This window comes from Apium graveolens, chromosome 3 (genome assembly GCF_009905375.1).
Source record: "Apium graveolens cultivar Ventura chromosome 3, ASM990537v1, whole genome shotgun sequence".
Lineage (NCBI taxonomy): Eukaryota > Viridiplantae > Streptophyta > Magnoliopsida > Apiales > Apiaceae > Apium > Apium graveolens.
The window spans coordinates 108,698,048-108,770,136 of record NC_133649.1 but is presented as its reverse complement, the minus strand read 5'-3'; the positions used below and the strand labels follow the sequence as shown (position 1 = coordinate 108,770,136).

General features: G+C 37.6%; 2 non-coding genes across 2 annotated transcripts; one reads left to right on the top strand and one right to left on the bottom strand.

The window, feature by feature from the left end:
• Window positions 1-43,907: 43,907 nt before the first annotated feature.
• Window positions 43,908-44,014, bottom strand: LOC141716211 (small nucleolar RNA R71). Its single transcript, XR_012572928.1, has one exon. It is a non-coding gene; the product is annotated as a small nucleolar RNA R71 (small nucleolar RNA).
• Window positions 44,015-48,957: 4,943 nt separating this feature from the next.
• On the top strand, window positions 48,958-49,064 carry LOC141715271 (small nucleolar RNA R71). Its single transcript, XR_012572038.1, has one exon. It is a non-coding gene; the product is annotated as a small nucleolar RNA R71 (small nucleolar RNA).
• Window positions 49,065-72,089: the final 23,025 nt, after the last annotated feature.

Below are 72,089 nucleotides of genomic sequence, written 5' to 3'. Positions count from 1 at the left end.
TGCCACTGGAGACCCGATACTCTTTTCATTTACACAGATGCCCTTAATGCTGGGCTTAGGTTTCCTTTTCACCCCTTTATTCCTCATCTTTTGGCTGATTTACAAATCAACCCGTGTCAGCTTCCTCCAAACGCCTGGAGGAACATTCTATGTTTTATGGTCTGCTGTCTTAGGGAGGGCTTTCCTCTTTCTGTAGCTATTTTTAGGAAAGTCTTTCAGTGTTACAATAGTTCTTCCAGTATCTGCGGCTGGGTCTATGTCAAGCAAAGGCCCAAACGCAAACATATCTTTAACATTGCCTCTATTCCTGAGAATAATCAAAATTGGAGGAATAGTTTCGTCGGGTTACGTTGGGAGAATGGTGACTGGGGCACACTTTTTCGATCTTCCTTTGGGAAGGTCAGTGATGGTAGCCTCAAATCCATTCACTTAACTCCTGAAGAAACTATTATTTATAATGGGCTTACTCAGGATGATGGCACGACCACCAGCTGGACTCTCTTAGAGGAGTTTTCCCGATTCATGTGGGACTATCCTCTGTTTCTCAACAGGGTATTTTTCTTCCCTTCTCAATTTTACTTCATTTCATGCATTATTAACTTCACTTATTTTGTCCTTTGCTTTGTTTCAGCTGCTAAGGAGATTAACCAGGACAATGTTCCTTTGGTTGAGGAAACAACTAGGATGAAGAAAGCTCGGCTCGCAGGCCTAGACACCCGGGGAAAGGCCACGGAGCCTATCTTTTTGAAGAAGCACAAAGAGCCTATAGGGGAGGCCTCAACTGAAGGAGCTGGAGGCCATGGTACTCCTATCACTGCTGCTGCCCCTACTGCTGCTGCCACAGGCGCCTTTCAGCCTCTCTGGGGATTCCGCCGAGGGGACACCGTAGTTGGTTCCACGAAACATGCTTGGGATTGGTCTTACCATAGCGTGACCCCCAAGGATTTTACTGATGTGGTGGCCACTCCTGATCTTGAGAGGATCAAGCTCATGGGAGCTCAGTCTCTGGCTTCGGTATGCCTTCTCTTTTTTGAACTTATTTTTCGTTCTTGTAGCATTTTCTTGCCTTATACTTTGTTAATTGCTTTGTTTCAGTCTAACGCCTATTTTCAAGGCACTGTGAGGCAAGCCGAATCATGGAAGCGGGCTTCTGATAAGGCCGATAATGCCCTCAGGAGGCAACAGAAGAAGTATGCTACCCTGGAGAAGAAGCTCAAGCGCAAGGAGGAAGAACTCGGAGAGTCTAACGCCGAGCTGGTGGTACTTCGGGCGGAGAAGGATAAAGCTATAGACAACTATCTGGACTCGGAGGAGTTTGCCCAATCCATGAGGATTAGGGATGATTCAGTCTTTCCCGAGTTTTTTAGGACTGGTTGGGACACGGCCCTTGGGACCGTGAACGAGGCTTGTCCTGATATTAACCCGGCGGACTACATCTGCCCTGATGACGAGGCTTTGCTACAGAGGTTTCGTACCCGAGTAGTTGTCTCAGACCATGTTCCTCAGGATCCACTCCTTCCTCCTCCCGAGTCTTCTTCCAGACCTGCTGAGGACGACAACTCTTCCTCCTCCTCCGAGACGACAGAGACATCCAGCGAGAGTGGAGAGGACGATGATATGGATGCCGAGGGTACTTCAGCTCCTTAGAGCTTTTTCAGCCCTGCGTGGCTTTTTTTTTTTATTTTCGAGACTTTATTTATCAAACTTTTGTAACATCTATCAGATCTATTTCATTTATCACCTTTTATGCTTGCATCCATGCATTTGATTTTTATTTGTTAGGCCACAAACATACTTTGAAGAACTTATGAATTTCATAAAATTTTCTGGGATTCGTCCCTTACACAAGTCTTAATAAACTTCGTAATAAAACTAAAACATATAAATCCTAAGCAAGCAAAGCTTCAAGGTGCTTTTCAACTAGTGAGAATCGTATCCGACTTCCCTACACATAGTAAACCTTCAGGTTTTGTGCATGCCAAGTTCTCGGGACTTCAAAACCATCCATAGTCTCTAGCTTGTAGGTTCCTCTACCTTGAACACTCTTGACTCTGTACGGCCCTTCCCAATTCGGGGCAAGCTTCCCTTTTTGTCCTACACCAGATGCTTCTATCTTCCTCAAGATTAGATCGCCTTGTTTAAAAAACCTTTCTTTAACCCTTAGGTTGTAGTAGAATGAAGCTTTTTTCTGATATTCTACTATCTTTGCATGTGCTTTATCTCGCACTTCATCAATTAAATCCAGGGCTAATCTCTGCCCTTCCTCATTTTCTTTCTCATCGAAAGCCTGAATCCTTGGAGAGGAATGTGATATCTCCACGGGAACTACTGCTTCCGCCCCATATGCCAACATGAAAGGAGTTGCATCTGTCGTGACTCTACAAGTAGTCCTGTAGGCCCATAATATTGGAAGTATCTCATCTACCCAATTATTTCTTGACTTCTCGATCCTCTTCTTTAGTCCATCCAGGATTATCCGATTTGCTACCTCTGCTTGTCCATTGGCTTGCGGGTGAGCCACAGAGGTGAATCGTAACTCGATTTCATTTTCTTCACAATACTTCTTGAATTCCTCATTGTTGAATTGTGTTCCATTGTCAGTGACAAGGATACGGGGAATTCCATATCGGCACATAATGTTTTCCCACAGGAATTGTGCAACCTGCTTAGTAGTGATTTTGGCCAAGGGTTTGGCTTCGATCCACTTGGTGAAATAATCAATGGCTACAATCAGAAATTTCCTTTGTGCCGTGGCCATAGGAAAAGGCCCTAGAATATCCATCCCCCACATGGCAAAGGGAATAGGCGAGTTGATAGAGGTCAGCATCTCAGGGGGTTGTCCAACAATTGGTGCATGCTTCTGACAGCGGTCACACTTCTTTACATATTCTTTGGCATCAGCCATCATTTCTGGCCAATAGAAGCCTAAACGAGTTATCTTATGAGCCAAGGCCCTGCCCCCCAAGTGTTGTCCACAAATACCTTCATGCACTTCTTCAAGAGCCAAGCGTGCCTCATCGGGACTGAGACACCTCAAGTAGGGAACCACAAAAGATCTTTTGTAAAGAATCCCATCTATCAAAGAGTATCTTAGTGCCCGAACAGTTAACTTCCGTGCTTCAGTTGCATCACTTGGCAACCAACCGGTCTGAATGTGAGCCTTGATGGGATCAATCCATGACGTCTCCAAGCCTATGGGAGCCACTAGCTTAACATCTATGCTCCGTGTCTTCAAAACACGGAAGTACACACTTCCTGAACTTTCTTCAATCTCAGACGAAGCGAACTTTGATAGCGCATCCGCCTTAACATTTTCTTCCCTTGGAATGTGTTCAACATGGCATTCATTAAATTGGGTCATCACAGCCCTTACTAGGCGGACATACTTAGCCATCGTATCATCCCTTGCCTCAAATTCTCCCTTTACCTGGGATATGATCAGCTTCGAGTCTCCACGGACCTTTAAGTTTTTGACTCTAAGTGTCCCAGCTAGACCAAGGCCAGCTATCAGGGCTTCATACTCTGCCTCATTGTTTGTGGTTGGAAAATCTAACTTCATAGCATACTCAATTAAGAACCCATCAGGGCTTTGCAAAACCAACCCTGCTCCACTGGAATTTGTTTTTGATGCTCCATCAAAATAGAGAACCCAATATTCTTTCTCCTTGTCATTCTTCTCCCTGTCCCCATTGTCGACTCTCTTGTCTTGAGGTATGGTATCTTCCTGCCCCCGACTTCTTGGTTGGGTATGGTACATTCCACCACGAAGTCAGCTAGTGCCTGGGCTTTTATGGCCGTACGTGGCTTATACTTGAGATCGAACTCTCCCAACTCTATTGCCCACTTAATCAGTCTCCCACTTGCCTTGGGACTGTGAATGATATTTCTCAGTGGATGATTTGTTAGCACTTCAATTTGGTGAGCTTGAAAATAAGGACGCAGCTTTCTTGAAGCCATTACCAAGGCTAAAGCGAATTTCTCAATGGCTGAATAATTCAACTCAGCACCATGCAAAATTTTGCTGACATAGTACACGGGTTTCTGGACTTTCAGTTCCTCCTTAACCAACACCGCGCTCAAGGCGCTCTCTGAAACAGCCAAATACAAGAATAAAACTTCATTCAGAACTGGCTTGGCCAACAACGGGGCCTGGCCCATATACTTCTTTAACTCTTCAAATGCCTTCCGATTTTCCTCACTCCATACGAAGTCTTTGATGTTCTTTAGTGACTTGAAAAATGACAAGCACTTGTCTCCTGACTTGGAGATGAATCGTCCTAACGCAGCAACCCTTCCTGTAAGCTTCTGAACATCCTTAACAGTTTTTGGTGGTTCCATGTCCAGGATTGCCTTTATCTTATCCGGGTTAGCCTCAATTCCCCTCTTTGAGACCATCAGTCCCAAGAATTTTCCAGATCCTACTCCGAAAGCACACTTCGTAGGATTCAACATCATCTTGTGGTACCTCAGGACCTCAAAAGCTTCCCTTAAATGGGCTATATGATCAGTCTTTACTAGACTCTTGACTAACATGTCATCAACATAGACTTCCATAGTCTTACCAATAAGATCCTTAAAAATTCTATTCACCAACCTTTGATAGGTGGCTCCTGCATTCTTGAGACCAAACGCCATAACAAGATAACAATAAACACCAAAGTCAGTGATAAATGATACCTTTGGAATGTCATCCTTATGCATTTTGATCTGGTTGTATCCGCTAAACCCATCCATGAAACTCAGCATCTCATGTCCAGCGGTGGCATCAATCAAGGTATCAATTCTAGGCAGCAGAAAACAGTCTTTGGGGCATGCATCATTCAGATCGGTGAAGTCTATACACATCCTCCACTTTCCATTAGCCTTCTTCACCATTACAGGGTTTGCTAACCACTCCGGAAATTGAATCTCCTCAATGAAACCAGCCTCTAAGAGCTTTTCCACTTCTTGCCTTATAGCCTCTTGTCTTTCCGGGGCTAAATTTCTTTTCTTTTGTTTCACTGTCTTCCGGCTTGGATCCACGTTTAGCTTGTGAGTAATTAACTCCGGGTCTATGCCTGGCATATCAGCTGCTGACCATGCAAACACATCACTATTTTCTTGCAAAAATTTCACTAATTTCCCTCTAAGGGGCTCCTCTAATGTGGCTCCAATGAAAGTCATCCTCTCAGGATTCTTGGGATCTAAAGGAACCGAAACCAATTCTTCTGCTGGCCTTCCTCTATTCTCATCATTTTCTCAAACATCCATATCTTCAATAGGAAGAACCTGCCCCCCGACTCCATCTGCCCTCAAAGAGGCCACATAACAGCTTCTAGCCATTTTTTGATCTCCTCTCTCTTCTCCAATCCCGTTTCGGGTGGGAAACTTCATGACTGAATGGTAGGAAGAGGGGACTGCCTTGAAGGCATGTATCCCTGTTCTCCCCATGATAGCATTATAAGTTGAACTAGCCTTTACCACCATGAAATCCAGCATCTGCGTTGCTTGCCTTGGCTCCGTACCTATGGTGGTTGGCAATTTAATTATCCCTTCCACAGGACATTCTACTCCAGCAAATCCATATATCGGCATGTCGGTTGGTGTCAACTGGGAGTCGTTATACCCCATCCTTAGAAAGGTGTCGTGGAGCAAGATATCCACAGAAGCACCATTATCCACAAGGACCCTCTAAACCGGGCTATTTCCTATTATCGGCGTTATGACCAGCGGGTCGTCATGGGGAAACTTCACACCCTCTAGGTCGGAATCATCAAAAGCCAATGTTACTTCTGTCCTGGCCCTCTTCGGGGCTTCTCCAACAATATGCATAACCTCTCTAGTATATGCCTTTCTGGAATTTTTGGACAATCCAGCAGCAGTTGGACCTCCAAAGATCGTGTTTATCACAGGCCCTCGAGGTCTCGGCCCTCCATAAATGGTGTTTATAACTGGTCTTCTAGGTTGGGGATTCCGCCCCTGATCGTCTTGGTCCCTCCTACGATCTTCAAAGTTCTTCCTTCCATTATTATTTCTGTCCCCTCCATCTCCAGTATACTTGTTCAATCTTCCTTTTCGAATCAAAAACTCAATTTCATCTTTCAATTGCCTACACTCATCGGTGTCATGGCTAACATCTTTGTGAAACCTGCAATACTTGCCCTTATCTAGCTTGGCGGGATCAGCCTTCAAGGGCTTAGGCCAGCGAATATCTCTATCTTTCTCAATCTCCATCAAAATCTGACTTCTGGGAGCATTCAGCTTAGCGTATTCAGTGAACTTTTGCCCAGGTCCTCCCTTCTTGGGGGTTGAATCAGGATTTTGTTCGGTTCTAGGATATTTGTCCTTAGCGATATACTCCAAATCAGTTTTTCGTTTCTTGCCTCCAGTGGGCTCATTACTTACTACGGTCTTCCTCATACTTTCTTCAACCTTGATATACTTCCCTGCCCTCTCTTGGAGCTGCAACATGCTCTCAGGGGGTCGTTTGGCCAAAGACATTTTGAAAAACTCATCCCTAGTTCCTTGTTGCAGTGCTATCATGGCTACCTTATCATCAAGGTCTGGGACTTTTAAAGCCTCTTTTGTAAAACGATTCAGGTAATCTCTTAAGGATTCCTTAGCTCCCTGCACAAGACTCATAAGAGATGCTGAACTTTTCTCATGGACTCTTCCACTGATGAATTGCTTAATAAAAGCCTGACTTAATTCTCTGAATGATCCAATAGAATTTGGGGGTAGGCGACTGTACCATCTTTGAGCCATACCCGACAGGGTTTGAGGGAAGGCCCGACATTTTATAGCATCATTCACGGGTTGCAGCAGCAGTGCATTAGAGAATGTCCTAACATGATTAGCGGGGTCTCCCGTGCCATCATAGGCTTTGATAGTGGGCATCTTCAATTTCCTTGAGATATGGGCATTCATTATCTCTTCTGTGAAGGGTGGAGTTGGATCGTCAGGATCTCCAAGGGGAAGGAGATTGCTTGGATCAGTTCTTGGGACAGCAGCCCTTCTTCTTACCGGACCATCCAGGTCTATGATAGGAGGAGGATTTGTCCCCCTAGGAGGTATGTGGGGTCTGGTGGCTTGGTGAGCCTCCAAATCACGCCTCAGCCTTTGGATTTCAGCCTCATGAGCCCTAATCTTTTCCTGCACTTCTTGGGGATTCGCCCCTGGGGTGCTTTGGGGGCGTTGCCTTCCATCGGCCATTGGCTCTTTTCCAGGACGCCTCCTTCTCGGGGCCACTTCATCATCCGAAGATTCGGAGTCTCTCTCAGTGTATGGACCAGAAAATTCCCGATCCTCAGGGATAGGATCCAAACCTCGTATATAGGGGGGCGACCGCCCTCGTGCTTCACTTCGCCCAGCATATCCGCTTCCTCCAACCTCAGGGTGAAGGGGCATCCCATAAGGGGGGTTAGTAGTAACAATAGTTGAATATTCATACCCGACGGGTCGAGAATTCACAGGTATATGTATTTGTTGAACTTGAGGATTCGTACCATGAATAGTCGGGGGAGTTGTCCCTTGTGGCTGAGGATGAGTTGCCCCTGTCTGGGCTTCCCCCTGAGTAGATGCATAAGTTGAATGGGGAGGAACCTCCACGGTTGATGAAATCACCTGGGTTGTCTCTAATGGTGTTCCTTCCTCTAGAGCTCCAATTGTTCTCCGTGTTCTCACCATGGTTGTTGTTGTTGTTGTCCCACAGACGGCGCCAAATGTTATGGATTAAAAACTAATATATATAATTGCTGTATTTAATACTAAGGAACGTGAGCTTTGAGGCTTGATTTGACTGCTCTTGTGTTTCGTGACTCAATCTTTCTTAACAAGATGCCTACGTACCTTGCTGATTGCCAAGGATCAAGTCAAAAAACGTAGTTCTGATTTGTGGGGTGAGGCCCCTTATATAGATGTTGGTGGTCCTTGAATTGGACTTGGTATAGGAGACTTGGTGGACAAGCCTCTGAATTAGGATAGACTTAGGAGTCCTAGGAAGTAGGAAGCTGATTCCTTATCCTTTTAGGTCCCCTTGAGGCTAATCTATAAGGATTTATATCCTTATCAGGACTCTTCTCAATAGCTGATTTTTCCCTTATTAATTAATTACGAAATTAATTAATAATCAGGGCTTTTGGGCCTTTTTTATTCCACCAGGCCTGATCTGGTCCATCAGGCTTAACCTTTCTGGTCTGAATATTATACATCTTATTATTGGGCCTAGCAGCCCACAGTTTGTACAATTAATGCAGTGTTTAATTATACAATCATAGTTTATTTATCCCTATCACTAGCCCTCAAGCAACCTATAAGACTTAGGGAAATTACAATTATCTCTAGCATGCAAATCAGCTCGATAGGACTTAACATCCTTAAATATGACATCACCACACTTGCATCAATATCACAAATCAATTGGAAAAATCATCCAAGGGATCATGTTATAATGCAAATGCATGAACTATATATAATATACTATAATAAAAATAAAAAGAAAAAAAATACTACATGGAAAAAAATTCAACTATATGAACTAAACTATCATGAATATGCAAACTATATGGACTCACACAAACATATTCCTTAAACTATCACCCCAAACTTAAAATATTCATTATCCTCAGTTTAGGTAATAGTAAAGAATCAGGCATACCTACTCAGAATCAGGGTCATCACCCTCAACGGGTGGTGTGTCAGGAGTGTCTGGAGGTGGGTACACAGCATCCTCACCGAATACTGGCCACTGGATATTAACTCATGTGGCTCTGAATGTAGTCCCCAAAGCCTGGGTAAGGTCCCGTTCAAACCAACTATGGATGTCATGCATTGCATCCATCCTCCTCATCAAGCGCCTATAATATGCTAAACTCATACCAGCACTGCCTTATGCTTCCTCCTACTGCTGGTGCCCTGAAGGACCGACCACTTCACCCAACTGAGCTTACCATACTGCCATGCTCTCCTGAGCCGTACCCCCAGCATACATCTGATTGCGTCACTGTCCACCTGGCAAGTGATTAAAAGAATAACCAAGCCCCTTCGGATCAGGCTTACCTCCTCCCCATTCCTACATACTCAACAGCGTAGAACTGTCAATCGGGGCACTCAGAAGCTACAGCTGCTCGTGTGTGGGCCAATAAACTCCAACCGCCACACACAGCTTCGTCATAATTGACGCATAGGGTATAGAACCCGTAGTACTCTCTCACAAGAACCTCAGAATACCCTGATGAATCACCATCCCGAGATCCACATAGTCTCCTTCAAGAATGCCCCACAACAAGTGTGCACGATCCACAGTAATATCATGCACATGAGAAAATGACATAATGTTTGAACAAATAAAGAAATTCCATGCACGCGTAAACTTGTTCATGCAGGAGGCAGGGAAAGTGGCATACTCGTTCATGCCCTTCTTGAACTTCCATTGAATCTCAGGCACACACAGTGTAGCAACGATAAAATCCAAATTAAAATCATCCCCCGTCTTCTCGTTCCAATTCTCCTGATCTGCCCTCCTCGCGGGCTGCTCAATCACCCGCCGAATTGCCTCAGCACTATACTCCACAATCAACCCCCTCACCACAATAAAACCGTTCTCCTCCTCCTTCACATTCGCGTAAAACTCATGAACCACACTCATGGGCACAGCGGCGGGTGTCTCACAAAAAGCAACCCAGCCCATCTCCAAAATCATCTCCAACAACTTACCATCCCTCCCCGATGGAAGAAAACCCCGCTCCTTGGCTATAGGCTTCGAAAGCAGCCTCATATACTCCGCCTTAGCCTCGGGAGTTGAAAACCTAGGCCTCACACTACCAACACTGGAAGAATCAGTAGTGTTGCTGCTAACTTGGGTTCGTTGTCTTTTGGGTGCCATTGAGATTGAATAAGTTAAGAGAAAAGATAAGTGTATAACAGAGATTTGTGTTTAGGAATTTTAGAAGTGATGTAGAAGTTTGTGTATAAGTGTGTGTATATATAGGTGTTAGGTCACACACACTGTAGAGGGGGGGTGAATACAGTGTATAGCACAATCAAATCGAATTCTAATAACACAAGTAACAGAAAACAGACTTTATTCAAAGCAATAAATTCTGTTACAGTATGGAGCTGTCCACTCTCAGTTGATGAACAAATATCACGAGAGTTGCTAGGGTTACAATGAATAATCTTCTCGATAATGATAACACTTATAGTATAAACCCTATGTCTGTGTTTATATACTACACAGTTACAAGATAATCGCTAATTGATATGGAATATAATTCTGCTTCCTAAAATATATCAATCAGATATCTTTTCTTCCAAGTATTCTATTCTTCATAGAATTCCTTCTTCATGCATATCTCTTCTTACGTTTGTCTTTATCTTCTTTTCCTTTCAATCAGCCGCCTTCCTTATCTGAATGTTTCCTTTAAGTCCTGATATTATCTTCTGATAAATATCTCCTGAACCTTAAGTACTGATGACTTAAGTTCTGACTTCAGTATAAGTGCTGATTTCAGTTAAGTAGTGATTTGTCCTGTTTAAGTAAGATCTGAAAACTAAACATAAATCATATTAGACATGACATTATCAAATATATCTAACAATCTCCCCCAACTTGTAAATTAGCATAATATACAAGTTAACATATATTTGATGATGTCAAAAACATTAAGTGCAAATGCATGAGAATTTGACTAGATAACTACAACTTACAGTCCTTAAAGCTTTACCAACTTTAACTTCTGATAACAACTTCAGTCTGTATTCATATCAGAATTTGAGCAGTTGTAGATCTTGACTTGGCTTCACTTTCTGATCTCTCTAATGTCAGGAGTTGTTCTGAGATAGTTCTTTAACAAACATCTCTCAGCATATCTGAGTTCATCAATCATCCTCCTTTTAGCATCTTTAAGTTCTGCAGAATCTTCACCCGTTTGCAAGATTGCAGCCCTGAGATCATTAATTTTAGCTTTCCTTATGTCCTGATCCAGTCTGATCAAATACGCCTTGTCAGACTCAAGATTGAATTCCACAGCCTTGTAACCCAGAAAGGTAGTTATAATCTTAGCAGAGTTAGGCTTCATCTCAACAATATCACCCTTGTGATCTCTGTACTTTGGAAGATATGTGCTGTCAGACTTTACAGAATAAAGCCTTTTCTGTCTCTGAATTTGACTCTTCAAATAGTTTGTAGCACTTTCTGTTATTTTGTCATTCACTTGAAGTAGGAATAATACATGTTCCAATTTTTCAAAATACTTCAGTGGAATGGCATTTTCCCTTATATGATAAACCCTACCATCTGTCATGAAGTACAACAAGATGTGTTCTCTCAAGTAGGTATGGTAAACCATCTGTACAGATTCTAGTTGATTCAATCTTTCAGGAGTTGCTCCAATACATGGTTCACTTAAGGAAGTTGGATCATTGGTTGTGTTCTGTATTCTTCTTTCATCAGCACTACCCAATCCAGATTTATCTCTTGCTTCCTTTCCAGTAACCACTCTTGCTTCAAAACCACTTACAGCAGTCTTCAAAGGTTGAGTCTGTTTGGCTTTGGTGAATCCTGATAGGAGTAACTTTGAAGGTTTAACATGAGCAATGTCAGAGGTTTCCTTTGATTTGTCTTCTGATATCAAGTTAACTTGAGCTATGTCAGAATTTACTTGCTTCTTTGAGATATCAGAACTAACTATATCTTGACTCTGAACAACTTGAGCCATGTCAGAGGTTGTCTTAGAAATTTTTCTTGAAGTCAGAGTAAGATCAGCATCTTCAACAGTAATTTCTTCATCCACAGGAGGCACATAAACCTTGATAGGTTCACCAACTTTCTCTTTGCCCTTGGACCTTGGATCTATCTGCAATTGTGATTTAGCCTTGGTTGCTTCAGGATTTGTTCTTTCTTTTATCATAATGACTTTGGCCTTTGGAAGTTTCTTTTTACCAACAGAAGCTTCAGATTTAGATTTGACTTTTTCTGACTTAAGTCTAGCTTCTTCTTCCATCAGACTCTCAAAGTCCATTCTTGGATTTTCTTTCAGAAATAGATGTCTTGATATTTCTTAATCAAGATCCAAAAGTTCATCAGAACTTATCCTTTTACCAGTAGCAGAAGTAATTCTTTTTCCAGCATCAGAACTTGTCCTGTGACTTGTAATTTCAGCTCTTCTTGATGAGAAACTTCTACCTTGACCATGACCTCCACCCATTCCAGAGTTTCCCTGGTCATCTTTTTCATCATCCTTCCCCTTCAGTATCTTAACAGTTTTGCATTTGGACTTAATTACTTTCTCCCCCTTTTTGGCATCAGCAGGTAAGAGAAGAGAGACAAGAAATTCCATCGAGGCTTGGATTTCATCGAGTTGAGATTGTTGAGAAGCTTGATTTTTCAAAATATCATCAATCTGAGACTGTTGCTTCTCTTGATCCTTCTCAATGTAAGCAACTCTGTCAAAGGTAGGTTGGAAGAATTTTTTCTTATCAATTTTCTGAGTCATTTCTTGCTTGAGCAATTCTTCCTGAATTTTATGTAACTCTGCATGAGTTGTTGAATGGAGACCATGAAGATGTCTAGTACTCAATGCAGTGACTCGAAGCTGTGTCTTGAAATCATCATTAATTAACATTTCATCAGCTTTTGCCAAGAGCTCAGCAATAATCTTTTCAGATGGAACAAAGGTAACTGAGTTCCATTCCTTATTCCACTCCTGTCCTCTAGGAGTTTCACTCCAAGGTACTGGTGCTGCTCTTGTAACAAACTTCTTAACTAATTCAGATTTATGAACAGTTTATTGAGGTGCATGTCCTGAAGGACCAGCTTCATCAGCATATGCATTAATAGCAGCATCACCAGTAGTATCAGCATTTAAGCATCAGAACTGACAGAATCAACATCTTCTGATAAAGCAACAGTATGAAAAGAAATTGAGGCTTCAGCATCATCCTCTAAGTGCTGATCTATTTCTAAGTTCTGATCAACAGCCATATCCTGATGCTCACCTATATTCTGATCATTAACATCTAGATGCAGAGAAGGTATTGTAGACAATTTTGGAGTTTAAGTAGCATCAGTAAAAGGTGTTGTTGATGGATTAATTGCTGTTGGAGCTTCTAAGTAGAGAACCTCAGGCACAACCAGGTTGTGAATATCAATTTCAGCACTTGTGCCTGGGTCTACAGGAGATACAGTTTCATATACAGGAGACACAGATGGTGTGTTTGCCTTGTCTGTAGCAGCTTCCTGAGTTGGGGACAATGGAGAGGGAGATGCAGTAGCTTCAGCAAATTTTGGTTCTTTTGAGATCAGAGATTCCTGATCTCCTTCCTTAGTTGCTGCTTCCTCATCATCTGAAGCTGGCCTTTTAGCTCTCTGTTTCTTGTATCTCTTTGAAGGTGGGGATTCCTTGGGAGGTTCAGCATAAGTCATTCTTCTAAGCCTTTTGAGAAGCTTAGATCCCCCAATTCCAGAATCCTTCTGAGAAGGGACCTTCTCAGCTTCTTTAACAACAGGTTCTGATGCAGAAACCTGTTCCTCACTATCAGACTCATCTCTCAGAACAATCATCCTTCTCTTCTGTGGTGTCTGAGGGATAGTCTTTGTCCTCTTGGGCTTGGAAGATGAAGGCTTCACAGTATGTGCTGATGATGAAGGTTGAGCTATCAGCGAAGGTTTGAGATGTGTTCTGATAGAGGATTGAGGTATAGATGTATGAGTGGTATGTTCTGATGGTTGTTGTGGTGTTTGGGATGTGGTGGTAGGTTGTACATCAGGATAAATAGATCTATAGGTTTGAGGATCAGCATTTACCAGGATCTGTTTTACAGACTGAGGAATCTGTAAAGGTCTAACCACCGTTTTCTTAGGGTCAGCATTTACCAAGTCATTAAAAGCCCGTTTTGCAAGTTTAAAAGGTGGAAATAAAGAACTGGCTAGGTGAGGGTCATCAGCACAGCAAAAGGTATATATAAGCTGACAAAATCTGGCAAAGTAAACTACATTTCTATCCTCTGTCATCCTATCCCCAATAAATCCTAGCACAACACTTGCAAAATCAAAATGAGTTTGGTTAATAATAGCATACCCGATGTGCTGACTCATTATTGGAATGGCATCAAAGTTGGAACACTTATTCCCAAAGGCTTTAGTGATGCAGTCGAAGAAAAAGCTCAATTCCTTTCTGATATGTGCTCATTTCAACTGTCCAAGCTTAGCCAAACTCTTCTCATACCCCAAATTGGCCATGAGCTGCTGTAGAACTGGTTCGTCCGGTGTTGAGAAAATGCAGCCTTCTGGTAAATGTAGAGCTTTACGAACTGTTTCAGGAGTTACCACATGTTCAACATCATTGACTTCAAAAACAATGTTGGGAGTACCAGTAGCACCACCATTATCAAAATGCCCAGTCCGCCAAAATGTCAGAACTTGTTGGCTGGAAATGACTTGAGGCTGGGTCAATGCATACCCAATTTCACCGTGTGCCAGAAGATCTTGCACAAAGTGCAACTCAGATGGAGCTTCATCATGATTTAGGATTGCAGCATAGTTGTTGGGAACGAACTTGGCTCCATCTATAATCAAATCCTTAGGTGCCATGAGAAAAAAAAATTGAGAATTAAGGTTGCCTGTAAGGTATTTGATAAAATGTCTGTATGAAAACCAACGTCAGGAGATGAGAGAGAGTAAAAGTAAAGAAAGAGAGATAAAGTGTAAAAGTAAATAAAAGATTGTATAATCTTCTCTCTCTCTTACTTATACATGGTTAAAAAAAATAACTGTTGGATACCTGTCAGACATGCAGCAATAATGAATAGTTAATGGGCACAGGAAAACAGTAATCATTACTTATCACATGCAGTTTTTCAAGGAAAAACCGTTCCACTTACCAAGTAATCCCATTAATTGAGGTAAGTCAGTTTTAATTCAAAATTTAAACTGTTCCCACTTATTTAATCATTTTCACTGCAAAACCAATATTCTGTAAAAATATTCAAGTGTGAGAATGACAAAAAAATAGATCAAGTAAACAAGTACTGATATTTTAAAATCAGAACTTAATTTATATCAGTAATTAAAATGGTCATCAGAATATAGATATATCAGGATTTAAAAATGCAGCAGAATTTAAAACATCTCAGAGACAAAATCTTCCAATCGCTCCAGATGGCGATGGTAGTCCATGTAAAAGAACAGGAGGTGTGTGAGAACCTCCTGGGGAACCGAGTCCCAAATCTCATCAGGAATGACAGTTACGTGCCATTCCTGCTGCTAGTCCTCACAGCTCAACTCCATGTTGAAGGTCTCATAGTTTAAAAACATATTGTAGTTGACCATGATTGTGTTGGTATGAAGGAAAAGAGAGTGAGTATGTGAGAAAAGAAATGATGTGTAGGCTAATTTGAGGTGTTGGTTTATATAGGCAATAGAATGCCAGGAGACGCAAGGAAATTTAATGCTGAAAGGTAGAAATAATTCTACCTCGTCTCCCTAGACTAGGAAGAAGAAAAACAGTCATTGGAAGTGTAAAACAGGGTTTAATGCGCACAAGAAACAAGTAAATATTACTGTGCATGTACATGTTCCACTAACCCTAATTGTATTGACTGTTAATATCTCACCCGTACATATTCTGATTTAAAATAAGACTGTTTCAGATTTTAACCACAAATAAGTCAAATAGAGGATCAGAATTTAATATCAGCACTTAGACTTATATCAAAACTTAACTGTCATCAGAAAATGATTTCTTAACTCGAAAAAAGAATGCCTTTCTCTGTGATTTTTCACACAAATTCTGATTTCGGTTCTTCAGAACTTATTTATCAGAACTTCCATCAGAACTTATCCTCAGAATTTATGCAATCTGACACATAAACTGTTCATCTAAAATAACATTGAACGCCACAGTAATTTTCATCATTCATATGGAGTGTAAGTGTGTGCATTAAGCAAAATATCAGATAAAGAGTAAAGTCTGATTCACTTCAGTACATCTTAGAAATAAGGCATAACTAAGAACTTTACTAAAAATCTGTCATTATTCTGAAGTTTACTTTTGAATGAGTTCATGCACGAGTCCACCTCAACTGTTTTGTGCTTATTTTATGCATCTTTTGAAATTCCATTTTACAGTGGCTTCTCAGTGTAAGTGAGTCACGACTGCTTATCAGAATTTATGCTATTATCAGAGTATTTTTCCAGTAATCATAGAGTGTGAAAAGACACCAAGAAAAATAATTATTTGCTTTTCTGATGCATATTACTTAATACCAGCAATGCACTTGGGTCATCCCTTCCACATTTTTACTTTAGATCTCAAAGGAGTACCTGATTTTTATTCCCTTTTCTTTTACTTTTTCTTTTGATGAGTGAGGTTTATCGGCACTTAATACATCCATCAGATTTACTAACATCAGAACTTAACAGATGAGAAGCATTATTCTAGTTTTTGACTTAGTAATAAGATAGACAAAGTAAACGTGACTAAGCTCAATATTAGAATTTGCTTGTGTCAATAGATTTCCACATAAATAATTACTTCGAACTATGAGATCTCTAGTATGTTAAAGACTACTAGGTTAGCATCTAGCACAGTTATCCTCATAGGATTGAATAGTCACAGAAACAGTCAGTTCACTATCAGAGTTTAGAAATTCACATCAAACAACAATCAGTACTTAAGCAATTTTCAATTAAGCACAGAATACACAAAGAGAGTAATTTTTGTAAATACTGATCATAAAGTCTGATGCATCAGTACAAAAGCTAAGCAAATTTTGAGAAAGAACCTGAAACCATTCCAAGTTCATTTACCAATCTTGTAAAAGTAGCTTCACACAGTGGTTTTGTGAAGATATCTGCTAGTTGTTGATCTGTTGGAACAAAGTGTAATTCCACTGTACCTTCATCTACATGTTCCCTTATGAAGTGGTACCTAATGATGATGTGCTTTGTCATTGAGTGTTGAACTGGATTACTTGTCATAGCAATAGCACTTTGATTATCACAGTAAATAGGGATTTTAAAATATGTTAATCCAAGATCTAGTAACTGATTCTTCATCCAAAGAATCTGTGCACAATAGCTTCATGCACCAATGTATTTTGCTTCTACAGTTGATGTGGATTTTGACTTTTGTTTCTTGCTAAACCAAGAAACCAATCCGCCTCCAAGAAATTGGAAGCTTCCACTTGTGTTTTTCCTGTCAATTTCGCAACCTGTAAAATCTGCATCTGAGTAACCTATTAGTTTAAAATCTAATTCTCTGGGATACCACAATCCTAGATCAGTTGTTCCCTTAAGATACTTGAAAATTCTTTTCACAGCTGTTAAGTGAGGTTTTCTTGGATCTGCTTGAAATCTTGCACAAAGACAAGTAGCATACATGATATCAGGTCTACTAGCAGTTAGATAGAGTAGAGAGCCAATCATACCTCTGTAATCAGTAATATCTACTGATTTACCAGTATCCTTATCCAGTTTTGTTGCAGTGGCCATGGGAGTGGATGCACTTGAACAATCTTGCATTCCAAATTTCTTCAGCAAATTTATAGTGTACTTGGTTGACATATAAAAGTGTCTTCTTCATTCTTCTTGACTTGAAGGCCCATAAAATAGCTAAGTTCCCCCATCATACTCATTTGATATCTTGACTGCATCAGTTTGGCAAACTTCTTGCAAAGTCTGTCATTTGTAGAACCAAAGATGATATCATCAACATATATCTGAACCAGAAGTAAGTCCTTTCCATGGTTGAGGTAGAACAGTGTTTTGTCTATAGTTCCTCTATTAAATCCACTTTCCAGAAGAAACTGAGCTAAAGTCTCATACCCATGCTCTTGGAGCTTGCTTAAGGCCATAAAGTGCTTGATCAATCCTGTAGACATGATTAGGATATTTGGGATCTACAAAGCCTGGAGGTTGTTCAACATATACTTCCTCCTCCAATTCTCCATTGAGAAAAGCACTTTTCACATCCATTTGAAAGACAGTAAACTTTTTGTGAGCAGCATAAGCCAAAAATATCCTTATGGCTTCCAATCTAGCAACTGGTGCAAATGTTTCATCATAATCAATTCCCTCCTATTGAGAATATCCTTTTACAACCAACCTTGCCTTATTCCTTGTAATTATGCCATCACTATCAGTTTTGTTTCTGAATACCCACTTTGTACCAACAACAGATCTGTTCTTTGGTCTTGGCAATAGGGTCCAGACTTTGTTTCTTTTAAATTCATTTAACTCATCCTGCATTGCTTGCACCGTTCAGTCTAAGAAAGAAAAGAATTGTAAAGACATTTACTCGAAGTAGTTGTTCTAGTTCTGACACCTGCATCAGGATTTCCAATAATTAAGTCAGGTGTAAGTGATTTAGTCCACTTCCTTGCATATGGAAGATTTTCTCTAGAACTGGATGCTCCCCTATGATCCATGCTATCTTCATCAAAATTTTCTGATGCTCCCCCTGAAACTATGCTCTCTGAGTTGGATCCTTCAGAATTTAAGTTTTCAGAACTATCAGAACTTGGCTTATCAGAACTTGACGAATCAGAACTTGAAGAGCCAGTTGTATGTTCTGATGCTTCTTGAGATGTGGTTGTATCTTGAGTATGCTTCCCCTGCATAGGTGCATCTTCCTTTGGCGTAGTCACCACAGTTTCAATAATGTAACACCCCCAAATCCGGGGTCGGGGATTCGGGTTATCACGAGTTCCATTTCCCTTATCAATACTTAATCTTAACAGTCAACCAACTACTGCGTACTGTGACCCCACAATATACACACACACCACAAGTTATAGTCTCAGAGATGAATACCAAAAATAATACAAGTCATTTTATTCCACAATTATAAACCATTTCACCATAAAAAGGGTTTCTGAATAGTTTACATATTCTTTGCCATTATTACAATTCATAAATATACATAAGTCTAGCACAACAAAATTTGAAAGCCTAGCCTACTGGTAGCTCCTACCTCAGCTACAACGGCATCAACGCCTACAGGAAACTGCGGAACGTTTCCTAACCGCTCACGAATTGGGAGCTTGATCCTGTTCATCTTTTCTATCTGTTGTTGTGTGATGAAAGAAGAAAGCAAGGGTGAGCAACAAGCCCACCGAAATAATATGTATAATAATTAACAATATATGAGCATTCTCATAGTACTCATGAAAGTCTTGGTCAAAAAGAAATGAACCAAGTTTGTTATCTTAACGCGACCAAGTCGCAAAAATATTCAGTATATATATACATATATACCTCTCAAATCTTTGAAATCCTCTGACATGTATAATATACACAGAGTTCCAGTTTATAACTGTATAAAAATATCGTTGCAAGGTGATCTCATATATCTAACCTTGTCTCAACGTTTTTCTGAAAATCTTTGACATGCATAAGATAATCATTTACTAGATATAAGTTTAAAAGATGAAGTTACAAGATACTCCAATATACTTATATCTTTTCCAAATACTACTTGAACTACCACCGTTCAAGTTATAATCAGTTTCAAAAGTTTATCACACTGATGAGACTACAAGATAAGACTTGAATAGATTCAATCTTTGAAATATCATTTGAAAGAAATGAAGTTACGAGATACTTCATTAAGTCCCGATATATATATACACCTATATATATATACATTTCATACACTCCTTGAAAACCTCTATTATGAAAATTATAAACAGAGTTGCAATATCCAATGAATTTGGAAAGGAGAAAACCTTGGCATAAACCTGATATCTTGCTGATCAGGCAAAGATACCAATAAGTAACCTTTTCTACTAGTAGATGGACGAATTCCCCACTGATCATCACCCTGGCCGTAATAGGACCTTATGCTGGACTGCCACTCAGCCACTTATGCATTTGATGGACTCCCACTGAGCCACTTACACTTTCATGGACGCCCACTGAGCCCATGTTGCTTATGCCGACTCAAATAGATGAACTTACTTCCCGAACGATGGGCAAGTAATCAAGATGTTTTCTCAAAACAGCAACCTCGTTGCGAATATAAAATACACCACTGAGCCGGATCCCTCAGGTTTTGAGCGAGTATTTAAATCCCCTTTGAAAGGAAGATCTTAAATATAAAAATGAGTTTTGGGATCCGCTCTAACTTTTAAAAATCATTTTGAAGACTCGGAAATATTTTTAAGAATGTTTGGAGTAATGCTGATTTAATGAAATAAATCAGTCCCGATATATTAGAAAATATCTAAATATTATTATTTAAATAATATTCCCATAAGGATAATCTCTATATAAATAATTTGAAGTAGAAGTTTTAAAACTCATACTTGAAATGAATAATAAATAACCAAAGATATACTTATACGAAAGTACGATCTTTATTTGAATAATCGAAAATAAGTTTGATTATCGAAACACTATTCTTTAATAAAATAAAGAATATAATTTAATAAATAAGCGGAGTCATAAGTCCTCGAATGAATATTCAAAATAATATTCATTAAATAAAATAAATGGAGTCATAAGTCCTCGAATGAATATTCAACTAATATTTATTAAATAAAATAAAAATAAAGTTATCGAATAAACCTTATTCGATTAATAGTTTTGAAAACTATAACCATATATATATAAAAATATATATATTATACTCGGGAACATCGACTCCCGGTTTAGAAAAATGTTCACCTTTGGGTCCCCTATACTAAGGGTATACGCAACTACTGCTTATCTCTAGCATAGGTATTATGCAGTTTATAAGCATTTGAATCAACAATTTGATATCAAGATTACGAAACAGACATGCATATATACCATATCAGCATGCTCCAATATATCGCAAGATTTGCTAATAACAATCATGCACTTATCATATGATAATGCATATACATATATTTACATCACAACAACAATATAACGGGTAGAAAACTTGCCTGAGCGACTGGGGGTGGTAAAAGTCCTGGGATGAGTCTGGTAACCTATAAACCACATATAAGTTGGAATTAAACCAAAGTCGCTTATGAATCTATACTTTAACCAATTAGACTCTAACGCTCGCTTTGCGCTTAATGATTCTCTTAAGTCGCTCGAGTACCCTCGGCTCCACCATTTTTAATAAATTAACCATTAAGAGTTTTAAGTCGATTCTTTCGCGAGTACCTTACCAACTGCCTAATACACTTTACATAAATGTTTCATACCCCAATTAGTCATTTAAGGTCATTAACCAATGTTTCAAAGTAAGGCGAGGGGTAATAGTTCGTTCGCGAAACGCCGTTACTTAAAACGGTCGTTTCTCCTAAACCGTACATCGGATTCAAACGAACCACATATCAAAACGAAGCTCGTAACATGAACTATCTAATCATGGCAATGGTCAAAACCTAACAGTGAGTTGACGGGTCCTGATGTTAAGAACAAAAGCAGTCTAGGGTAAATCGGACATTACGACGTCTATGTTTACGCGATTTCCCAAACTTGTACAACTCCAAATCAATCCACAATCAACCCACAATCATTGTTACAACCAAACTTCATCCATACACTACTAAAACAGCCCAACAACTCAAGATTTCCACTTTATATTACTTCTCAATCATGAACTAAGAGCTTACTTAAGTTCATTAACTATTTAATCAAGATTTAACAATCAAACTCTCTACAAACTCAACCAAACTTTAAACAACCAAGAATCATGCTTCTCATAAACTATAACAATCAAAACCACTCCTAAATACTCAAAAGTAAAGCTAGGGTATGAGGTTTTATACCTTCCTTGGAGTGATTAGAGTAGCTAGGAAGTCTTAAGGAGCCTCCTACAAGCTTGATCTTTCCAAAGAAATCAAGAACACAAAGTTAGGTTTTGAAGTTTCTAAAAGTCAGATTGAAAGAACTGTCAAAACGAGGGGCTTCCATGCTTATTTGGACGAGACTTGTGAACAATAGTTGTAGGCCATCTCAATACCTTTCCAAAGAGATATAGAACATACAATTTGAGTGAGTATTGAAGGAGATATGGTAGTTTGAAGTTTCTGCTCTGGTTTTGGCCGAGAGCTTTTGTTCTTGGAAAGCAAAAGTCAACTTCCAATTTGTGTTTTGTGATTTGTTTTGCCTTGGCTTGGTTGTTTTGCTTTTGTTTTGATTAATTACCTTTTAACCATGGTGAAATTTGTGTGGTTTATAATCAACCAACACTTCCTTCCCTTTTGGTCATGCTTATGTCATCCTCCTATGTCATCTTCCCACACTTGTTCTCTTCTTGTTGGTGTGATGACATCATCATCCACTAACTCTTTGATTAACTCCTAATTACTTGGCTAATGACCGCTGATCTGTTATACGGTTCACTTAACTTTCGTTCTCGTTTATCGTTTGAGGGATCATACCCGGGATCTTATTACTTGGGTTCCCTAACCTTTCTCAATACATTATATTCCTTTTATGATCCTCTCTTATAATCCTTGAATTTAAATCCTTTTAATCATGTTACCTTATACTCAATTCTTTCGGTATCTGGTGGATTTTTGGGAAAAATCAAAGTGTTTGAATTTGGATTCTGACGATCTTTACATACACTTATTTACTTTATAGAATACTAATACGATCTTAGAATTTCCATAACATTACTCCTATATAGCGTGGTCTGATAATTTTCCTTAATCAGCATCATCAGTAAAAGTTACTATTCATCCGTGTTTCAAAAATTCCAAAAATTGGGGTTATTACAGTCTCCCCTCCTTAAAAGGATTCCGTCCCGGAATCGGATAGAAAATGAATTGGGATGTTCTCTTAGCATTGCACTTTCTAACTCAAGTAAATTTTCCCACATTGTGGTTCTACCATAACACCCTGACTAGCACGATAACCTTTCTCCTAAGCACTTGTTCCTTTTCAATCTATAATCCTTCCTGGTTGCTCCATACAGGTTACGTCTGGTTGCATGTCTATGCGCTCATATGCCCCTATTTGTCTGGCATCCGAATTACACTTCCTTAACATTGATACGTGGAACACGTTATGAATTTGCTACATGTTCGGGGGTAGGGCTAGCTCATATGCTAACTTCCCAATACGTCTTAATATATCCAAGGGTCCAACAATTCGTGGGCTTAGCTTTCCTTTCTTTCTGAACCTCATCCATCCTTTCCAAGGGAATACATATAACAATACTAGGTCCCCTACTTCCTATTCTTTGTCCTTTCGTGTCAAATCAACATACTTCTTATGTCCATCTTGGGCTACTACCAGCCGTCCTCTGATTAGATCTATTATATCCTTGGTCCTTTGGACTACTGCGGATCCGAGCATCTTGCGCTCTACAATCTTCATCCTAACATAAGGGAGATCGATATTGTCTTCCCTCAAGGATCTCATAAGGCGATATCCCGATACTGACATACGACCTATTGTCGTAAGAAAACTCAATCCGTGCTAAGTGACCATTCCAAATTCTTTCAAGTCTATTGCACAAACTCTCATCATAGCTTCTAGCATTATAGCTTTTGCTTCTCAATACTCATTCTTTTCCAGTTCGTAGTCGTTACTATCTTCCGTACAGAATATTATTCTAGATATACCTTTACTCGCTAGAGTTTTATAACCTTTTAATAAATGCGTCAACCTTAGTATCACGAATGTGTTTACATTCCGAATACCACCATACTTGGTACCACTTCATCTCTAGCTGCCTCCATCTTCGAAAGCTTGGTCCTTCGTGTAGAAGTAAAAGAATTTATTGAGAGATCACTATGATCATGAACACTTGTTCTATTGCATAGTTAATACAGAAGGAGGCCAGCCTTTAGTACTTGACAAGCAATTAAACAACATGTGGTATCCTACTAGGCTTCTATCACACAGATAGATAGTCATTAGACAATACCTCCCCTTCTGGAAGGGTTGTTCTTCTCAGATTACATGCAATGAAAAGAATAGAAAATAACGAATTGAGGAGAATTGTATATATGTAAAAAAATATACTGCCACAAAATATCTGGCTTGGAATCTACCTCTGAACTATAGAGGTTTGTCATAGGAGAACAGAACATATACGTATATATCTCAACATCAAGTATTATAGCATCATATTTCACATGCCTAAATATTTTTTTGCTATTCCGTCCATCGTTCTATGGACCCATGCTCTTCCTCGAGCTTATACACAATCACCTTTGAAACTCCCTCGACATCGAAAATCGAATCTGGGATCTCATTCTAGACATCATTGTTACTAGAATTCTATGCTTTCACCGCAACCTTCGTCGTATAGTAATACGACTCTCTATTGATAAGAAGGAATAAATATTCAATAGATAAATAATCGACCTAGTTTTTCTATCAAAGATAACTTATACGTCAACACGACCCGAATAGTGGTACTCAATCTCAACATCCATTCCAATATAACTCTCATGGTTGTAATCAGCTCATTACTCGCAGAATCATTGCTGCATTACTATGGTCCACCACTGACCTACTGTCGTCATTCACTTTCCATGAAATCTTAATATCTAACCATACGGAGTCCATAAATGTCGTATAGAATTCTTCTAAGGAGTTAACATAATCACCGTTCATAATTCATGAAGAACACTCCAGATTCTGACGTACTTTCATGATATGAAGCAGATAAAATTGCAGAAGAGTTTCAATCAAAGCAACGATAGCAGGTTAATACCATTCTTAATCATATGCCTTCAATAGAAGACTTAACTCAAAGGTTCGTTTAGTCATTTCGTAACATGGTCCTGGCTTATCTCAAGATAGTACCTTCTAAGATAGATAGCCCGCTCATGGCGATTACACGAATTAAACATTTACGAAACTATTATTACGGTTGGGTATTGCACAGTCATCAGAAGGAATGTCAATCTTTCACACCATAATACAACCTTCACGGAATTAACCATTATCACTGTATTCCTCTGGCACGAGCGCCGATAATTGTCCTCTTACACTTAAAGTATTGGCCACCTTTTTGGCCTTTCCTGATAGTAAAATTTCCTTACAATCAATGTCATTTTAACCACCTCCAACTAAATTTTCTACCTCATTTCAATCACTGCTTATGTGAAAATGCTTCTCTTAAGTCCTAGTGAGAAAAAAAATCACCATTTTTCCATAAGTCATTGCCTTAGTCTTTAGATGTGAACATTGCCATGACTGACTCTCGATCATACTTAGGACGTCTCTTATCTTGGGCCCTTTCTTGTTTTCACCAATCTCGACCCTCAATGGATCGATCTATACTTTCTTATGGTTCAACACGTGCCCACATGGCATTATTATAATTACGTCATATTTCCTTCATCAGAATCTCTATTCTTGAGAACTTTGAATATTACCTTTCTCCTTGTAAAACCTCTAAGGTTATCCTTAAATCCTTCAGCAGGTACACCCTAGGCACAGGGCATATCAAGATACCATTTACTAATACCAGAATCATTGTATATATACTTCTGAAAAATTTCTTCACTGATTCTTAAAGGTTGTTGTTACCTTAATCCTTTCCAATTCATACTGTCAAAACTCATACTATCCTTATTAAGGGTGAAATGCCAACCTTTATGCATTTCCCTAGGATTGATTTTAGGTTACAGATGTTCTATCCTTAATTCCACCTTTAAAAGGTACATGAATCCTTTCATGGATAAATCAAGTCATATATCCCTGATAAGGGTGTCCTTATTTAATCATTCCCACCTCGATAGTATATGCCTAATTTCATAATAATATCCTTATCCAAAATGTGGTCAATCCATATGGCCTCCAAAAGACAATAACGATTATCCACTTTTCTTGCCTGATTCGGTAATGATAACAGGGGTGTTCTGGAAGATATTGGTCATGTTCAACGTGAACTTCTTCTTAATAATTCCTCATTTACTTTTGTTGTTTATCTCAACAGTCATCTCAATGTTGGGATATCTTTCATACCTGGCGTCCCCCTTTCTGGGTATCATGCCACTGGTCTTACACTTCACATTCTTGAAGGTCACTTCCTTTATCCAATTTTCCTAATTTCTTACTTTCTTGTCTCCTCAGTCTATCCGCGTCTCATTATTTATCCTTCGAACTATCTCAAGGTTTCCTCGAATCCTCCCAACTTATAGGGGATAAAATATATGTATCTCTTATGTCTTCAACCATCAATTTTAACTCATGGTGAATCACCCTCATCCTGACGATTACATACTTTTCTATTTCTATTGCTACGATTCTTTAGGGTTTCCTCATACCCAACTCCCTTATCATTCCTCAAACTCTATTGCCTTTATATTCCTTTCCACTTCAGTTTTTTTTATTTTCCTTTCTCTTATCATTATTTCATGAACCAACACAACATAATCATTGATTTCAAACATCCCGTCATTCCGGATTCGTGTCCTCAGAACGAATCTTGACAACTTTTATAACTTAGATTCATAATTCATCATACTCGTCTGCCTTTGTTCTGGCTCTAAAGCATTTACACTATCTTCATAACCTTGGGAAGTACTTTCCTGAAAACAATTGACTGAACTTAAATCAGTTTATTATAATCTCTTGCTCTGTGCCTTCCTTGGCCTTTCACCAGCGGGTGGCCTCTCTCTTAGGAGGGTAAGGGACAAAAACAGTCTTTTGTGATTCGTCAATCATTTAGAATCTCAAATGATTCCTGTATTTCCTTTAGCCAGGCTCTTGCCTTGACTGGGTCAGCTTGTTCCTTGGAACTCTGAGAGCTTAGCGACTTAAAAGTCTTGAAAAAAATTTCTCACCGCATTATTTCCTCAGGGTGGTGGTTGGGGATAATAGTCTAAGTTCTGTTTAGAAAGGTCCAAGAATTGTTGTATAGGAGTACCGTCTCGGGTCTCCTTTCCTTACTCGAATTCTGTTTCCTTAGTCTGAACGTTCCCTCCTTCTTCCCATAATCGGGGTCATCCTACATGTTTTAAATCCTCATTTTCCACTTCATTAAGTTATGGGTTCCTTCTATCTTGATGGCGACCTCCCTGACTATCACGTTCAGGGTTTGCTGTAAATATTATTCCTCAAACTAGCTTTCATCTAAGATCTCATCTTTAAGTTCTTGAACATTTGGAACCCAAATTCTGTAGGAATACCTCATTATTCCCTTATCATCTTTCTCGGTATTAATCTCTTATCTATTTGTTGGCTCTCTGCCTTCATTCATCACTTTTTCTGGCACAATATGTTCTTTTCCAATAATTCAGACTGTATTGCAATCTCAAACAGCTTTTCGGTACCGGCTCCGGTTACCTTCACTTCTATTTCCATTTTCTCAAAATCTCTTATAAACTCTCCCAAAGACATTGTCATCTTGAGTCTATCCTTTTTACTAAGGGCATCAGCCACCACATTGGCTTTCCCTGAATGATAAAGAATCTCCCAATCATAATTCTTGATTAGCTCTAACCGCCTCCTCTGACGTATGTTGAGCTCTTTCTACGTAAAAATGTACTAGAGCTCCTATGGTTTGTGTAAATCTTGCACTTCTTTCCATACAAGTAGTGCCTCCAATCTTTAGGGAAAAAACTATTGCCACGAGCCCAAGCTCATGGGTGGGGATATCGAATTTTATATTCCCTTAATTGTCTTGACGCGTACACAATTACCTTGTTGTGCTGTATAAGAAGCACCCTAATTTCTTATGCGAAGCGTCACTACACATCATAAAATCTCCTTTTCCATCCGACAACGCCATCATAGGGGCCGTCACCACCCTTTGCTTTAGTTCTTAAAATCTTTTCTCGCATTTCTCTGTCCATTCAAACTTCTCAGTCTTACGAGTAAGTCGCGTTAAAGGGGCTACTATCTTTATAAACTTGAACGAACCTCCGGTAGTGACCGGCCAATCCTACCTCTGGTAGTTTCCCTAACCATGGTCATCAATTCCTCAGTGGTCCTTTATTCATTCTTGTCAGGATCCTCCACGGAATCCTTCTCAGTAATAATCCCTTCTAGGACAACATCTTTAACCGCTACATCCTCAATATGAACATCATCCGGTCCCGTGGTAGGACGCTCTATCGAATCCACATTCTGATCTCCTAATAAGTAATAAAACATCATCGCGTTGTTGCTCCTCAACCTCAGGGTTCGGAGTCCCGCTACCATATACGATAATGAACTACTCTTTTATCATGATATTTATAAGGGTTCCCATGAGGGTTTTAACTGTCAGTACTACGTTAGGTAGTCCGACTATGAACTTGGTAAGAGTTCTTATTTTCTTAGTGAACTTATTATTTTAACGTCACTTCATCTCTGAGGTTTATAACGCTTAGCTCTGATACCATTTCTGTAACACCCCCAAATCCGGGGTCGGGGATTCGGGTTGTCACGAGTTCCATTTCCCTTATCAATACTTAATCTTAACAGTCAACCAACTACTGCGTACTGTGACCCCACAATATACACACACACCACAAGTTATAGTCTCAGAGATGAATACCAAAAATAACACAAGTCGTTTTATTCCACAATTATAAACCATTTCACCATAAAAAGGGTTTCTGAATAGTTTACATATTCTTTGCCATTATTACAATTCATAAATATACATAAGTCTGGCACAACAAAAGTTGAAAGCCTAGCCTACTGGTAGCTCTTACCTCAGCTACAACGGCATCAACGCCTACAGGAAACTGCGGAACGTTTCCTAACCGCTCACGAATTGGGAGCTTGATCCTGTTCATCTTGTCTATCTGTTGCTGTGTGATGAAAGAAGAAAACAAGGGTGAGCAACAAGCCCACCGAAATAATATGTATAATAATTAACAATATATGAGCATTCTCATAGTACTCATGAAAGTCTTGGTCAAAAAGAAATGAACCAAGTTTGTTATCTTAACGCGACCAAGTCGCAAAAATATTCAGTATATATATACATATATACCTCTCAAATCTTTGAAATCCTCTGACATGTATAATATACACAGGGTTCTAGTTTATAACTGTATAAAAATATCGTTGCAAGGTGATCTCATATATCTAACCTTGTCTCAACGTTTTTCTGAAAATCTTTGACATGCATAAGATAATCATTTACTAGATATAAGTTTAAAAGATGAAGTTACAAGATACTCCAATATACTTATATCTTTTCCAAATACTACTTGAACTACCACCGTTCAAGTTATAATCAGTTTGAAAAGTTCATCACACTGATGAGACTACAAGATAAGACTTGAATAGATTCAATCTTTGAAATATCATTTGAAAGAAATGAAGTTACGAGATACTTCATTAAGTCCCGATATATATATACACCTATATATATATATATATTTCATACACTCCTTGAAAACCTCTATTATGAAAATTATAAACAGAGTTGCAATATCCAATGAATTTGGAAAGGAGAAAACCTTGGCATAAACCTGATATCTTGCTGATCAGGCAAAGATACTAATAAGTAACCTTTTCTACTAGTAGATGGATGAATTCCCCACTGGTCATCACCCTGGCCGCAATAGGACCTTATGCTGGACTGCCACTCAGCCACTTATGCATTTGATGGACTCCCACTGAGCCACTTACACTTTCATGGACGCCCACTGAGCCCATGTTGCTTATGCCGACTCAAATAGATGAACTTACTTCCCCGAACGATGGGCAAGTAATCAAGATGTTTTCTCAAAATAGCAACCTCGTTGCGAATATAAAATACACCACTGAGCCGGATCCCTCAGGTTATGAGCGAGTATTTAAATTCCCTTTGAAAGGAAGATCTTAAATATAAAAATGAGTTTTGGGATCCGCTCTAACTTTTAAAAATCATTTTGAAGACTCGAAAACATTTTTAAGAATGTTTGGAGTAATGCTGATTTAATGAAATAAATCAGTCCCGATATATTAGAAAATATCTGAATATTATTATTTAAATAATATTCCCATAAGGATAATCTCTATATAAATAATTTGAAGTAGAAGTTTTAAAACTCATACTTGAAATGAATAATAAATAACCAAATATATACTTATACGAAAGTACGATCTTTATTTGAATAATCGAAAATAAGTTTGATTATCGAAACACTATTCTTTAATAAAATAAAGAATATAATTTAATAAATAAGCGGAGTCATAAGTCCTCGAATGAATATTCAAAATAATATTCATTAAATAAAATAAACGGAGTCATAAGTCCTCGAATGAATATTCAACTAATATTCATTAAATAAAATAAAAATAAAGTTATCGAATAAACCTTATTCGATTAATAGTTTTGAAAACTATAACCATATATATATAAAAATATATATATTATACTCGGGAACATCGACTCCCGGTTTAGAAAAATGTTCACCTTTGGGTCCCCTATACTAAGGGTATACACAACTACTGCTTATCTCTAGCATAGGTATTATGCAGTTTATAAGCATTTGAATCAACAATTTGATATCAAGATTACGAAACAGACATGCATATATACCATATCAGCATGCTCCAATATATCGCAAGATTTGCTAATAACAATCATGCACTTATCACATGATAATGCATATACATATATTTACATCACAACAATAGTATAACGGGTAGAAAACTTGCCTGAGCGACTGGGGATGGTAAAAGTCCTGGGATGAGTCTGGTAACCTATAAACCACATATAAGTTGGAATTAAACCAAAGTCACTTATGAATCTATACTTTAACCAATTAGACTCTAATGCTCGCTTTGCGCTTAATGATTCTCTTAAGTCGCTCGAGTACCCTCGGCTCCACCATTTTTAATAAATTAACCATTAAGAGTTTTAAGTCGATTCTTTCGCGAGTACCTTACCAACTGCCTAATCCAATTTACATAAATGTTTCATACCCCAATTATACAATTAAGGTCATTAACCAATGTTTCAAAGTAAGGCGAGGGGTAATGGTTCGTTCGCGAAACGCCGTTACTTAAAACGGTCGTTTCTCCTAAACCGTACATCGGATTCAAACGAACCACATATCAAAACGAAGCTCGTAACATGAACTATCTAATCATGGCAATGGTCAAAACCTAACAGTGAGTTGACGGGTCCTGATATTAAGAACAAAAGCAGTCTAGGGTAAATCGGACATTACGACGTCTATGTTTACGCGATTTCCCAAACTTGTACAACTCCAAATCAATCCACAATCAACCCACAATTATTGTTACAACCAAACTTCATCCATACACTACTAAAACAGCCCCAACAACTCAAGATTTCCACTTTATATTACTTCTCAATCATGAACTAAGAGCTTACTTAAGTTCATTAACTATTTAATCAAGATTTAACAATCAAACTCTCTACAAACTCAACCAAACTTTAAACAACCAAGAATCATGCTTCTCATAAACTATAACAATCAAAACCACTCCTAAATACTCAAAAGTAAAGCTAGGGTATGAGGTTTTATACCTTCCTTGGAGTGATTAGAGTAGCTAGGAAGTCTTAAAGAGCCTCCTACAAGCTTGATCTTTCCAAAGAAATCAAGAACACAAAGTTAGGTTTTGAAGTTTCTAAAAGTCAGATTGAAAGAACTATCAAAACGAGGGGCTTCCATGCTTATTTGGACGAGACTTGTGAACAAGAGTTGTAGGCCATCTCAATACCTTTCCAAAGAGCTATAGAACATACAATTTGAGTGAGTATTGAAGGAGATATGATAGTTTGAAGTTGCTGCTCTGGTTTTGGCCGAGAGCTTTTGTTCTTGGAAAGCAAAAGTCAACTTCTAATTTGTGTTTTGTGATTTGTTTTGCCTTGGCTTGGTTGTTTTGCTTTTGTTTTGATTAATTACCTTTTAACCATGGTGAAATTTGTGTGGTTTATAATCAACCAACACTTCCTTCCCTTTTGGTCATGCTTATGTCATCCTCCCATGTCATCTTCCCACACTTGTCCTCTTCTTGTTGGTGTGATGACATCATCATCCACTAACTCTTTGATTAACTCCTAATTACTTGGCTAATGACCCCTGATCTGTTATACGGTTCGCTTAACTTTCGTTCTCGTTTATCGTTTGAGGGATCATACCCGGGATCTTATTACTTGGGTTCCCTTAACCTTTCTCAATACATTATATTCCTTTTATGATCCTCTCTTATAATTCTTGAATTTAAATCCTTTTAATCATGTTACCTTATACTCAATTCTTTCGGTATCTGGTGGATTTTTGGGAAAAATCAAAGTGTTTGAATTTGGATTATGACGATCTTTACATACACTTATTTACTTTATAGAATACTAATATGATCTTAGAATTTCCATAACAGTACTCCTATATAGCATGGTCTGATAATTTTCCTTAATCAGCATCATCAGCAAAAGTTACTATTCATCCGTGTTTCAAAAATTCCAAAAATTGGGGTTATTACAAATAACATCAGAGTTTAATCCATCAGAGTTTGCAGTATCAGGATTTAGACTGTCAGGATTTTTAGTATCAGAATTTAAGTCTTCATTTTCAAATCTCAGCTGATCATGATCATTGAAATCTTCAAGTCCAGTAATCTTCTTATCATCAAAAGAGACATTGATAGATTCCATGACCACTCTTGTTCTCAAGTTATAGACTCTGAAGGCTTTTGTGGAAAGTGGATATCCGACAAAGATTCCTTCACCAGCTTTTAGATCAAATTTGGATAGTTGTTCAGGGTGATCTTAAGAACAAAACATTTGCATCCAAATACATGAAAATACTTCAGATTTGGCTTCTTTTTCTTCACCATCTCATATGGTGTCTTTCCTTGCTTGTTAATGAGTGTTGCATTCTGAGTAAAACAAGCAGTCTGCACAGCTTCAGCCCAGAAATAGGTTGGAAGCTTTGCTTCATCAAGCATTGTACGTGCAACTTCAATGAGAGTTCTATTCTTTCTTTCAACAACTCCATTTTACTGTGGAGTTCCAGGAGCAGAAAATTCCAGCTTGATTCCATGGTTTTTGCAGAACCCTTCCATTATCAAATTCTTGAACTCAGTACCATTATCACTTCTTATTATCTTCACAGAATCTTTGACCAATTTATCCAGTTGCCTGACATTATCAATCAAGATAGATGCAGTTTCACTTTTGTGTGCAAGAAATACACCCGTGTGTATCTGGTGAACTCATCCACTATGACCATAGCATATTTCTTCTTTACAATAGACATGACATTTACTGGACCAAATAGATCAACATGTAGTAGGTGATAAGGCTCAAGAATTGATGATTCGGTCTTGCTCTTGAATGAGGATTTCCTTTGTTTAGCCTTCTGACAAGAATCACAAAGGCCATCAGGAGCAAATACTGACTTTGGCAGTCCTCTCACAAGATCTTTCTTGACTAGTTCATTTATATTGTTAAAATTTAAATGAGAGAGTTTCTTGTGTCAATTCGAGCTTTCTTCAATTGATGCTCTACTCATCAGACAGATTGCAGAACCATCAGTACTTGTTGAAAACTTGGCTTCATAGATGTTACCATGCCTGTATCCTTCATAACAGCTTTGCCTGTAGATTTACTAATAACTTCACAGTGTTCTTCAAAGAAATCCACATGATAACCTCTGTCACAGATTTGACTAACACTCAGCAGATTGTGTTTAAGTCCTGAGACCAGAGCTACTTCTTTAATGATGACATTCCCAAGATTGATATTGCCATATCCCAATGTTTTTCCAATGTTGCCATCTCCATAAGAAACACTTGGGCCAGCTTTCTCCACAAAGTCTGATAGCAGGGCCTTATTTCCAGTCATATGTCCTGAACATCCACTGTCCAGAACTAGAATATTTTTCCTGTTACCCTGCAATCACAAAGACCACTAATTATTAGTTTTAAGGACCCAGACTTGCTTGGATCCTTTGGCCTTATTAAGTTTGTTAACATTTGCAGCGGATTTAGCATCAGAGTTTATGTTAACATTTTTCTTATCAGAACTTACACTATCAGACTTTGAATCAGAATTTACACTAGAAGAAACAATGGAAACTTTCTTCAAAGAAGGTTTTATTTGATAATAATCATAGTACAAACTATGATATTCCTTACAAGTATAAATGGAATGCCATAAACTACCACAATGAAAACAAGGATTTTGTGGTTTGTATCTAACAGACTCACTCTTAACTCCTGATTTTGAAGGTAAAGAGTTAATATTCTTATTCTTCCTGCAAAAAGAAGCCAGATGGTTAGAGCTTCCACAGTTATGACATGTTTTCCTAGGAGCATCAGGAACAAGTTTATAATCATTGCTTTTATTCACACCTTCCTTTCCAATCCTATTTTGCCTAGGTGATTTTACCTTGTTTGCATTCTTAACATCTTTCAGCTTTTGCTTAAGCTGCTTCTTCTTTGTCATCAAGCCTACGTTTACTTCAGTTGTCTTTTCCTGTTTTAGTTTGTCAGAAGTTAATTCCTTTTTAACTTCTAATTTCTCATTATCAGACTTTACAGCTACAAACTTAACAGGCTTTAACTTAGATTTTTGATTAACAACTATAGGCTTAATTTCTACAGTTCCTTTATCATTCTTATCATCTCCATAACCTAAGCCCTCTTTCCAGTTTTCACTACTTAACAAATTCTGAGTTGTTCTGCCAGAGTTAGTCCAACTCCTGATAATCTCTCTTTCCTTTTCTAACTCAGCTTTTAGAGATTCATTCATTTTAAGCACTTCATCCCTAACATAGAAAGCATCATCTCTATCTTTCTGAGTTTGATGGAACATGACTAACTCTTTTTCTAAATAATCATTCCTCTTTTTGCAAGCAAGATTTTCAGAAGTTAATCTTTCACATGTTAAAGTTTGATCTCTATAGCTAATGAACATGGTTTTAAGATATCTTCTCAACTCATTAATATCATCAGTATGAAAGGCATAAGTAGTTTGAGGTACCTTTAACTCAGCAGCTTCAGAACTGCTTTCAGCACTTGCCATATCAGCATTTGCCATCAAGGCATAATTCTCCTCACTTTCAGAATCTGAGGTGTCTGTCCAGCTTTTGTTCTTTGTGACAAGAGCCTTGCCTTTGTCACTCTTCACTTTCTTGCAATCAGGAGATATGTGGCCTTTCTCACCACAGTTGTAGCATTTGACATTTGTATAATCTCCTCTGTTAGACTTTCCTCCTTTGCCCTCAGATTTTCTGAAATTCTTCTTATCAGAACTTGCACCATTCCTGGAAAACTTCTTTCCCTTCCTGAACTTCCTGTATGCAATCTTTGTGATTCCTTTCACCATAAGGGCACACAGCTTCATCATCTCTTTATCAGCATCCATCTCAGGCAAGCTTTCAGATTCTGAGTCATCATCATTATCAGAACTTGATGACTCAGTATCAGACTTTGTGAAGAGAGCTTTACCCTTGCCTTTCCTTGAGGTAGCTGCCTTGGGGGATTCTTCTTCAGCCTTAAGAGCAACTGTCCTTGACTTTCCTCCTTTCCTCTTGCTTCTTTGTTCCATCTCAAGTTCATGAGTCTTGAGCATCCCATAAATTTCATCAAGAGTCGTTTCATCAAGATTATAGTTGTCTCTTATTGTTGTTGCCTTCAAATCCCAGCTTTCAGGAAGAGCCAACAGGAATTTAAGGTTTGAATCTTCAAGATCATACTCCTTATCAACCAGTGACAAATCATTCAAGAGTTTGACAAATCTATCATATAAATCAGTCAATGACTCATTAGCCTTTGAGTCAAAGTGTTCATACTCTTAAGTGAGTATTGTCTTCCTGTTCTTCTTAATCGTATCAGTTCCCTGACATCTTGTTTCCAAGGCATCCCATATCTCCTTTGCAGTCTTGCAGTTTATTACCCTGTTTGACATTACATTATCAATGGCACTATGCAGTAAGTGTCGTACCTTAGCATCCTTAGCAATTGATGCGATATCTTCAGCAGTGTAGTCACTCTTCTCCTTTGGTACTGACTTTACTGCTTCACCTGCAACTGCAATAACAAGCTTGGTTGGTTTGTGAGGCCCTTCCTTGATTCTATCAAGATATTCTGGATCTGTAGCTTCCAGAAACATAGTCATCCTCACCTTCCATATGGGATATTCAGATGGTCTCAATATGGGAACTTAAATAGCCTCATATCGGCTATGGATTTGTGTCTTTGGAGGTTCTTCAGTTTTGGTGGGCTTAGTTGGAGTTTCTACTTCAGACATGATTGTTTTTGGATCTTAAATTGTTTGTATGTTAACAAATAGGCTCTGATACCACTTGTTAGGTCACACACACTATAGAGGGGGGTGAATACAGTGTATAGCACAATCAAATCGAATTCTAATAACACAAGTAACAGAAAACAGACTTTATTCAAAGCAATAAATTATGTTACTATATGGAACTGTCCTCTCTCAGTGATGAACAAATATCACGAGAGCTGCTAGGGTTACAATGAATAATCTTCTCGATAATGATAACACTTATAGTATAAACCCTATGTCTGTGTTTATATACTACACAGTTACAAGATAATCGCTAATTGATATGGAATATAATTCTGCTTCCTAAAATATATCAATCAGATATCTTTTCTTCCAAGTATTCTATTCTTCATAGAATTCCTTCTTCATGCATATCTCTTCTTACGTTTGTCTTGATCTTCTTTTCCTTTCAATCAGCCACCTTCCTTATCTGAACGTTTCCTTTAAGTCCTGATATTCTCTTCTGATAAATATCTTCTGAACCTTAAGTACTGATGACTTAAGTTCTGACTTCAGTATAAGTGCTGATTTCAGTTAAGTACTGATTTGTCCTGTTTAAGTAAGATCTGAAAAGTAAACATAAATCATATTAGACATGACATTATCAAATATATCTAACAATAGGAAATTGGGAGAAAATTAGTTATGGAAAACAAGTGGGAATTGATTACGGGAGTAATGGAATTAATTTGGAATAGAAATTATAGGAAGTGGAGGAGGGAAATTCGGTTAGAAATTGATTTTGTATTGAAGTCCCCAAAATTCTGTTTATTCTGCTGTCTCTTTTTTTTCGACTACAGGGACTCAGCGCGGCCGCTACACATACCAGCACGGGCTCGCGCAGTTACTGACTTTTCAGTGCGGCCGCCCCGCTTCTTAGCGCGGGCGTGCCGTGCTTCTGTAGTTGAACTTGATTTTTTTTTCTTTTTCTGATTTTTTTTGTGTTTTTCTCCTTGTTTTCTTCTTCCTCTACCTACTAATGTACAACAAACTTGCGTTGCCTCCCAATAAGCGCTTGGTTTATATCGTTAGCTTGACGTAGAAACTCGAGATCAAGTAAACAATAAAACGGCACTAACCACCTCACGGTTTGCCGTATCCCCATAGTAATGCTTCAACCTCTGTCCATTCACCTTGAATGCTTGGCCTGGATCATTCTCAAAAATCTCCAGCGCTCCATGTGGAAACATAGTTTTGATAACAAACGACCCTGACCACCTCAACTTCAACTTTCCGGGAAAAAGACAGAGAAGAGAGTTAAAAAAAACTTGTTGCCCCGGCACAAATGATTTGAGCACTAGACCCCTATCGTGCCACCTTTTGACTTTCTCCTTATATATTTTTACTATTCTCATACGTTTGAAGCCGAAACTCATCGAGTTCATTCAATTGAAGCATTCTCTTCTTACCAGCTGCATCTATATCAAGGTTCAACTTCTTCAAAGCCCAATACACTTTATGCTCGAGCTCCACAGGCAAATGACATCCCTTACCATAAACCAACTGAAATGGCGACATGCTAAGTGGAGTTTTGTATGCTGTTCGATATGCCCAAACAGCTTCATCTAGCTTCAAAGACCAATCCTTCCTCGATGGATACACAACTTTCTCTAAAATGCACTTGATCTCTCTGTTAGATACCTTAGCTTGACCATTCATCTGAGGATGGTAGGCTGTAGCAATGCGATGATTCACATTATACTGCTGCATCGAAGTAGTGAACTTGTGATTGCAGAAATGCGATCCCTCATCACTGATTATGACTCTTGAAGTCCTAAATCTTGTGAATATCTGTTTATAAAGAAAATTAAGCACTACCTTCGCATCATTTGTCGGAAAAGCCTTGACTTTAACCCATTTCGAGACATAATCAACCGCCAACAAGATATACTGATTGTTGCAAGATGAGACAAATGGCCCCATGAAGTCAATTCCCCAAACGTCGAAGACTTCAACCTCGAGAAGCACATTAAGAGGAATCTCATCCCTCTTAGACATATTACCCACACGCTGGCATTGATCACATTTCAAAACAAACTGATAAGCATCTTCAAACAATGTCGGCCGAAAGAATCCTGCATGAAGGATACGAGCTGCCGTTTTTTCTCACCATAGTGGCATCCATAAGCAGCGAATGGCAATCTCGCAAAATCCGCCCTCCCTATTTCGCTATACGGAACACATCTCCTGATGATTTGGTCAGCTCCTTGCTAAACAGAAATGGCTTATCCCACATGTACCACTTCACTTCATGCAGAAACTTCTTCCTTTGAGCATAAGACAAGTCTGGAGGAATAGTATTACTCACAAGGTAGTTCACAATGTCTGCGAACCACGGTTCTTCCTCCTGCACCCCAAACAACTGCTCATTGGGAAAAGACTCATTTATCAATATCTTATCCTGTGAAGTTGCACTTGGATCTTCCAAATGAGAGAGATGATCAGTGACTTGATTCTCAGTACCCTTTCTATCCTTGATCTCCAACTCAAATTCCTAAAGTAAAAGAACCCATCGAATCAGTCTAGGCTTCGAGTCTTTCTTTGAGACAAGATATCGAATAACAGCGTGATTAGTGAAAACTGTCACCTTTGTCCCAAGCAAATAAGATCGAAACTTCTCAAAACCATAGACAATAGCCAATAGCTCTTTCTCAGTAGTAGTATAATTCAGTTGAGCACCATTGAGGGTCTTACTAGCATAGTAGACCGCATGAAATATGTTGTTCTTTATCTGCACAAGAACTGCTTGCATCGCACATCATCTCAAAAGGTTCATCCCAATTTGGTGTAGTTATGACAGGTGTTATGATCAAACTCTTCTTTAAGATCTCAAAAGCAGCTAGGCACTTGTTATCAAACTTGAACGGGATATATTTCTCTAGAAGATTGCACAAATGTTTAGAGATTTTAGAGAAGTCCTTGATGAACCGCCAATAGAAACCTGCATGACCAAGAAAGCTGCGAGCTCCCTTTACAATAATTGGTGGCAGAAGGTTTTTGATAACTCCCACCTTGGCTTTGTCCACCTCAAGACCTTTACTAGAGACCTTGTGCCAAAGAATAATTCCCTGTCGCACCATAAAATGACATGTTTCCCAGTTGAGAACCATATTGGTCTCAATAGACTTTTTAAGAACGGCGCCAAGATTCTGCAAGCACTCTTCGAAAGAATCACCGAACATAGAGAAATTGTCCATGAACACTCTACAATCTGACCAATCATGTCAGAGAAGATAGTAATCATGCATCTCTGAAATGTGGCAGGTGCACCTCACAACCCAAAAGAAACCCTTTTGAAGGAAAAAGTACCAAACGAACACGTGAAGGTAGTCTTTTCCTGATCTTCTAGAGCAATGCAAATCTGATTATAACCCGAATAGCCATCCAGAAGATAGTAGTACTCATGCCCAACAAACCTGTCAAGCATCTGATTAATAAACGGAAGAGGGAAGTAATCCTTCCTTGTGGCCTTGTTCAACTTCCTGTAATCCATGCAAACTCTCCACCTCGTGACTGTTCGAGTAGGAATGAGCTCTTTTTTCTCATTAGCAACAACTGTTATACCTCCCTTCTTCGGCACACACTGAACTGGACTCACCCAAGAACTGTCAGAAATGGGATAGATGATCCCTACATCTAGCCACTTGAGAATTTCCTTCTTCACAACTTCTTTCATTATCGGATTAAGCCTTCTCTGTTGCTCAACTATTGGCTTGCTCCCTTCCTCTAACAGAATTTTATGCATACAATAAGAAGGGCTGATTCCCTTGATATATGCTGCAGTCCATCCCACTGCCGATTTGAACTCTCTCAGGATTCTTAAGAGCTTTTTTTATCACTACCTGAAAGGTCAGATACAATAATAACAGGCAAAGTAGATGCATCACCTAAAAAAGCATACCTTAAGTGTTCAGGTAATGGTTTAAGCTCAAGTGTTGGAGCTTCCTCAGTAGATGGCTTGAGGCGCTTTGGAGATTTGTTTAGCTCCTCCATTCCAAGAGATTCAAAAGGCATATCCATCCTTCGCTTCCAGGGAGAAGCATTCAGATACTGCAACTGCTCATCACCTTCGTCATCTTCACTATTTGAATTCCCCAACAAGGCCTTCTTTAAAGCATCAGACCTTAGCATTTGATCAAGTTTTGAAGTAACCACAGAATCGACCAACTCCACTTTTAAGCACTCCTTATTTTCAGTCAGGAATTTTTATGGCATTAAAAACATTGAACGTCACATCCTGATCCAGCACTCGCGTAGTAAGCTCACCCTTCTGCACATCAATCAAGGTTCGACCAGTAGCCAAGAATGGCCTTCCCAAGATTATAGGAATCTTCTTATCCTCCTCGAAATCAAGAATTACAAAATCAGCAGGAAAGATGAGTTTATTAACTTTGACCAAGACATCCTCCACAATGCCTCGTGGATATGTAATAGATCGATCGACTAACTGCAAGTTCATATAAGTAGGCTTTGGATCAGGTAAGTCCAACTTCTTGAAGATTGACAAGGGAATCATATTGATGCTATCTCCCAAGTCATATAAGCATTTGTCAAATGACACTTTTCCAATGGTACTAAACTTTTCCAATGGTACGAGGAATAGTGAAGCTTCCAGGATCTTTAAGCTTCGGAGGCAACTTCTGTTGCAGCACAGCACTGCATTCCTCCTTAAGAGCAACAGTCTCTAAGTCATCAAGCTTCACTTTCCGATAGAGGATACCTTTTATAAAATTTGCATAACTAGGCATCTGTTCAAAAGCTTCAACAAAAGGTATGTTGATATTAAGTTTCTTGAACACCTCCAGAAACTTCTCAAACTACTTATCCAGCTTTTTTTCTACAGCCTCTTAAGAAAAAGAGGTGGAGGATAGATCTGTTTCTCCCATGTATTACCCTTAGGAGGACTGTGTTTACAGTAGTCTTCCTTGGTTTCAATTCTGCTTCCTTCTGCACTTCTTCTTTAGCTACAGCTTCTTCTCCCGGAACTTGAGATTTTTCAGGATTTGCAACCTTCCCAGACCTCAATCTGATTGCCTTGACTTTCTCCTTAGCTTCCCTCTTGACTGGCACTTCAGTGTCACTAGGGAGTGTACCAGATTGACGATTTAGCAAGGTATTGGCAACTTGCCTAATTTGATTCTCCAAGGTCTTGATAGACACCTTTTGGCTCTTGCACATAAGCCTCAACTCCTCCAATTCAGATTTTTCAGTAGATTGTTGCAACTGCAGTTGTTGTCTTAGTGCATATTACAGTTGCTGAAAACCAGGAGGGTTGTATTGCTTTGTTACATACTGCTGATAAGGCTGTTGGACCGCATTCTGAGTATTGCTCCAGCTGAAGTTAGGATGATTACGGTTGTTGGGATGATAGGTGGCTGTAACAGGCTACTGCGACCTCTGAAAGTTGCTCACAAACTGAGCTGATTCACTAGAAATGGCACACTACTCCATTTTATGGGCACCAGCACAAAGCTCACAGACACTAGTGATCTGATTAACTCCATAATTAGCCAAAGAATCCACCTTCATCGTCAAAGCCTTAAGCTGAGCAGCTATAACAGTAGCTGCATCCACTTCCAAAATTCATGCTACCTTGCCCTGAGGTAGTCTGTGAGTTGGTTTCTGGTATTTATTGGCAGCCATTAGTTCAATCAATTCATAAGCTTAATCGTAGATTTTAGCCCACAAGGCTCCTCCTGATGCTGCATCAAGAATGGGTCTATAAGTAGCACCCAATCCATTATAAAAGCAGTTAATGATCATCCAGTTAGGCATCTGATAAGTGGATTTTATATCCACTTGGAACACTTTATTACAAGCTTAAATTGGTGTTTTGGACTCAAGTTGTTGGTATTTTAATGTATTTTTGTGTTATTGCATTTCAGGTATCAGTTAAATGAAGAAAGAAGCTTTTAAAGGAAATATGATGAAAAGTGATCATATTTGGAAGCCAAGGCCATTGCAAGTTGTAGAGAATCTCGTTAGCTTCGCGTGGGCAGTTGAATCACCTAATTCTGACGAGTAGAACTCAAGTTATGGCCAACATAAGATTCATCAGAATTTTCCAGAAGCCGCCCACGCGGCCGCGTCAGAAGTGCACGCGACCGCATGCCGATCCACGGCCACGTCAGACCCTCACGCGACCGCATGCTGATGCACGGCTGATTTCGCTGATTTCGCCGAAAAAGCCTTTTTTGAGTGGAATTTGATAATTTTAAGGGTACACGTCCACTACAGGCTTATATATACTTAAAAAAAAGGGTTTTCATCATCCGGGAAAATTGGGAGATCAAGGAGAAGACCTAGAAGCACAAAACAACTCCGAAAAAGAAGATCTTGTTTTCTACTTGTGATTCTTTGAAAATAGTTGTAACTTTGGATGCTCGTTTTCATTCTTGTTGAACCTAGACCTTTTTTATTCGTACTTTGATAATTATTCAGTTTTTTAAGACCATGTTTTATACCATGCTTTCATTAGAACCCATGATGATGATGATTTTAATTATAGGCTAATCATTATCATGGGATTCTAGCGGATTTACTTATGGATTTTAATAATTAATTTGTTTTGATATCTTGGTGTGTGGTAATTGATTGATATCCTAGTATTGGTTGTGCTTATTCGTCTTATGTGCGTAGCTAACATATAAGATAGCGTGTTAATCTCTATTGAAGCGACAGTGAATATAGAGGTTTAGAACTTGCCATGCTAGCACAGGTTCACGTATTTGTTATGCATGATTCATAGGTAAATTTAACCATCTTACTTGCCCTAAGTAATCACGATAGATAACTTGCGCATTAAACAGTTATGTTTTTAATTCTTATAGACATATAAGGACTAAGCATAATTGTTGTCTATTCAACTTCTATCTCTTTTGTGGATGCTTTTTAGTAGGCTATTCGTACAACGAAAGTTGGCGTTTACTAGTTTCGTGTTATCTGATTAGTGTCATCACCATTACATGCTAAGGTTAAGAACAATAAGGCTATTGAATGAAGTATTTAATGAAGTTAGAATCCCATGTTTGTCATATATAGTAATTCAACCTCAATTCTCTTAGTTAATGTTATTTAGTATAATCTCGTAGCCCAATTTGTTATTTGTCTTAGCATTGAGCGATAACCATACATTGTTGCATAGGTGCATAAATTGAACTTAACCTAAACCAGTCTCTGTGGGAACGAATCTGATTTATATCTTATACTACTTATGAACTCGTATACTTGCGTGAATTTTAGCACTTGTTTTTGCCCTAACAAGTTTTTGGCGCCGCTGCCGGGGACTCGGTGTTAATTTTTAGTTTATGTGCTTGTCATCAATGGTCGTTAAAGTTCACTGAATCGGACTTTTTTAATCTCACGGTTTATTTGTTTATGTTTCAGGTACTCAATACAATAGGAGATCCAGCAGCACGAATGAAAGCCTTGATGGATATTTCTTAACCCAAGATCAATGACATTCAATCTAGCATTGTCCGGCCAGCTATCACAGCTAATACCTTTGAGATCAAGCCTGGAATAATTCAATGGGTGCAGAATTCAATCCAGTTTGGGGGTTCTCCAACTGAAGATCCCAATATGCATATTAGGGATTTCATTGAGATCTTCGACACCTTCAAGTTCAACATTGTTTCTGAAGATATTGTGAAGCTGAGACTGTTCCCATTCTCTCTGAGGGACAAGGCTAAGAGCTGTTTACACTCTCTATCAACTGGTTCGATTACTACTTGGGAAGATCTTGCTCAGAAGTTTCTTACTAAATTCTTCCCTATGGCGAAGACAGCTGCACTCAGGAATATTATTACTCAATTTGCGCAGCAAACGGGAGAATCTCTATGTGAAGCTTGGGAGCGCTACAAGGAGATGCTTAGGAAGTGTCCTCATCATGGAATGTCTAATTGGATGATCATCAATTGTTTTTACAATAGGTTAGGAGCACAGTCCAGACCCATGCTCGATGCAGCATCAGGCGGAGCATTATGGGCAAAGAGCTATGAGGAAGCTTATGATCTAATTGAACTGATGGCTGCTAATGAATATCAGTATCCAACCCATAGATGTCCACAGGGCAAGGTAGCAGGAGTTCTTGAAGTGGATACAGCTACGGCTATCACTGCTCAACTAAAGGCGTTGTTTATGAAGATCGATTCTCTGGGTAACTATGGTGTTAAGCAGATAATTAGTGTTTGTGAGCTGTGTGCAGGTTCGCATGTGACGGAGCAATGTGCTATATCTAGTGACTCAGCTCAGTTTGTGAGCAACTTTCAGAGATCACAGCAACCAGTTCCAGACACTTATCATCCTGAGAATTGGAATCATCCTAACTTCAGTCGGAGCAATAATCAGAATGCGATGCAACAGCCGTTCCAGTAGTTTAGAAATAAGCTATTCAACCCTCCTGGTTTTTAGCAACAAATTACACCAAAACAAAAAACTCATGGTACATGTCTATCTTTGAATGAAAAATCTGAATTAGAGGAGTTGCGACTTATGTGCAAAAACCAGACTCTTATATGCCAAAGCCAGGCTGTTTCTGTCAAGACTCTGGAGAACCAAATAGGACAAATTGCTAATGCCTTATTGAATCGACCACCAAGAACGCTTCCTAGTGATACAGAAACAAATCCAAGAAAGAGGGAAGTTGAAGAACTGGTGAACGCCATCACCTTAAGGTCTGGAAAGGTCGCAAGCCCCAAAATTCAGCAAGACGAAGAGCCTGAAAATCTCAAGTTTCAGAAAATGCAGTTGTGCCTGAAGAAGAAGTGCAGAAGGAAGCAGAGGTGGAACCAAGGAAGACTACTGTGGAACACACTCCTCCTGAGGGTAATACAGGGGAGAAACAGATCTATCCTCCACCTCATTTTCCTAAGAGGCTATAGAAGAAAAAGCTGGATAAGCAGTTTGAGAAGTTTTTGGAGGTGTTCAAGAAACTTCATATCAACATACCTGTTGCTGAAGCTCTTGAACAGATGCCTAGCTATGTGAGGGTTATGAAAGGTATTCTCTTTCGAAAAGTGAAGCTCGATGACTTAGAGACCGTTGCTCTAACGGAGGAATGCAATGCTGTGCTGTAACAGAAGTTGCCTCCGAAGCATAAAGATCCTGGAAGCTTCACGATTCCTTGCACCATCGGAAACTTGTCGTTCGACAAGTGTTTATGTGATTTAGGAGCTAGCATCAATCTGATGCCCTTATCAATCTTCAAGAAGCTTGGTCTTCCTGATCCGAAACCAACATACATGTCATTGTAACTAGCTGACCGTTCCATCTCTTATCCACGAGGTATAGTGGAGAATGTCTTGGTTAAGGTGGATAAACTTATCTTCACTGCTGACTTTGTAATTCTTGACTTTGAGGAGGATAAGAAGATTCCCATTATCTTGGGGAGACCATTCTTAACTACTTGCCGAACTATGATTGATGTACAAAAAGGAGAGCTTATGATGAAGGTTCATAATCAGAAGGTCACTTTTAATATGTTCAAGGCAATAAATTTACCCACAACTAAAGATGAGTGCTTTAAAGTAGAGTGGGTAGACTCAGTCGTGAATTCGGAACTTGAGCAATTTCCAAAGTCAGAGACCTTAGAGAGATCCTTAATGGGGAAATCAGTTATTGATGACAAGGAAGCAGCAGAGCAACTGCAGGTTTTGAATGCACTTCCGTGGAAGAGGAAGTTGGATATGCCATTCGATTCTCTTGGGTTAGAAGAGCTGAAAATTTCTCAGGAGCGTCTCGAGCCGTCTATTGAAGATGTTTCCACACTTGAGCTTCACCCACTACCAGATCACTTGAGTTATGCATTCTTAGGTGCACCACATGATAAGGGCTTGGGATATATCTTTGATGATGTAGATGGTAGCCGAACGAACCCTCCAATGCCTACAAAGTGTTCTTCTTATGTGCAGCAGGTAGTTGATAGGACTGGTGTTGGTGATGAGCAGTACATGCGAGTAATTAGGCATATGGAGGCCATGCACGATATTCACCGTCGTTTTGCTGTAGATTTGACATAGGCTTTGGGCACTATTTTCCGAGCCACTGGTGTCGAGGTTGATTGGACACCTGATCCTCCACCCGAGGAGGGTGATCTTTTCGACGACTAGGTATGCCTGAAATCCTTATTATTACCTTCAATGAGGATATTGAAAATTTTAAGTTTGGGGGTGATAATGTAAGGATTAGTAGTGTGTATGTCCATATAGATTCATATAAATTCATATTGTATGTTTAGTTGTAGTTTATTCATATTTTTGCATGATTATTTATTTAGGACATATTTGTTTATTTTTATATGATTTCATATAGTTGTATTTGCATGCATATTTAGCATGATCCCTTAAGATGAACTATGATATTTGATAAGTTGATGTTGATTTGAGTGTGGTGATGACGAATAGAGGGATGTTTAAGTCCTAATGAATTGATTTGCATGCCAGAAACAAATATTTTCACAAAGTCTTATAGGGTTGCTTTTGATCTAGATCATGATCATACTTGTTTGTTGTTGAGATTTAATTACTTGGTTATATTTAGAATTTGTGATATTCTCGTAATGACGTAAAAATGCTGATTTTTTTATCTGGAGAAAAAATTGGATTTCATTGCTAGTTGTTGTAAGGCTAGGCGTCAAATGGCTAGTAGCCGGCTCATATTTTTATGAGTAGTCTAGGGTTGAATGAGATGGAGTGAAACGCACTCATTCAGAAATTATTGAAAAAAAGAAAAAAGAGAAAAGAGAAAAAAAAAAGAAAAAAATTATGTGTTTATGCATAATTGATCAAGAGTGAGCTCTTTAATACTCGAGTTATTAAGTTCTAGGGGACGTTTTGCATAGTGACCTAAGGCTTTTATAGTCTGGGATCCGCTAACCTAACGCTCGCTACATGGGTATTATTGCATAAGTCTTTTGGGACCTCATTCATTGCACGGTCAAATAAGCATCTTTGTTATGTGTTCAAAAATAGTGTGAATCCTTGTATAACTCTAGTAGAAAGGAGGTGTTGTGAGTCATAATGCGTTTATTGTCTATTCTGTTTATAAAGTTTTGATTGTTTCGATGATAGATAAGTTATGGTTATTGATCTAATATCGAGAGAGTTCAGTTAAGCATTCCACACACGCACATTTCTGGTTTGTGAGTTGGTTTGTGGGATTTATTCGAACTCTGTTTTAAGTCATTGCATTCATAGAGGCATTGGCTTATTCATTTGGTTATGGTTATTCTGAGGGGATCGATTGCATTATCATTTAGTTGCATTCACGTAGTTGCATTCATGCATTATGTTTGTTTTGTAGTTTTGAGTCTGTTTATGCTTGAGGACAAGCATCAATTCAAGTTTGGGGGTGTGATAAGTGGATTTTATATCCACTTGGAACGCTTTATTACAAGCTTAAATTGGTGTATTGTACTCAATGTTGGTATTTTGATGTGTTTTTGTGTTATTGTATTTCAGGTATCAGTTAAATGAAGAAATGAGCTTTTAAAGGAAATATGATGAAAAGTGATCAGATTTCAAAGCCAAGAACATTGTCAAGTTGTATAGAATCTCGTTAGCTTCGCGTGGGCAGTTGAATCGCCTATTTTTGACGAGTAGAACTCAAGTTATGGCCAAAATAAGATTCATCATAATTTTTCAGAAGCCGCCCACGCGGCCGCATCAGAAGTGCACGCGACTGCATGCCGACCCGTGGCCGCGTCAGACCCTCACGCGACCGCATGCTGATGCGCGGCTGATTTCGCTGATTTCGCTGAAAAAGCCTTTTTGAGTGGAATTTGATAATTTTAAGGGTACAGGTCCACTAGGGGCTTATATATACTTAAAAAAGGGTTTTCATCATCCGGGAAGATTGGGAGATCAAGAAGAAGACCTGGAAGCACAAAACAACTGCGAAAAAAGAAGATCTTCTTTTCTACTTGTGATTCTTTGAAAATAGTTGTACCTTTGGATGCTCGTTTTCATTCTTGTTGAACATAGACCTTTTTTATTCGTACTTTGATAATTATTAAGACCTTGTTTTATACCATGCTTTCATTGGAACCCATAATGACGATGAGTTCAATTATGGGCTAATCGTTATCATGGGATTCTAGCGGATTTACTTATAGATTTCAATAATTAATTTATTTCGATATCTTGGTGTGTGGTGATTGATTGATATCCTAGTATTGGTTGTGCTTATTCGTCTTATGTGCGTAGCTAACATATAAGATAGCGTTTTAATCTCTATTGAAGTGACGGTGAATATAGAGGTTTAGAACTTGCCATGCTAGCATAGGTTCATGTACTTATTATGCATGATTCATAAGTAATTTTAACCATCTTACTTGCCCTATGTAATCATGATAGATAACTTGCACATTAAACAGTTATGTTTTCAATTCTTATAGACATATAAGGACTAAGCATAATTGGTGTCTATTCAACTTCTATCTCTTTTTTGGATGCTTGGTAGTAGGGTATCCGTACAACGAAAGTTGGCGTTTACTAGTTTCGTGTTATCTGATTAGTGTCATCACCATTACATGCTAAGGTTAAGAACAATAAGGCTATTGAATGAAGTATTTAATGGAGTTAGAATCCCATGTTTGTCATATATAGTAATTCAACCTCAATTCTCTTAGTTAATGTTATTTAGTATAATTTCTTAGTTTAAAAAAACCAAATTTGTTATTTGCCTTATCATTGCGCGATAACCATACATTGTTGCATAGGTGCATAAATTGAACTTAAGCTAAACCAGTCTCTGTGGGAATGAATCTAATTTATATCTTATACTACTTGCAAACGCGTATACTTGTGTGAATTTTAGCACGTGTTTTCGCCCTAACAGCATCCCATGGTGAGGACACTTTCTAAGCATCTCTTTGTTGAGATCCCAAGCCTCACATAAAGATTCTCCAGATTTCTGAGAAAATTAAGAAAGTGCATTTCAGAGTGCAGCAATCTTCGCCAATTTAGCATCAAAACAATGCTAAATCACCTGAATTCCTATTATATACATGAAATGCAAAAACACTACAAAGCATCAATTCAATCCTTTATAGAGCATTCTAAGTGGACATAAATGCTACTTAACACAAAGCATTGTACATTATGCATGGTAAAGATTTTCAGAAAAATGTAAAGGCAAGGTTAGAAATAAGAGATCACCTTGTAACGTTATTTTATACAGTTTATATAATAGAACTCTGTGTATATTATGCATGGCAGATGATTTTAAAGATTTATAAAAAGTATATATATATATTGCATTTTGATGTATTAGACTTATGTATATCTATGAATTGTTATAATGGCAAGAAACATGTTAATTTATTCAGAAATTCTGTTGAGGTGTAATAACTTATAAATTATGGATCATATTACTTGTACTATTTCAGTTTCATCTCTGAGACTATAACGTGTGGTGTGTATGTGTTTATATTGTGAGGTCAGTATGCAGTAGTTAGTTGTTAATTCAAGATTAAGTGTTAATTAATGGAAATGGAACTCGTGACAACGCGGATCTCCGACCCCGAATTTGGGGGTGTTACAGAATTGATATCAGAGCTAAGCGTTATAAACCTCAGAGATGATGTGTAAGAACCCGGAAATTTCGAATATTTTGTATTATATTAAATGAGTATTATGTGATTTATGATATATAAATTATGATTGATCATAAGATGTTATCTGTTATGTGCTGATATCTGTAGTGTGGTTCAGGATATTTTTCTGTTATTTTAATTTGTGTCAAATGTGTTCGTATTGAGTAAAATGTTATCGGGAATCAATTTTTATAGTTTTTATTGCGTGCAGGGCGTTTGGCCTTATTTCGCATAATATAGTAATTATTATATTGATTTTTGGAACATCTAGTTAATTTAGAAAATGTTTTGTTTTGTACAAAATGATTTTTTCAGGGCCCCTACCAGGACGTAAAAGCCCACAAAAATCGTATTTTTATTTTTCTAAAATTGTGGGACTTTTACATGTTTAATATTTTTGCATATTTCGATTATTCATAATTGTTGGGAAATTTTGACATAAATTTGGTATTTATTGGATTAAAAATTATTTCCCGTTAGTTATTAAATTTGGGCTAATTATATTTATTAAATGATATAGTTAGGCCCTAAATAATTTTTGGAGCATTATTTTTGTAATTATAAATAAAATTTATTTTTTATTTATTTTTTATTTAATTATAAAAAATTAGAAAATATATAAATATCAGAAAATTCTCTCAAATTAGGGTTTACGTTCTTCAATTTGTCCAAAGATCAAACAATGATTTTGAGCTGATCCGGAAAGCAAAGTAGGTCGTATCTGTAGTCAAATTGAAGCTCTTGAGATTTTCTATCCAATTCTATCATCGAAAAGTATCTCAGGTTAGTAATTTGTAAATTTCGATTTTAGGGTTCTTGACCCAATTTGGGGGTTTTCATTCTAGGGTTATTTGTTTGTTTTGATGATTGGAATAGTTTCTTGAGGTGATATACAATCGATTCGTATATATAAATGATCCAAACAATTACCTGATGGTATAGGTCGAGTTATTGGATTTTGATGGTTTTTATTCTACGTGATTCAAGTTATGTTTTGTTATATTAACAGTTGAATTTGGTGTGGAAACGTAAAAAAAAATTAATTGGCCGGCGTTGAAGCTCCATTGGCCGGCTTTAATGGCTAAGTTAGCCGGAGAAGATGAACCACGGTTCGTGTGTAATATATATTGCGTGTTCTGGATTGCTGTAATATTACTAAATAAAACTGGACCGAAAAATCAATGAAAAAAGGCTGTTTTGGTCCTGATCGGAGTCTTGCCGGAATGTTACCAGATTCTGGGAAGAACCACCGGTGTTCTTGACTACTCGGTTGGTTCTTGTCGACCCGGTTTCGACGAGGTGATTAACCTGGGTTTGATCCTGTTTTGCCCAATTCGATATCTGAAAACGTGTTTCTGGATTTTTGGTTTTAAAAATAAATCAAAAATCTATTATTTATTTCAAAAATTGATTCTAAAATTCAAAATTAATTTAGTTAATTATTTTAAATAATTAACTAAATTATTTTAATTCCAAAAAAAATATTTTCTTTTTTTATTTTCAAAAATCTAAATTTTGATTTAATTATTTATAATTTATTTTAATTAAATATTTATGGATTTATATAATTGATTAATTTATTTAATTAATTAGTTTTATCTTTAAATAGTTAAATAAACTATAATTATATATAATTAAGCCAAATTATGATTTAAGAATCATTTTGAGATTTTAAAAATGATATAAAGGTATTTAAAATTTAATTAATATTATTATTAATTGAATTATTTTTATTTTTTTCGTAATAAATAGACCGTTCGTCCGTTTAGTACGAAATGTACGCGTCTAGACTCAGAAAAATATTCTGCTTCTATTAAAAATACCTTCGAGACATAAATTCTTTCGTTTTGAAAGGTCGCTTGATTTTGTAAATGTTTTTGAGTCACATAAATAACGAAAAGTCGTATTTTGACTCTATTTTAATTTCAAACATATCGAGTCAACTATTTTGACGCATTGAGTTAATGTTATATGAAATATGTGATACATGCCTTATGTGTTTACGTATTATGTAAATTGTGAGTCCACATGTCTATTAAACTTTATATAATTAAATGTGATCCTTATATGTTGTATCGGGTGGGTAGACGATAAGGATAAACGTATAGACTACACAATTATATATTTTCGGTTAATTGAAATAGTATCTTTTATGATAGATACACATAGTTTGTGATAGACAGTGATAGTAAAATTAAAACCTGATTATGGGTAGTAAATGAGATGAGTGGATACAGATTAGAGGTGAACATAGAGTGGTGATGGAAAGTTAGAAAGCAGATCAATTGAGGCAAGTATTTCTTCCATATTTTGAATTCGTAATAGTTAAATGTTTTATATTTCGCTGTAATTACTCTTAATTATGCAAGTATCTCTTTTTCTTGTTCTTTTATTATGATTTATGATCTCTTAAACAAATATCGGTTGTTCTGGGTTATTTGCGAACCCTGAATCATGATGTTTTGAAATCAAAATGATTTAACATCAAAATACTCTCGGACTGGATGGTTACGATGAGGGCCAGGGATGGACCGGACCTTAAGGGCCGGGGATGGACTTGACCCTTTGTTTATTAAGGCCATAGTGCCTGGGTACCCGATGTGATGGTGGGTCTATGCGAATGGGTATAGATCCGCGTTATATTTTAACTGATCAGCAGAGTATAGTGTATATAATGATTTTAGTGTCAAGTCTAATTAATTGTTAATCTCCATTAACAGCATTTCTTCTTGAAAAGTTTTATGAATATAAAACTGAACAAATAATTGATCCAAGAGATGAATCAGTGATATATTCATTGTTCTTTTGAAAAGAAATATGATTTATGATGGAAAGTTAATAAGGGTCGATGTTTATTTGTTCAACTATATAACCGAACAAGGATGTTTATAAAATAATTCAAAAATTATTTCCAGTAATTTATTTTGATACAGATATCTGGAAACTAAACTATGATACTTGCTGGAATTTTTGGCTCACTCTTGTTTTGTGAATTCTTATTTCTTATGGTATCAAATGAGGATAAAAGTGAATAGCTCATAATAGGCATCAAAAATTGGAGAGGTCCTAGCTGCAGGAAGTTGGGGATGTTAGAGCAAATAAGACGATAAAGATAGTAAAAAGGTAATAATATTTGAGTTCATTGTTATAAAATTTAGATATTTAGATTCTTATTTCATACCATAACTGATAAACGATCCGGAATTGAGGGCTTATCCGTATATTTATTTTAATATATAGGTTTATATTATTTGAAGTTGTTTTTGACACCTGACCCCGGAATTAGGGGATGTTACAGGTTGGCATCAGAGCCACAAGTTATTGGTCCCTGAAATAAGAATAGGTAGAAATTAAGATACAATTGGCAGGTCTGATAAGATAGGGAAGACCCGAAATAAACTCATGTTAAATTTGAGTTAAGATTATCGGATACGTTATTGATTATTAAGATAGGTGTGAGGCGAATATATTGAAGCTATAGATATATTGAGTACCCAAATCCTATAAGTACAAGGAGTTTCATGTGGTTTTAAATGAAATTGAGATTGATTCTTTTGAGAATTTCGTATAAGGAAAGGTGGATGAATTTTAGTATAATCCAATTTAGGGTCGTTTAATATGAGAATAACTATCAGTCTTTACCTAAGAAAGTCAAGGGGATAGTTAGAGTTGCTAGTTTTAGAGGCACTCTTAACGATTGACCCTAGATATTCTTGTGATTTTTTTATTGTCATCCATTTCTCGAGCATCGTGCAAGGAATGACACATCTACCTTATTAGGTAAACTTAAAGTTAATAATAAGATATGATCTTATTGATGGACAAAACATCGAATTGTGCTGATTGGTTGTAATTATGAAATTAAATACAACAATGTGAGTATCAAAGATAGTACCAGATGCCAGCATTAGAGTTAGAGCTACAAAATAAGATAATATGTAACGATAAATGAAGTTTTCGTTGACTAATTAAGATGAAATGGATTCAATAAGGGGCAGAATATATACTGAAGTGGATGGACCCTTAAGTGATCGTTTCCTTAATTAGACACCATATTGATAGATTATGAGAACAACAACCAACTCATATGGTAATGACTACCATGTGTGTGATTTTTAAAATTTAAAAACAAGTTTTCGAAAATGATTTTCTTAACAAATTTTTAGAAGTTCTTTAAACAGAATGAGTTTTAAGATTGGTTGTCAAATTGCTACTTGAGTTTCTTCTTTGTTTACAAGAATTAGACTACACAGAAGAATATTTTAACTAGACTTAGTATTATAATTTCAGAGGGCCAAGTGGACCCGCTATATGAAGAAGTTTAAAATTTTCTCGACCAATGTGTACAAATCTTGTTTAATAGTATCAACAATAGAATCAACGTATGGAAGCATTATTTATCCAATTCATGAAACTATTAAAGTTTAAAGGATTCATGGTTCAAAAGAACCCATAAGATGATTGAAGGAAATGGAGAAACCTTCTAGATAATTGAAGAAGGGTACTAATACTATTAAACAAATTGATATATTGCATGATCAAGGGTTATTCTACGCGGCATAGACGAAATTAGAAGCTATGATTATAAATCCCATAAGAACACAATTATGGTTTAATTATTAAAGTATCAATTATGGAAGCATGATGCTAAAAATACCGAACTTAATAAGTAAGAATTTATTAAAGTTGATCAAATTATGAATGCATTTTCAGAAGACTTTCCGAAGTTATAATATGTCTGGGATTTGGGATCTATTGATTAAACGAGCCCTGAAGGTATACATAAGTGAAGTGTGGATGACGACCAATGGTGTCATTCTTTTCTATAATATGACAATGTATATTCTTCTTGATTCTTGAATAAGTACAAACCTCTTTTATTAATAAGTTTTATGAGGCAATAAGTAAAAGAAGGTTATTGTATCCCTTTTAAATCATTCTTCCTTCAAAATATTGCTTTATGATTCAGACAAGCAGTGTTATGGTGTGACGCTTTGTCAAAATGACGAAGAGTCTGGTGGGACGCCACCTAATCATGTGTTGTATGTCGTATAGTATGAAAGACTGGCCATCTTGAGTACAAATATGTTTGTCTCATTAATATCTAAATCATCATTCATTCTTTCTTCTTTAATTATAATTTATTGACTTATGGATCCTTCCGATTATTTTGTTGCATTGTTGTTCTTTACAAAGTTTCCAATCAGAATCATATACACAAAATACCTTCTTGTGTGAGGTCTATTCTTTGAGCATTTTGAAAGAAATAAAATAATTATGTATAGTAGATGGAATTACATGTTAAGTATAAATATGATGCAAGCTAATAACGGTGGACATTTACGTGCAATGAAGAATCATTACGCAGATAACGTGGTTGTTACGAAGATAACAAATCAAAAGCGAATATCTGTTATACATGATTATTTTGTTGTGGTAATTTTAACACAAAGTTATATTGTGTAAACTTGATACATTTCCAATTTAAGATTTTAGCGTTAAATGTCTTAGTTAGCAAATAGTATTAGGTGAATTAACTATAGAAACAAGAAAGTAAAGTTGCATACACCGGACAAGGCAACCGATTGACTGGACAACAAAAGTAGATAAAGGAATTATTAATAATAACTAATAGAAGAGATTATTGCGTTGAGAAGGTAAAACATACCTCAATCATATGGGAGATACTTGTCACGAAGGTTTGGGAATCGAAGAAATTTGAATTCTGAATAAATTTTGATTATGGTTTTCGAGAAATTGTTAGGCTTTCCAGCTCAAGTAAATTACTTATGGTGAATTTGACACTAGGAACTGAGCCAACAATGGAGGTTCCATATTGAAAGACATAAATAGATATAAAGAACTAGAGATCCAATTGCGAAATCTTTTAAGAAGTAAAGCTTTAAAACCAATGAATTTTCATACGATATGATAGTGTGGATTAAGACCATATGTTGGTCATCAGCAGTTAAACAATTTACTAAAAAAGAATAAATATATATTATTAAGAAAAGATGATTTGTTTAATCAGTTGAAAGATGTAGTATAGTTTCTTAAAAGTAACTACATACAGGAATTAACGGTGGTAAATAAAGGATAACTTTAAAACGGATTCATGAACATGTATAAGTAATATGAATTGTGAATTAGAAAGCTTGAATTGAAACATAAACTAGAAGGATTCTAGAATAATTGAATAAAGTTTTTGAGAAATAGTAGATTAATTTGTAATTATATTCATTAGTGATATTCTGTTATAATCATAAGAAAAATGAAAAAAGGTATGGGTATAATAATAATTGTTCATTATGATCTTAAGTTGAATTAAAGGTATTTGTTGTGCCGGTTAGTAATACATGTGGTTATTAATATGTTACGTGTTACAGTATCGTAAACTGAGGAGTTTGGGTGGTGGCAGTTGGTTGGTATACTTGTTGGTGATTTGGTTGATTGTTGGTGTCGGCTTGAGTCCGACTGGTTGTTCTAATACAAGGCCAACATCAAGAGCAGCATCAAGGGCTGAATATGTTATTGTTATAACTGTTTTGATAATGAGTACATCTCGTTAAGGGACTTTTTTGTAAAAATCACTTGAGAACCAAAGACGAAGAAATCGTTAATTGAATTATTATTGATAGATTAACCAAACCTAATCATTTTCTTTTATTTAATTCAGATTACCCGATAAGTGAGTTCGTTGCTGCTTGAAGAAATTTTGGTTCATCATCAGATTCAGGAATGGATTATAATAGATCGATACTATAATAAACCATTATAAACCATGCTGAATCAGAATAGTATATACCACCCATGGATGAACTGGCACCAGGTAGGGCAGAGCTAAAGATAAGAATTTAGCTAAATATCAATAACTCGATAGATTCAAGTTGTTCTGAGAATATGATAAAGTACATAGATGCAGAAGAAGACTGTCCGATGATATGGCATGAAGAAAAGAATAAACGTCATATATAACTGAATGTCAAGAAAGATTATTGCCATAAATACCGTATGGGGACTTACTAAAACCAAAATGAATTATAATACGAATTAGAGTATTATGAATGAAGTGACAAGATTAGCATATTTTCTTCTAAATAATAAAAGATTTTCGCTCGACGAATATATTCGGGTGTGATTAAAGGAAATTATGGTATAATAATAAATTCGTACGTCAATTATATCCAGTCGAGATTTTCTCTTTAATTCTTAATACTGGATTTAATTTTGAAAATGTTTAGAAATCAAATGCATCATGGGCTTAGTGTATCATTCGCAGATGGATAAGAAAAGTAACTGAACAATAAGAGAGCCTCGAATGCGCTAGGAAGCGGTTACAAGTTAGGCTGATTAAACAAAGAAATATGTAGGGAATGAGGTTAAACAACCGGTAAAGGTTGAAAGCGTTCATGAACACGGTTTACTAGAATTAGCAAGAAAAGGAAGTTTAGTATGCGTTTTGTTGATCCTTTCGAAATAGTAAGATATGCATGAAGATTTTGAGTGAGTTGGCTTTACCACCACATGTATAGCATGTTCATAGGGTGTTTATATATTGTACTCAAGAATTAGTTTATCTCCGTTATATATATATGTATTGGAAACTCAAGTTGGGTTGTAGGAACAACTGATAGAATATTATGTCAACAAGAGGCAGTTGAGAAATAATTGATATTGTGAGTTAAAGTTTTATGAAGGAATTGTATAATTGAGAGGTCAATCTGAGAAATTGGAAGTGATATACTTGAAAATATAATTATTTGTTCCTTAGCGTGATTCTGAGTACATAATCCTATTAAGGGGGAAGGATGTAAGAAACGGGAAATTTCGACTGTTTTGTATTTTATTAAATGAGTATTATGTAATTTAAGATATTATAAATTATGATTGATCGTAATATTTTATCTGTTATGTGGTGATATATGTAGTGTGGTTCGGGATATTTTTAGGCTATTTTATTATGTGTTAAATATGTTTGTATTGAGTAATATGTTATCGGGAATCAATTTTAATAGACGTTATTACGTGCAGGGCGTTTGGCCTTATTTCGCGTAATACGCTAATTATTATTGATTTTCAGCACATCTACTTAATTTAAAAAATATTTTGTTTCGTGAAAAATGATTTTTCCGGGCCCCTACCGGGACGTAAAAGCCCACAAAAATCATTTTTTTTTGTTTTTATAAAATTTTGGAACTGTTAGATATTCAATATTTTTGCATATTTGGATTAGTCATAATTTTTGGGAACTTTTGACATAAATTTGGTATTTATTGGATTAAAAATTATTCCCCGTTAGTTATTAAATTTGGGCTAATTATTTTTGTTAAATGATATAGTTAGGCCCTAAATAATTTTGGGAGTATTATTTTCATAATTATAAATATAATTTATTTTTATTTAATTATTATTTAATTATAGAAAAATCAGAATATATTAAAAAATCAGAAAATTCTCTCAAATTAGGGTTTATGTTCTTCAGTTTCTGCAAAGATCAAACAATGATTTTGAGCTGATCTGGAAAGCAAAGTAGGTCATCTTTGCAGTAAAATTGAAGCTCTTGAGATGTTCAATCCAATTCTATCATCAAAAAGTATCTCAAGTTAGTAATTTTTAAATTTTAATTTTAGGGTTCTTGACCCGATTTGGGGGTTTTTGATTCTGGGGTTATTTGTTTGTTTTGATGATTGGAAGAGTTTCTTGAGGTGATTTAAAATCGATTTGTATATATAAATGGACCATACGATTACCGTATGATATAGGTCAAGTTTTAAGATTTTGATGGTTTTTGTTCTTGATTTTCCGGATTGGTTGTTAATGGTTCGATGATATAATTATTTATAAATTGTTCGACGTGATTCCAGTTACGTTTTGCTATATTAACCGTTGAATTTGGTGTTAAAACGTAAAAAAAACTAAATTGGTCGGAGTTGAAGCTCCGTTCGCCGGCTTTAATTGATAAGTTGGCCGGAGAAGACGAACCACGATTCGTTTGTAATATATTGTGTGTTCTAGGTTGCCGGAATATTACTAAGTAAAACTGGACTGATAAATCAATGAAACAAGGATGTTTTGGTCCTGATCGGAGTCTTGACGGAATGTTACCGGATTCTGGGAAGAACCACCGGGGTTCTTGACGACCTGGTTGGTTCTTGTTGACCCAGTTTCGACCCGGTGGTTAACCCGGGTTTGATCCTGTTTTGCCCAATTTGATTTCTGAAAAAGTGTTTCTGGATTTTTGGTTTTAAAAATAAATCAAAATCTATTATTTATTTCTGATAAGAGATAAAATAAACCTTAATTACGTCATTAATATTGCATTAATTACATCTAGGACTGCAAGGCCCGTTAAAGAAGGCCATATGTATGACATTCAGACCAAGAAGGTTAACACATTGATCAGGCCCAAGAAGGTTAACACATTGATCAGGCCTGATGGAACAAAAAAGGCCCAATAGTCCTGAATATTAATTAATTTTGTAATTAATTAATAAGGACTAAATCAGCTGATCAAAAAAGTCTAATAAGGACACAATTCCTTGGAGATTGGCCTCCAAGAAATCCCATAGGATAATGAATCAACTTCCTGCATTATAGGACTCCAAATTCCATTGTAATTCTGAGACTTGTCCACCAAGTCTTCTAACCGTAACCTAATTTAAAGGCGTCCCGTGCCTATATAAGGGTCTCATCCCATAATTTAGAACTACGCTTTTTACTTGATCATTGGCAAATAGCAAGGAATGTAGGCATCTTGTTAAGGCAGATTGAGTCACAAAACACAAGAGCAGTCAAATTGAGCCTCAAAACTCATGAACCCTAGCAATAAATATACCCTAAGTATTTATCCATAACATTTGGCACCGTCTGTAGTAACGCATAACAATAACCATGGTAAGAACACAGAGCGGGAGCAACGCCCCCGAAGGAACACCAGCTGGGACGACCCAAAATATTTCATTAACGGTGGAGATACCCCCACATTCGACCTATGCCGCCACCCAAGGAGAAACCAAAATAGGGGCAACTAAGCCTCATCCACATGGGACGAATCCCCTGGCTCCTCAAGGGAAGAATTCCCAACTTCAGCAGCTACATGCACCTGTGAATCCTCGACCCGTTGGGTATGAGTATTCCACTATTGTGACCACTAACCCCACTTATTGGATGCCCCTATCTCCTAAGGTTGGAGGAAGTGGACATGCAAATCAGAGTGAAGTGTAAGGGCAGATGCCCCCTAGATACGCGGTTTGGATCCTATTCCGGAGGATCAAGAATTCTATAGGCCTTATACTAAGAGAGACTCTGAATCTTCAGATGATGATGTGGCTCAAAGGAGGAGGCATACTGGAAAATAACCAATGCATCATGCTAACCAACGCCCCGAAACCACCCAAGGGACGAATCCCCAAGAAGTACAGGAGAGGATCAGGTCTCATAAAGCTGAGATCCAAAGACTGAAGCGCGACCTGGAGGCGCACCTGACCCCGAGACCCGCACTACCTCCAATGAGGAAAAATCCTCCTCCAATCATAGACCTGGGTGATCCGCTATAAAGCAGGACTGTTATCCCAAGGGCTGACCCAAGTGATCTTTTGCCCCTAGGAGATCCCGATGATCCAACTCCACCATTCACTGAAGAGATAATGAATTCCCACATCTCAAGGAAGTTTAATATGCCCACCATCAAAGCTTATGATGAAACTGGAGATCCCGCTAATCATGTCAAAACACTCTCTAATGCACTGTTGTTGCAGCCCGTTAACGACGCTATTAAGTGTCGGGCCTTTCCTTAAACCCCGTCGGGAATGGCTCAAAGATGGTATAGCCGTTTGCCTCCAAATTCTATTGGGTCCTTCAGAGATCTAAGTCAAGCTTTTATTAAGCAATTCATCAGTGGGAGAGTGCATGAGAAAAGTTCAGCATCCCTCATGAGCATTGTGCAGGGAGCGAAAGAGTCCATGAGAGACTATCTGAACCGTTTCACCAAGGAAGCTTTTAAGGTCCCAAACCTTGAGGATGACAAGGTAGCTACGATAGCACTGTAGAAAGGAACTAGGGACGAGTTCTTCAAGATGTTTTTAGCCAAGCGCCCCCCTGAAAGCATGTTACTGCTCCAAGACAGGGTCGGGAAGTACATCAAAGTGGAGGAAAGCATGAGGAAGACGGTAGTGAATAACGAGCCCGCTGGTGGAAAGAAGCGAAGGACTGATCTAGAATATATTGCTAAGGACAAGTATCCTATAACTGAGCAAAACACTGATTCAACCCCTAAGAAGGAAGGAAGGACCTGAACGCTCCTAGTAGTCAGATCTTGATGGAAATTGAGAAAGATAGAGATGTTTGTTGGTCTAAGCCCTTGAAGGTTGATCCTACCAAGATAGATAAGAGCAAATATTGCAGGTTTCATAAGGATAGTGGTCATGACACCGATGTGTGTAGACAATTGAAAGATGCAATAGAGTTCCTAATTCGAAAAGGAAGGCTGAGCAAGTATACTGGAGATGGAGAAGATAGGAATAATAATGGAAGAAGGAACTTTGATGATCGTAAAAGGGATCAGGATGATCTGGGGCGAAATCCCCAACCCAGGGGACCAGAGATAAGCACAATCTTTGAAGGACCACAATCCCGAGGACCAACTGGTGCTGCTTCATCTAAAAATTTGAGGAAAGCATATACCTGAGAAGTTATGCATATTTTCGGAGAAGCCCCAAAGAGGGCCAGGACATGAGTAACAATGATGTTTGATGATTTTGATTTAGAGGGTGTCAAATTTCCTCATGATGATTCTCTGGTCCTAACACCGATAATAGGGAACAACCCAGTGAAGAGAGTCCTTGTAGACAATGGAGCTTCAGTGGACATCTTACTCTATGATACCTTTATAAGGGTAGGTTACAATGATTCTCAAGTAACCCCAACATATATGCCAATATATGGTTTTGCTAAAGTCGAATGCCCCATGGAAGGAATAATTAAGTTGCCTCTGACTATAGGTCAGTAACCATGACAAGCAATACAGATGTTGGACTTTGTAGTGGTAAAGGTTGGATCAACTTTCAATGCAATCATGGGAAGAACGGGAATTCTGCTTTCAAGGAAGTCCCTTATTCTTACCATTTAGTGATGAAGTTTCCCACCCGGAACGGGATTGGAGAAGAGAGAGGAGATCAAAAGATGGCAAGGAGCTGTTATGTAGCCTCTCTTAGGGCTGATGGAGTTGGGGGCAGGTTTTGCCTATTGAAGATCTTGATATCTGTGAGAATAACGAGAAAAGAGGGAAGCCATCAGAAGACTTGGTTTTGATTCCTTTGGCTCCCGAGGATCCTGAGAAAGTAACTTTCATTGGTGCGTCACTAGAGGAGCCCCTTAGGGCGAAGTTGGTGAGATATTTACAAGAGAATAGCGATGTATTTGCATGGTCATCAGCTGATATGCCTGGCATAGACCTGGAACTAATCACTCACAAACTGAACGTAGAACCGAATTGAAAGACTGTGAAGCAAAAGAAAAGGAGTTTTACCCCTGAGAGACAGGAGGCAATCAAGCAAGAAGTAGAAAAGCTCTTGGAGGATAGTTTCATTGAAGAGATATAATTTCTAGAATAGTTTGCAAACCATGTAATGGTAAAGAAGGCTAATGGAAAATGGAGAATGTGCGTGGATTTCATTGATCTGAATGACGCATGCACGAAGGATTGTTTCCCACTACCAAGAATAGATACATTGATAGAAGCGACCGCTGGCCACGAGATGCTAAGTTTTATGGATGGATTCAGTGGATAAAATCATATTAAGATGCATAAGGATGTCATCTTGAAGGTATCACTCATCACTGAATTTGGTGTTTTTTGTTATCTTATTTTGGCATTTGGCCTTAAGAATGCAGGAGCTACCTATCAAAGGTTGGTAAATAAGATTTTCAAGGATCTTATTGGCAAAACTATGGAAGTTTATGTTAATGACATGTCAGTCAAAATTCTGGTGAAGCTTGACCATATAGCCCATTTGAGGGAAGATTTTGAGGTCCTTAGATATCATAAAATGATGTTAAATCCTGCAAAGTGTGATTTCAGAGTGGGATCTGGAAAGTTTTTGGGATTAATGGTCTCCAATAGAGGAATCGAGGCCAAACCCGATAAAATAAAAGTTATCCTGGATATGGAACCACCACGTTCCATAAAGGACATTCAGAAACTCACTGAAAGAATTACGGCTCTGGGATGATTCATCTCCAAATCCCGAGATAAGTGTTTGTCCTTCTTCAAATCCATGAAGATAGTAAAAGATTTCATACGGACTGAGGAAAGTTAGGAAGCATTTGAGGGATTAAATAAGTATATGGCTCAAGCCCCGGTGTTGGCCAAACCAGCTCTGAATGAGGTTTTGTACTTATATTTGGTTGTTTCAGAAAATGCCTTGTGCATTGTATTGGTTAAGGAGGAACTTAAAGTCCAGAAACCCATATATTATAGCAGTAAGATCCTGCACAGAGCTGAGTTAAATTATTCGACTATTGAAAAGTTTGCTTTAGCCCTAGTAATGGTTTTAAGGAAGTTGCTTCCTTACTTTCAAGCTCATAAAATTAAAGTGCTAACGAATCAGCCCTTGAGAAACATCATTCACAGTCCAAGAGATAGTGGGAGATTGATTAAATGGGCAATAGAATTGGGAGAATTCGACATCAATTACAAGCCACGAACGACAATAAAAGCTCAGGCATTAGTTGACTTCATTGTGGAGTGTACCATACCCAACTAAGAAGTCGGGGGTAGGAAGATACTATACCTCAAGACACGTAAGGAAATAAAGGAGACAAAGAAGAGGGCTTAAAGAGAAGGAATATTGGGTTCTCTATTTTGATGGAGCATCAAAAACAAATTTGAGTGGAGCAGGGCTAGTTTTACAAAGCCCGGATAGGTTCCTGATTGAATATGTTATGAAGTTAGACTTCCCAACCACAAATAATGAACCAGAATATGAAGTTCTGATAAGTGGCCTCGGCCTAGCGGGGATATTGAGGGTAAAGAACTAGAAAGTTTGTGGGGATTCGAAACTTGTCATATCCTAGGTCAAGGGAGAGTTTGATGCAAGAGATGAAACAATGGCTAAATATGTTCTCCTAGTAAGGGCTGTGATGACTCAGTTCAATGAATTCCATGTTGAGAACATTCTAAGAGAGGAAAATTCTAAGGAAGATACGATGTCTAAGTTCGCTTCATCAGAGAGAGAGAAGAGTTCAGGAAGTGTGTACTTCCGCGTTTTGAAAACACGAAGCATTGATGTTAAGCTTGTAGCTGGGGACATCCTGAATAGATCACATTAAGGCCCATATTCAAACTGGTTAGCTCCCAAATGATGTGACCAAAGCACGAAAATTGGTTGTGCAAGCACTGAGATATTTCTTGATCGATGGGATTTTATATAAAAGATCTTATGTGGTTCTTTACTTAAGATGTCTTAGACCTGATGAGGCGCGTTTGTCTCTTAAAGAAGTACACAAAGGTATTTATGGGTAACACTTGGGGGTAGAGCACTGGCACATAAGATAACTCGTTTAAACTTTCATTGGCCAGAGATGATGGCTGATGCCAAAGACTATGCGAAGAAGTGTCATCGTTGTCAGAAATATGCACCGGTTGTTCGACAGCCTCCTGAGATGATGACTTCCATCAATTCTCCCAATTTCGTTTGCTATGTGGGGAATGGATATACTTGAGCCTTTTCCCATGGCCACTGCTCAAAGGAAGTTCCCGATTGTAGTTATAGATTATTTTACTAAGTGGATTGAAGCTAAACCTTTAGCCAAGATCATAACTAAGCAGGTTGTACAATTTCTTTGGGAAAATATCATGTGCAGATATGGAATTCCCCGTATCCTGGTCACCGATAATGGAACACAGTTCAACAATGAAGAGTTCAGGAAGTATTGTAAGAAGAATGAGATCGAGTTGCGGTTTACCTCTGTAGCTCATCCGCAAGCCAATGGGCAAGCGGATTTGGAAAATCGTATAATTCTAGATGGGCTGAAGAAGAGGATCGAGAAATCCAGGAATAATTGGGTGGATGAAATACTCCTAATACTTTGGGCTTATCGGACTACTTATAGAGTCACAACCAGAGCAACACCCTTTTTGTTGGCATATGGAGCGGAGGAGGTTGTTCCTGTTAAAATATCGCACTCGTCTCCCAGAATCCAAGCATACAATGCTAAAGAAAATGAGGAAGAGCAAAGGCTAGCCCTGGACCTAATTGATGAAGTTCGAGATGAGGCACATGCCAATATAGTGGAATACCAGAAAAAGGCTTCTTTCTACTACAACTTAAGAGTGAAAGAAAGGTTCTTCAAGCAAGGTGACTTTATTTTGAGGAAGGTGGAAGCTTCTGGTGTTGGGCAGAAGGGAAAACTCGCCCCAAATTGGGAAGGGCCATACAAGATCAAAAGTGTTCAAGGATGAGAATCCTACAAGCTGCAGACTATGGATGGCTTTGAAGTACCAAGAACTTGGCACGCTCAAAACCTGAAAGTCTATTATGTATAAGTTTGGAGGGAAAGATGTTTATTTGTCAAAATGGAAAATAGGTTCAAAAGCACCTGGAAGCTTTGCTTGCTTAGGATTTTATGTTTTATAAGACTATCATTGTCAAGTTTTAGTTTTATCAAGACTTGTAAAAGGGATGAATCCCAAAATTTTATGAAATTTATAAAATTTCCAAAATATGATATTAAGTCCCACAACTCACAAAGGAATAATAAATGAACTAAGTGCATGAATTCAAATAAAAGCGTAAAGTTTGATAAATAAAAGAGGCTGATATAAGTTCTGAACAATAAATAACAAAGCCACGCAAGGCTAATAAAAACTCTAAGGAGCAGAGGTGCCCTCGACATCCATGTCGTCATCCCCTCTGCTCTCACTAGACGTCTCAGCAGTGCCGGTCTCGGAAGCAGAAGAGCTGAGATCCGCTGCTGCAGGCCTGGAAGACGAGGAGGGAGTAGCTGGTCTTCAGGGATATCATCTGAGACAACTACACGAGTATGAAACCTCTGTAGTAGAGTCTCATCATCGGGGCACACGTAGTCCGCCGGGTTAATATCGGGAAAATCCTCATTCACGATCGCAAGGGTCGTGTCCCAACCAGTCCTAAAGAACCCAGGAAACATCGTGTTGTCCCCAACCCTCATAGACTGAGTAAACTTCTTCGTGTTCAAATAAGAATCAATTACCCTATCCTTCTCGGCCCTCAGAGTGACCAACTCGGAGTTTGTCTCTCCTAGCTCATCCTCCTTGCGCTTCATCTTCTTCTCTAGCGCAACATACTTCTTTTGTTGCCTCTTGAGAGCATTGTCCATAATATCCGAGGCTTTCTTCCATGAATCGGCTTGCCTCACAGCCACTTGGAAATAAGCATTAGACTGAAACAAAATGATAAACAAAGAACGTAAGGCAAGAGAATGCTACAAGTATATATAGAGGAAAAAGGATTTAAAGAGAAAAAACCATACTGAGGCCAAAGATTGAGCACCCATAAGCTTTATCCTCTCCAAATATGGACCCACCACAATAAAGATGAAGTCCTTAGGGGTCACAGAGTGGTAGGACCAATCCCATGCATGTTTCGTGGATCCAACCATGGTATCCCCTCGATGGAATCCCTAGAGAGGTTGGAAAATGCATGTAGCTATAGAAGCAGGAGCAGCGGCAGCAGCCGGGGTTTCAGTTCCCCCGGAAGAAGCCTCCACCATAGGCTCCTTATGCTTCCTCAAAAAACTGGGCTCCAAAGCCTTGCCCTGCGTATCCAACTCCGCTAGTCGGGCCTTTTTCATTCTCGTTGTTTCCTCAACGACAGGCAAGTTATCTTCATTGATTTCCTTGGAGGCTGCAAAAATAAAGGAAAAACATAAATAAGTGGTGTCAATAATGCATGAAAGAAAGTGAAAATAAGAAAGGAACAAAAATACCCTGCACGGAAACTGAGGAAAGCCCCACGTGGATCAGAGAAAACTCCTATAACAAAGTCCAGCTGGGAGTTTCACCGTTATCCTTTATGAGCTCATTATATATGATATTCTCTTCGAGAGTCAGGTTAATGGATTTGGGGCTACCATTGTTGACCTTCCCAAAGGAATATCTAAAGAGTGTGCCTCAGTCTCCATTCCCCCACCTAAGCCCGAAAAAGCTATCCCTCCAATGTTGGTTATTATCGGGAATTGAAGCACTATTAAAATTTTGTTTACATTTGGGCCTTTGTCTAATATAAACCCAGCCACAAGAATTTTAGGAACTGTTGTAATACTGGAAAATTTTCCTAAACACAACTACCGAAAGAGGGAAACCACTTATAAGACACAAGACCATGAAATATAAAATGTTTCTCCAGGCATTAGGGGGAAGCTGACAAGGACGAATTTGTAAGTCTACTAATAAAATAGGAACGAACTCATGAAAAGGAAACCTAAGGCCCGCAGTAAGGGCGTATACATAAATGAATAAAGTGTCAGGCTTCCAATGGCATGTGCGATCACCACCTTCAACAGGAACTATCCTAAGGGGGGACGAACGTTATAGATTGTGCTAAGCTTCTTGATAACATCTACGTTGTACCATTTATTACAATAGTCAAATGAATCTAAATGAGCATTAGATGGGTATTCATCTCCCCTAATATTAATCATGTCTATTAACGACATATAAGAAGAGCGAATTTTAATATCATTACCTTGTTTGGAAGCAGAAACGATCTTAGCTGCCCGCTCAAAACACTTATCCTCCATTAATAAAGGTAGATGAAAACTTGAGGCTGAGGGAGGAGGACAAAGGAGGTCGGAAAAGGCTGGTTTCTAATCGAAAGATTTTTGAGGTTAAGAGGGAGGAGGAGAGTTTGTAAAAGTGAGAAATGAGAAAGTGAAATATGAATTCTCACTTCACTCTCCCCCTTATATAGCCCCCATTATCTGGTTAATGGGTCGGTGAAACAAGAATTTCAACCGGTTATAGTAGGTCAAAAGCCCATTTGGCCCAGATCTAGACAACTCTAGAAGAATCTAGAGAATTCCTGGAAAATAAAAAAAATTGATTTATGTATAAATAAATGGATGCTACAAGATTCCAGAACATTCTGATTTTTGGGCTGAGAAGGCCATGAAAGAAGGCCCGGCAAGAAAGCCAGGAAAAATTGAGTCCAAGGAGGAAGCCTGTAGAAATTGTGCCCAAGGAAAGGGCCCAATTGTTATACGCCCAATTAAAAAGCCCAGAAGAAAGGGACCAACTATTAAAAGCCCAATTAAAAAACCAAGTAAAAAGGCCCATACAAAGGCAGGCCCAATATATGAAAATATATATCCAAGGTTTCGGTCAGGATTCCTGGCTGACCTTGACTTCTGACCGAATTAAGGCCTAACGTTGCTCTTGTCGTGGTTGTTTTCGATCAGGTATTTTCGACCAGGAATCCTGACCGAATTCAGTCAGGATTCTGGGTTGTTTTTGGAGTTTTTGACCGAATAAAGGATCGATAGTTTCTGGTCGACTGTTATTTCGATCAAAGCCTTTCGATCAGGACCTAACCTACACTTCGACCAGAATTTTCAAAATTTTGACCGAATTATGGGTCTACAATTCCTGATAGTGACAATTTTCGATCAGAAACCTTCGACCAGGAATCCAGTCAGAATCTTGACTGAATTATAGGTCAGGATTGATCGAATGTTGCTTCGACTAGACAATATGGATGGATAATTCGACCAGGATCCTGGTCGAAATTATGTATTAAAAAAAAGAGAAGAAATAGGAAAGGAAATTTCAGGGAAAATCTCGGAAAAATAATAAATTTTGAAATAATTCCTTGAAAGATTAAAAAATCTTAGAAATTAAGGGAAAATTCCTGAAAATTAAGGAAAAATCCCGGAATTTAAGGGAAAATTCTTGAAAATTAAGGAAAAATTCCAGAAAATTAAGGAAAAATCTCAGAAATTAAGGGAAAATTCTTGAAAATTAGAGAAGAATCCCAGAAATTGAGGGAAAATTCTTGTAAATTAAGGAAAAATACCAGAAAATTCCTAAAAAATAGGAATAAGGTAAGGAAAGTAATAAGGAGGTTCTAAAACAATCATGAAGCCAGGAACAAGGCAAATCAATATAAATGTGTAGGTTGCTCCACACTTTACACAAAAACGATACCTTGTAAGGGAACATATAAACTTAACTTCTACGAAATCTTTTACGATTTCCCAGAAATTAGGGAGCAAATGATAGGGGATAAAATATACCTTAATTACATCATTAATATTGCATTAATTACATCTAGGACTACAAGGCCCATTAAACAAGGCCATATGTATGACATTCAGACCAAGAAGGTTAACACATTGATCGGGCCCAAGAAGGTTAACATATTGATCAGGCCTAATGGAACAAAGAAGGCCCAATAGCCCTGAATATTAATTAATTTTGTAATTAATTAATAAGGGATAAATCAACTGATCAATAAAGTCTAATAAGGACACAATTCCTTGGAGATTGACCTCCAGGAAATCCCATAGGATAAGGAATCAACTTCCTGCATTATAGGACGCCAAAGTCCATTCTAATTTTGAGACTTGTCCACCAAGTCTCCTAACCCTAACCTAATTCAAAGGTGTCCCATGCCTATATAAGGGGTCTCATCCCACAAATCAGAACTACGTTTTTTAACTTGATCATTGGTAAACAGCAAGGTACGTTGGCATCTTGTTAAGGCAGATCGAGGCACGAAATACAATATCTGTCAAATCGAGCATCGAAGCTCATGAACCCTAGCAATAAATATACCCTAAGTTTTTATCCATAACATTTGGCACCGTTTGTCGAAATGCATAACAATAACCATGGTAAGAAAATGGAGCAGGAGCAACGACCCCGAAGGAATACCAGCTGGGACGAACCAAATGATATCGTCAACGGTGGAGATACCCCCGCATTCGACCTATGCCACCACCCAAGGAGGAACCCAAATAGGGGCAACTAAGCCTCATTCACAAGGGACGAATCCCCCGGCTACTCAAGGGAAGAATTCACAACTTCAGCAGGTACATGCACCGTAACATCGGGGACATAGCGTATAATTATCTTTATCAATACATGAATATTATGTGATTATAATGTGATTTTTTGGTGAATTATCTGATGATTGATAATAATATTTGGATGTTTATATATAACAGAAAGTGAGTATGTTAATTTTAATATGTCCGGAATAAAATATAGATAATTAAGGTATTTTTTTGGTAATTTTTTGAATGTTATAAGATTTTATAATGATTTATGAATTTATTAATTACTTTATGAATAATTAAACAAATGTTTTATAAAGCTGGGAATTGTCCAACTTCAACCGTTTTTACATTTTTAACAACCCAAAACTCTTCCGAAAACTCCTTCCTAACCGGACTTCATGTTTTGACTTTTTCGATCTGGATTATGGTTTGTCTCGTGCGCGTCCCGGCGCAAAATTTTCAATAAGATAATCATTTTGTTAAATCAACAAAATCCGTATTCTCAAAAGACGGGATAATATTACATTTTTTTCGTATAAAGTGTTTTATAAAAAGCCCGGTTTGGATAATTATCCAATACGGGTATCAAATCAGATCATTTTTGCAGTTACTTAGCGGCTAAGTAACTAATTTATCGATCCAACGCGAACCAATAGTCCATAAATATAAATAGCCCTTTTCTTATATTATTTTATTCATATAATCATAATCAGTCAGTAAAAACTAGTAAAATACAGAGAAAACCCTAATTATACGTTACGTTCTTGAAAATCAAACGCACAAATGAAGGCGTTATCGAACTCCGATTCGGGCGTGCCATATATTAAATTGAAGCTCTCGAAAATTACTTTCTGAATCAATCAACCATTTTAGTGCAGAAATCAAGGTGATTTTCTTATTTATTTATTTATTTTTGAATTATTTGATAATTAAAATATGAATTTTTGTTCTTGATGTTGTTTGTGTGATTTGATGCTAGAATCATGCAGATAATTTTTTCCTCATCATTTTGGTATATTATATGATCGATTTGGAGTTCTATAACATATAAAAATTTGGGATTGATTCTCGAATTATCGAAATTATGTTTTATAAGGGATATGAATGTTCTTAATTAAATTTGTGGCTTTTTTATTCTGGCGTATTGATTGATGTTGATGTTTAAATAAGCTTCCTGATGTGATTTAAAACCGATTCATATAATTTTTGGTATCAAACGAATGTTGTAGGTATCAAGTCGAACTCATGAAAAATAGTAATTTTATAAGTTGAATTTCTGGGTTTGTTGTGGATTGTTGGAATTTATGATTAGAATTATTAGATTCCACATTTTACGGGCTTCAGTGCCATATATAGTATGCTCGATTCGGTTGAAGAACCGTTAAAAATCGATTTTGCCGGATTTTCTTCAATACCCGCCGGCTTTAAATGGAGGTTATGGCCAGACTTTGTGATCGGTGGATTGACTGTTTGAATTGGTGTTGTATGTGAGTGTAAAACTGAACCCGGAGTCGATTAAGATCAAAAGAAGCTCGAATCGGGTGATTTGGACCCTCGTCGGAGTTGACCGGGAACTCCTCGGCGACGACCGAATTCTGGGAAGAAACACTGGTGTTCTTCGCGACCCGGTCGGTTCTTATCGACCCGGATTCATGACCCAACCATGACCCGGTTTGGATCCCGAAACCTCCAATTCCCTTTCCTAAATTCTATTTCTGGAATTTTGTTTTAAAAATAATTCAAAAATTCTGTTTTTAATTTCTAAAAATTCATTTAATTCTAAAAATTATTATTTTTAAATTCTGAAAATTATTTTTACATATAAATAAATCGAAATTAATTAATTAATTAATTTTAGTTGATAATTATTTATTTAATTAGTCAATTAATTTAAATATTAATTGATTAATTGATTTAATTAGTTATTAATTAATTTTAATTGATTATTTAATTAGATTTAATTATTTATTTGGATTTAAAAATTCTGAAAAATAGTTTCGGGCTTTAAAATATACTTTAAATTATTTTCAAGGCTCGATAATTATTATAAAAAAAAATTAGAATCAGATTCGGTTGTTCGAACCCTATTATTTAATTATAAAATGATTCGGAGACCTGTTTTAATTCCGAAAAATGTTCAAAATTTCGTATTAAATAGACCGTTTGCCCGTTTATTACGAAACAAACGCGTCTAGACTCAGAAAAATATTCTGCTTTCATTAAAAATACTTTCGAGATATTAAATCTTTCGTTTGGAAAGGTGTCTTAATTTTGTAAACATTTCTAAGTCTCGTAATTATCGTAAAATTGTATTTCGACTCGATTTCAGTTTTGAACATACC